At 25.6% G+C, this 72,089-nt stretch overlaps 3 protein-coding genes across 5 annotated transcripts; all 3 read left to right on the top strand.

Moving 5' to 3' along the window:
• The first annotated feature begins 42,257 nt into the window (after window positions 1-42,257).
• On the top strand, window positions 42,258-43,300 carry LOC132931333 (uncharacterized). Of its 2 annotated transcripts, XM_060997389.1 has the most exons (3): window positions 42,258-42,577; window positions 42,717-42,830; window positions 42,905-43,300. In XM_060997389.1, exons 1-3 carry the CDS (start codon window positions 42,409-42,411, stop codon window positions 43,237-43,239), a joined length of 618 nt encoding a protein of 205 aa, XP_060853372.1. In that variant the 5' UTR covers window positions 42,258-42,408; the 3' UTR covers window positions 43,240-43,300. The 2 variants fall into 2 exon arrangements, with proteins under 2 accessions (XP_060853372.1, XP_060853373.1); XM_060997390.1 differs by having other exon boundaries at window positions 42,258-42,830.
• A 4,270-nt stretch (window positions 43,301-47,570) lies between these two features.
• On the top strand, window positions 47,571-48,941 carry LOC132931213 (uncharacterized). The gene has a single exon (XM_060997335.1). It carries the CDS (start codon window positions 47,571-47,573, stop codon window positions 48,939-48,941), a length of 1,371 nt encoding a protein of 456 aa, XP_060853318.1.
• A 1,898-nt stretch (window positions 48,942-50,839) lies between these two features.
• LOC132931331 (uncharacterized) lies at window positions 50,840-51,882 on the top strand. Of its 2 annotated transcripts, XM_060997385.1 has the most exons (3): window positions 50,840-51,159; window positions 51,299-51,412; window positions 51,487-51,882. In XM_060997385.1, the coding sequence occupies exons 1-3, from the start codon at window positions 50,991-50,993 to the stop codon at window positions 51,819-51,821; spliced, it is 618 nt and encodes a 205-aa protein (XP_060853368.1). In that variant the 5' UTR covers window positions 50,840-50,990; the 3' UTR covers window positions 51,822-51,882. The 2 variants fall into 2 exon arrangements, with proteins under 2 accessions (XP_060853368.1, XP_060853370.1); XM_060997387.1 differs by having other exon boundaries at window positions 50,840-51,412.
• Window positions 51,883-72,089: the final 20,207 nt, after the last annotated feature.

Genomic DNA, 72,089 nt, shown 5'->3' with positions numbered 1-72,089 from the left:
AATTAAATTTTTAATATTCGTCAAAATTATCATAAAAAAGCATGTTTTAAAATGTTATTGAAGTATCAGCTTAAATGAAATGGTTGCAAGTTAATAATGGTAACTCTTAAGAATGAAAATTACAAGTCAAAGGTGTTAACTAAAATTTTATTCAGATTATTAACAAATCTCAATTGTTTCACTGCCATTAATTTACTATCAATTATATTCAATAACCCTTACACGCACATTATATAAACCCAATATTATTAGCAGTATCTTCTAGTCCATTTTCAGCATAGGATGTTGATACTTTCTTAAATGGTAGAAATGTGAATTCATGTTTCTGCATGCCTTGAGTGATCTGACATACGTCCATCTGAAAAAATGTAGTAAGTTAATAATGTATAATTGTTAAAGAATAACTTGAGAATTCAGTATTTTATAAGCAGTTAAAAATATGAATATAAAATACGAGTCAAAATAATCATATAAAAACATGTTTTATAGTGTTTATAAAGCATCAGCTTAAATGAAAAATATGCAAATTATTAATTTTAAATTAGAATCATTTTCTTAATATAGTGGTCCAGGTTTCAAGAGATTAACATGAGAATTGTGTGTTTTATAAACAGTTAAAAAAATGAATTTTTAATATTCGTCAAAATTATCATAAAAAAGCATGTTTTTTAGTGTTTATGAAGAATCAGCTTACATAATATCTATAGAAGTTAATAATGGTAAATTAGAATCATTTTCTTAATATAGTGGTCCAGGTTTCAAGAGATTAACTTGAGAATTGTTTGATTTATAAACAGTTAAAAAAATGAATTTTTAATATTCGTCAAAATTATCATATAAAATCATGTTTTATAGCGTTATTGAAGTATCAGCTTAAATGAAATGTATGCTAGTTAATAATGGTAAATTAGAATAATTTTCTTAATCTAATGGTCTGACTTTCATGACACTAACTTGAGAATTCACTGTTTTATAAGCAGTTAAAAATATGAATTTAAAATACGAGTCAAAATAATCATATAAAAACATGTTTTATAGTGTTTATGAAGTATCAGCTTATATGATATATATGGAAGTTGGTAATGTTAAATAAGAATCATATACTTAATCTAATGGTCTGGATTTCATGACACTAACTTTTTGTTACACTACTATTAATTGACTATCAATTATATTCAATATCCATTACTCGTACTATGCATAAAACTATTATTATTATCAGGATCATCTAGTCCATTTTCAACGTAGGATGTTGAAACTTTCCCATATAGTAGAAATGGTAATTCATGTCTCAATATGTCCTGAGTATATCTGGTGTACAGCCATCTAAAAAAAAAATAGTAAGTTAAATATGTATAATGGTTGGAGGACAAAATGTCACTACTAGATACCATAAGGAGGACGACAATTTTTATATAACAACTAGTACGTGGACAACACTGAGTAATTCAGAAGTGGAAACTATCAAAACATAAACTAACAGACAAACTTCATTTTTATACAAAATACATGAAAGGAATTTACAATTGAAACTTAAATACAAATACGAATGTAAAACTGCAAAACATTTATAACAGATGATAATAAATAATAATTATGATAAGCCATAAAAGATAGTACAAATATACCAGAATGTTTTGTAGAAGGAATTCAAATGTATTATGAGTGTAACTAAAAAATACATTTGTAAAACAACTGAAAATCGCTCCTTTTCAATACGAAAAAATGTTAAGTTGTATTATTCGTCAAAATTAACTTATAAAATCATATTTTATAGTTTTTATGAAGTAAAAATATCAGGTAAAATGAAAAAAATGAAAGTTAAAAATTATAAATTAGAATCATTTTCTTGATCTAGTAGTCAAGGATCAAGACACTTACTTGTGTTAACTTCGGGCATAAAATATGAACAATCCGTTTATAATATCAAAAATCTTAATTAAAAAATAACGAGTAGACTCAAAAGCTAAGTAAAAACAACGACCCGTTACGATACACAGCAGTACGGTGAACGCCACACAACTATCTAGTTTCATTCTGAGGCGGTTCGGCCGACGGATGTCGTCCCCACTACGGCGACGCTCACGCCCTCTGTTGGTGTATATATTTAATATTTGACTGTTTTATAAGCAGATTAAAATAGGAATTCATATGTTTCTCAAACTTATCATATAAAAACATGTTTTTGAAGTGTTTATGAAGAATCAGCTAACATAATATTTATAGAAGTTAATAATAGTAAATAAGAATCATTTACTTAATATAATGGTCTGGATTTCATGACACTAACTTAAGAATTGAGTGTTTTATAAGCAGATAATAATTTGAATTTTTAATATTCGTAAAGATTATCATATAAAATAATGTTTTATAGTGTTTATGAAGCATCAGCTTAAATGAAATGTATGCAAATTAATAATGGTAAATTAGAATCATTTTCTTAATATAGTGGTCCAGGTTTCAAGAGATTAACATGAGAATTGTGTGTTTTATAAACAGTTAAAAAAATGAATTTTTAATATTCGTCAAAATTATCATAAAAAAGCATGTTTTTTAGTGTTTATGAAGAATCAGCTTACATAATATCTATAGAAGTTAATAATGGTAAATTAGAATCATTTTCTTAATATAGTGGTCCAGGTTTCAAGAGATTAACTTGAGAAATGTTTGTTTTATAAACAGTTAAAAAAATGAATTTTTAATATTCATCAAAATTATCATATAAAATCATGTTTTATAGCATTATTGAAGTATCAGCTTAAATGAAATGTATGTAAATTAATAATGGTATATTAGAATCATTTTCTTAATATAGTGGTCCAGGTTTCAAGAGATTAACTTGAGAATTGAGTGTTTTATAAGCAGATAATAATTTGAATTTTTAATATTCGTAAAGATTATCATATAAAATAATGTTGTATAGTGTTTATGAAGCATCAGCTTAAATGAAATGTATGCAAATTAATAATGGTAAATTAGAATCATTTTCTTAATATAGTGGTCCAGGTTTCAAGTGATTAACTTGAGAATTGTTTGTTTTATAAACAGTTAAAAAAATGAATTTTTAATATTCGTCAAAATTATCATATAAAATCATGTTTTATAGCGTTATTGAAGTATCAGCTTAAATGAAATGTATGCTAGTTAATAATGGTAAATTAGAATAATTTTCTTAATCTAATGGTCTGACTTTCATGACACTAACTTGAGAATTCACTGTTTTATAAGCAGTTAAAAATATGAATTTAAAATACGAGTCAAAATAATCATATAAAAACATGTTTTATAGTGTTTATGAAGTATCAGCTTATATGATATATATGGAAGTTGGTAATGTTAAATAAGAATCATATACTTAATCTAATGGTCTGGATTACATGACACTAACTTTTTGTTACACTACTATTAATTGACTATCAATTATATTCAATATCCATTACTCGTACTATGCATAAAACTATTATTATTATCAGGATCGTCTAGTCCATTTTCAACGTAGGATGTTGAAACTTTCCCATATGGTAGAAATGGTAATTCATGTCTCAATATGTCCTGAGTATATCTGGTGTACAGCCATCTAAAAAAAAAAATAGTAAGTTAAATATGTATAATGGTTGGAGGACAAAATGTCACTACTAGATACCATAAGGAGGACGACAATTTTCATATAACAACTAGTATGTGGACAACACTGAGTAATTCAGAAGTGGAAACTATCAAAACATAAACTAACAGACAAACTTCATTTTTATACAAAATACATGAAAGGAATTTACAATTGAAACTTAAATACAAATACGAATGTAAAACTGCAAAACATTTATAACAGATGATAATAAATAATAATTATGATAAGCCATAAAAGATAGTACAAATATACCAGAATGTTTTGTAGAAGGAATTCAAATGTATTATGAGTGTAACTAAAAAATACATTTGTAAAACAACTGAAAATCGCTCCTTTTCAATACGAAAAAATGTTAAGTTGTATTATTCGTCAAAATTAACTTATAAAATCATATTTTATAGTTTTTATGAAGTAAAAATATCAGGTAAAATGAAAAAAATGAAAGTTAAAAATTATAAATTAGAATCATTTTCTTGATCTAGTAGTCAAGGATCAAGACACTTACTTGTGTTAACTTCGGGCATAAAATATGAACAATCCGTTTATAATATCAAAAATCTTAATTAAAAAATAACGAGTAGACTCAAAAGCTAAGTAAAAACAACGACCCGTTACGATACACAGCAGTACGGTGAACGCCACACAACTATCTAGTTTCATTCTGAGGCGGTTCGGCCGACGGATGTCGTCCCCACTACGGCGACGCTCACGCCCTCTGTTGGTGTATATATTTAATATTTGACTGTTTTATAAGCAGATTAAAATAGGAATTCATATGTTTCTCAAACTTATCATATAAAAACATGTTTTTGAAGTGTTTATGAAGAATCAGCTAACATAATATTTATAGAAGTTAATAATAGTAAATAAGAATCATTTACTTAATATAATGGTCTGGATTTCATGACACTAACTTAAGAATTGAGTGTTTTATAAGCAGATAATAATTTGAATTTTTAATATTCGTAAAGATTATCATATAAAATAATGTTTTATAGTGTTTATGAAGCATCAGCTTAAATGAAATGTATGCAAATTAATAATGGTAAATTAGAATCATTTTCTTAATATAGTGGTCCAGGTTTCAAGAGATTAACATGAGAATTGTGTGTTTTATAAACAGTTAAAAAAATGAATTTTTAATATTCGTCAAAATTATCATAAAAAAGCATGTTTTTTAGTGTTTATGAAGAATCAGCTTACATAATATCTATAGAAGTTAATAATGGTAAATTAGAATCATTTTCTTAATATAGTGGTCCAGGTTTCAAGAGATTAACTTGAGAATTGAGTGTTTTATAAGCAGATAATAATTTGAATTTTTAATATTCGTAAAGATTATCATATAAAATAATGTTGTATAGTGTTTATGAAGCATCAGCTTAAATGAAATGTATGCAAATTAATAATGGTAAATTAAATTCATTTTCTTAATATAGTGGTCCAGGTTTCAAGAGATTAACATGAGAATTGTGTGTTTTATAAACAGTTAAAAAAAATTAAATTTTTAATATTCGTCAAAATTATCATAAAAAAGCATGTTTTAAAATGTTATTGAAGTATCAGCTTAAATGAAATGGTTGCAAGTTAATAATGGTAACTCTTAAGAATGAAAATTACAAGTCAAAGGTGTTAACTAAAATTTTATTCAGATTATTAACAAATCTCAATTGTTTCACTGCCATTAATTTACTATCAATTATATTCAATAACCCTTACACGCACATTATATAAACCCAATATTATTAGCAGTATCTTCTAGTCCATTTTCAGCATAGGATGTTGATACTTTCTTAAATGGTAGAAATGTGAATTCATGTTTCTGCATGCCTTGAGTGATCTGACATACGTCCATCTGAAAAAATGTAGTAAGTTAATAATGTATAATTGTTAAAGAATAACTTGAGAATTCAGTATTTTATAAGCAGTTAAAAATATGAATATAAAATACGAGTCAAAATAATCATATAAAAACATGTTTTATAGTGTTTATAAAGCATCAGCTTAAATGAAAAATATGCAAATTATTAATTTTAAATTAGAATCATTTTCTTAATATAGTGGTCCAGGTTTCAAGAGATTAACATGAGAATTGTGTGTTTTATAAACAGTTAAAAAAATGAATTTTTAATATTCGTCAAAATTATCATAAAAAAGCATGTTTTTTAGTGTTTATGAAGAATCAGCTTACATAATATCTATAGAAGTTAATAATGGTAAATTAGAATCATTTTCTTAATATAGTGGTCCAGGTTTCAAGAGATTAACTTGAGAATTGTTTGATTTATAAACAGTTAAAAAAATGAATTTTTAATATTCGTCAAAATTATCATATAAAATCATGTTTTATAGCGTTATTGAAGTATCAGCTTAAATGAAATGTATGCTAGTTAATAATGGTAAATTAGAATAATTTTCTTAATCTAATGGTCTGACTTTCATGACACTAACTTGAGAATTCACTGTTTTATAAGCAGTTAAAAATATGAATTTAAAATACGAGTCAAAATAATCATATAAAAACATGTTTTATAGTGTTTATGAAGTATCAGCTTATATGATATATATGGAAGTTGGTAATGTTAAATAAGAATCATATACTTAATCTAATGGTCTGGATTTCATGACACTAACTTTTTGTTACACTACTATTAATTGACTATCAATTATATTCAATATCCATTACTCGTACTATGCATAAAACTATTATTATTATCAGGATCATCTAGTCCATTTTCAACGTAGGATGTTGAAACTTTCCCATATAGTAGAAATGGTAATTCATGTCTCAATATGTCCTGAGTATATCTGGTGTACAGCCATCTAAAAAAAAAATAGTAAGTTAAATATGTATAATGGTTGGAGGACAAAATGTCACTACTAGATACCATAAGGAGGACGACAATTTTTATATAACAACTAGTACGTGGACAACACTGAGTAATTCAGAAGTGGAAACTATCAAAACATAAACTAACAGACAAACTTCATTTTTATACAAAATACATGAAAGGAATTTACAATTGAAACTTAAATACAAATACGAATGTAAAACTGCAAAACATTTATAACAGATGATAATAAATAATAATTATGATAAGCCATAAAAGATAGTACAAATATACCAGAATGTTTTGTAGAAGGAATTCAAATGTATTATGAGTGTAACTAAAAAATACATTTGTAAAACAACTGAAAATCGCTCCTTTTCAATACGAAAAAATGTTAAGTTGTATTATTCGTCAAAATTAACTTATAAAATCATATTTTATAGTTTTTATGAAGTAAAAATATCAGGTAAAATGAAAAAAATGAAAGTTAAAAATTATAAATTAGAATCATTTTCTTGATCTAGTAGTCAAGGATCAAGACACTTACTTGTGTTAACTTCGGGCATAAAATATGAACAATCCGTTTATAATATCAAAAATCTTAATTAAAAAATAACGAGTAGACTCAAAAGCTAAGTAAAAACAACGACCCGTTACGATACACAGCAGTACGGTGAACGCCACACAACTATCTAGTTTCATTCTGAGGCGGTTCGGCCGACGGATGTCGTCCCCACTACGGCGACGCTCACGCCCTCTGTTGGTGTATATATTTAATATTTGACTGTTTTATAAGCAGATTAAAATAGGAATTCATATGTTTCTCAAACTTATCATATAAAAACATGTTTTTGAAGTGTTTATGAAGAATCAGCTAACATAATATTTATAGAAGTTAATAATAGTAAATAAGAATCATTTACTTAATATAATGGTCTGGATTTCATGACACTAACTTAAGAATTGAGTGTTTTATAAGCAGATAATAATTTGAATTTTTAATATTCGTAAAGATTATCATATAAAATAATGTTTTATAGTGTTTATGAAGCATCAGCTTAAATGAAATGTATGCAAATTAATAATGGTAAATTAGAATCATTTTCTTAATATAGTGGTCCAGGTTTCAAGAGATTAACATGAGAATTGTGTGTTTTATAAACAGTTAAAAAAATGAATTTTTAATATTCGTCAAAATTATCATAAAAAAGCATGTTTTTTAGTGTTTATGAAGAATCAGCTTACATAATATCTATAGAAGTTAATAATGGTAAATTAGAATCATTTTCTTAATATAGTGGTCCAGGTTTCAAGAGATTAACTTGAGAATTGTTTGTTTTATAAACAGTTAAAAAAATGAATTTTTAATATTCATCAAAATTATCATATAAAATCATGTTTTATAGCATTATTGAAGTATCAGCTTAAATGAAATGTATGTAAATTAATAATGGTATATTAGAATCATTTTCTTAATATAGTGGTCCAGGTTTCAAGAGATTAACTTGAGAATTGAGTGTTTTATAAGCAGATAATAATTTGAATTTTTAATATTCGTAAAGATTATCATATAAAATAATGTTGTATAGTGTTTATGAAGCATCAGCTTAAATGAAATGTATGCAAATTAATAATGGTAAATTAGAATCATTTTCTTAATATAGTGGTCCAGGTTTCAAGTGATTAACTTGAGAATTGTTTGTTTTATAAACAGTTAAAAAAATGAATTTTTAATATTCGTCAAAATTATCATATAAAATCATGTTTTATAGCGTTATTGAAGTATCAGCTTAAATGAAATGTATGCTAGTTAATAATGGTAAATTAGAATAATTTTCTTAATCTAATGGTCTGACTTTCATGACACTAACTTGAGAATTCACTGTTTTATAAGCAGTTAAAAATATGAATTTAAAATACGAGTCAAAATAATCATATAAAAACATGTTTTATAGTGTTTATGAAGTATCAGCTTATATGATATATATGGAAGTTGGTAATGTTAAATAAGAATCATATACTTAATCTAATGGTCTGGATTACATGACACTAACTTTTTGTTACACTACTATTAATTGACTATCAATTATATTCAATATCCATTACTCGTACTATGCATAAAACTATTATTATTATCAGGATCGTCTAGTCCATTTTCAACGTAGGATGTTGAAACTTTCCCATATGGTAGAAATGGTAATTCATGTCTCAATATGTCCTGAGTATATCTGGTGTACAGCCATCTAAAAAAAAAAATAGTAAGTTAAATATGTATAATGGTTGGAGGACAAAATGTCACTACTAGATACCATAAGGAGGACGACAATTTTCATATAACAACTAGTACGTGGACAACACTGAGTAATTCAGAAGTGGAAACTATCAAAACATAAACTAACAGACAAACTTCATTTTTATACAAAATACATGAAAGGAATTTACAATTGAAACTTAAATACAAATACGAATGTAAAACTGCAAAACATTTATAACAGATGATAATAAATAATAATTATGATAAGCCATAAAAGATAGTACAAATATACCAGAATGTTTTGTAGAAGGAATTCAAATGTATTATGAGTGTAACTAAAAAATACATTTGTAAAACAACTGAAAATCGCTCCTTTTCAATACGAAAAAATGTTAAGTTGTATTATTCGTCAAAATTAACTTATAAAATCATATTTTATAGTTTTTATGAAGTAAAAATATCAGGTAAAATGAAAAAAATGAAAGTTAAAAATTATAAATTAGAATCATTTTCTTGATCTAGTAGTCAAGGATCAAGACACTTACTTGTGTTAACTTCGGGCATAAAATATGAACAATCCGTTTATAATATCAAAAATCTTAATTAAAAAATAACGAGTAGACTCAAAAGCTAAGTAAAAACAACGACCCGTTACGATACACAGCAGTACGGTGAACGCCACACAACTATCTAGTTTCATTCTGAGGCGGTTCGGCCGACGGATGTCGTCCCCACTACGGCGACGCTCACGCCCTCTGTTGGTGTATATATTTAATATTTGACTGTTTTATAAGCAGATTAAAATAGGAATTCATATGTTTCTCAAACTTATCATATAAAAACATGTTTTTGAAGTGTTTATGAAGAATCAGCTAACATAATATTTATAGAAGTTAATAATAGTAAATAAGAATCATTTACTTAATATAATGGTCTGGATTTCATGACACTAACTTAAGAATTGAGTGTTTTATAAGCAGATAATAATTTGAATTTTTAATATTCGTAAAGATTATCATATAAAATAATGTTTTATAGTGTTTATGAAGCATCAGCTTAAATGAAATGTATGCAAATTAATAATGGTAAATTAGAATCATTTTCTTAATATAGTGGTCCAGGTTTCAAGAGATTAACATGAGAATTGTGTGTTTTATAAACAGTTAAAAAAATGAATTTTTAATATTCGTCAAAATTATCATAAAAAAGCATGTTTTTTAGTGTTTATGAAGAATCAGCTTACATAATATCTATAGAAGTTAATAATGGTAAATTAGAATCATTTTCTTAATATAGTGGTCCAGGTTTCAAGAGATTAACTTGAGAAATGTTTGTTTTATAAACAGTTAAAAAAATGAATTTTTAATATTCATCAAAATTATCATATAAAATCATGTTTTATAGCATTATTGAAGTATCAGCTTAAATGAAATGTATGTAAATTAATAATGGTATATTAGAATCATTTTCTTAATATAGTGGTCCAGGTTTCAAGAGATTAACTTGAGAATTGAGTGTTTTATAAGCAGATAATAATTTGAATTTTTAATATTCGTAAAGATTATCATATAAAATAATGTTGTATAGTGTTTATGAAGCATCAGCTTAAATGAAATGTATGCAAATTAATAATGGTAAATTAGAATCATTTTCTTAATATAGTGGTCCAGGTTTCAAGTGATTAACTTGAGAATTGTTTGTTTTATAAACAGTTAAAAAAATGAATTTTTAATATTCGTCAAAATTATCATATAAAATCATGTTTTATAGCGTTATTGAAGTATCAGCTTAAATGAAATGTATGCTAGTTAATAATGGTAAATTAGAATAATTTTCTTAATCTAATGGTCTGACTTTCATGACACTAACTTGAGAATTCACTGTTTTATAAGCAGTTAAAAATATGAATTTAAAATACGAGTCAAAATAATCATATAAAAACATGTTTTATAGTGTTTATGAAGTATCAGCTTATATGATATATATGGAAGTTGGTAATGTTAAATAAGAATCATATACTTAATCTAATGGTCTGGATTACATGACACTAACTTTTTGTTACACTACTATTAATTGACTATCAATTATATTCAATATCCATTACTCGTACTATGCATAAAACTATTATTATTATCAGGATCGTCTAGTCCATTTTCAACGTAGGATGTTGAAACTTTCCCATATGGTAGAAATGGTAATTCATGTCTCAATATGTCCTGAGTATATCTGGTGTACAGCCATCTAAAAAAAAAAATAGTAAGTTAAATATGTATAATGGTTGGAGGACAAAATGTCACTACTAGATACCATAAGGAGGACGACAATTTTCATATAACAACTAGTACGTGGACAACACTGAGTAATTCAGAAGTGGAAACTATCAAAACATAAACTAACAGACAAACTTCATTTTTATACAAAATACATGAAAGGAATTTACAATTGAAACTTAAATACAAATACGAATGTAAAACTGCAAAACATTTATAACAGATGATAATAAATAATAATTATGATAAGCCATAAAAGATAGTACAAATATACCAGAATGTTTTGTAGAAGGAATTCAAATGTATTATGAGTGTAACTAAAAAATACATTTGTAAAACAACTGAAAATCGCTCCTTTTCAATACGAAAAAATGTTAAGTTGTATTATTCGTCAAAATTAACTTATAAAATCATATTTTATAGTTTTTATGAAGTAAAAATATCAGGTAAAATGAAAAAAATGAAAGTTAAAAATTATAAATTAGAATCATTTTCTTGATCTAGTAGTCAAGGATCAAGACACTTACTTGTGTTAACTTCGGGCATAAAATATGAACAATCCGTTTATAATATCAAAAATCTTAATTAAAAAATAACGAGTAGACTCAAAAGCTAAGTAAAAACAACGACCCGTTACGATACACAGCAGTACGGTGAACGCCACACAACTATCTAGTTTCATTCTGAGGCGGTTCGGCCGACGGATGTCGTCCCCACTACGGCGACGCTCACGCCCTCTGTTGGTGTATATATTTAATATTTGACTGTTTTATAAGCAGATTAAAATAGGAATTCATATGTTTCTCAAACTTATCATATAAAAACATGTTTTTGAAGTGTTTATGAAGAATCAGCTAACATAATATTTATAGAAGTTAATAATAGTAAATAAGAATCATTTACTTAATATAATGGTCTGGATTTCATGACACTAACTTAAGAATTGAGTGTTTTATAAGCAGATAATAATTTGAATTTTTAATATTCGTAAAGATTATCATATAAAATAATGTTTTATAGTGTTTATGAAGCATCAGCTTAAATGAAATGTATGCAAATTAATAATGGTAAATTAGAATCATTTTCTTAATATAGTGGTCCAGGTTTCAAGAGATTAACATGAGAATTGTGTGTTTTATAAACAGTTAAAAAAATGAATTTTTAATATTCGTCAAAATTATCATAAAAAAGCATGTTTTTTAGTGTTTATGAAGAATCAGCTTACATAATATCTATAGAAGTTAATAATGGTAAATTAGAATCATTTTCTTAATATAGTGGTCCAGGTTTCAAGAGATTAACTTGAGAAATGTTTGTTTTATAAACAGTTAAAAAAATGAATTTTTAATATTCATCAAAATTATCATATAAAATCATGTTTTATAGCATTATTGAAGTATCAGCTTAAATGAAATGTATGTAAATTAATAATGGTATATTAGAATCATTTTCTTAATATAGTGGTCCAGGTTTCAAGAGATTAACTTGAGAATTGAGTGTTTTATAAGCAGATAATAATTTGAATTTTTAATATTCGTAAAGATTATCATATAAAATAATGTTGTATAGTGTTTATGAAGCATCAGCTTAAATGAAATGTATGCAAATTAATAATGGTAAATTAGAATCATTTTCTTAATATAGTGGTCCAGGTTTCAAGAGATTAACTTGAGAATTGTTTGTTTTATAAACAGTTAAAAAAATGAATTTTTAATATTCGTCAAAATTATCATATAAAATCATGTTTTATAGCGTTATTGAAGTATCAGCTTAAATGAAATGTATGCTAGTTAATAATGGTAAATTAGAATAATTTTCTTAATCTAATGGTCTGACTTTCATGACACTAACTTGAGAATTCACTGTTTTATAAGCAGTTAAAAATATGAATTTAAAATACGAGTCAAAATAATCATATAAAAACATGTTTTATAGTGTTTATGAAGTATCAGCTTATATGATATATATGGAAGTTGGTAATGTTAAATAAGAATCATATACTTAATCTAATGGTCTGGATTACATGACACTAACTTTTTGTTACACTACTATTAATTGACTATCAATTATATTCAATATCCATTACTCGTACTATGCATAAAACTATTATTATTATCAGGATCGTCTAGTCCATTTTCAACGTAGGATGTTGAAACTTTCCCATATGGTAGAAATGGTAATTCATGTCTCAATATGTCCTGAGTATATCTGGTGTACAGCCATCTAAAAAAAAAAATAGTAAGTTAAATATGTATAATGGTTGGAGGACAAAATGTCACTACTAGATACCATAAGGAGGACGACAATTTTCATATAACAACTAGTACGTGGACAACACTGAGTAATTCAGAAGTGGAAACTATCAAAACATAAACTAACAGACAAACTTCATTTTTATACAAAATACATGAAAGGAATTTACAATTGAAACTTAAATACAAATACGAATGTAAAACTGCAAAACATTTATAACAGATGATAATAAATAATAATTATGATAAGCCATAAAAGATAGTACAAATATACCAGAATGTTTTGTAGAAGGAATTCAAATGTATTATGAGTGTAACTAAAAAATACATTTGTAAAACAACTGAAAATCGCTCCTTTTCAATACGAAAAAATGTTAAGTTGTATTATTCGTCAAAATTAACTTATAAAATCATATTTTATAGTTTTTATGAAGTAAAAATATCAGGTAAAATGAAAAAAATGAAAGTTAAAAATTATAAATTAGAATCATTTTCTTGATCTAGTAGTCAAGGATCAAGACACTTACTTGTGTTAACTTCGGGCATAAAATATGAACAATCCGTTTATAATATCAAAAATCTTAATTAAAAAATAACGAGTAGACTCAAAAGCTAAGTAAAAACAACGACCCGTTACGATACACAGCAGTACGGTGAACGCCACACAACTATCTAGTTTCATTCTGAGGCGGTTCGGCCGACGGATGTCGTCCCCACTACGGCGACGCTCACGCCCTCTGTTGGTGTATATATTTAATATTTGACTGTTTTATAAGCAGATTAAAATAGGAATTCATATGTTTCTCAAACTTATCATATAAAAACATGTTTTTGAAGTGTTTATGAAGAATCAGCTAACATAATATTTATAGAAGTTAATAATAGTAAATAAGAATCATTTACTTAATATAATGGTCTGGATTTCATGACACTAACTTAAGAATTGAGTGTTTTATAAGCAGATAATAATTTGAATTTTTAATATTCGTAAAGATTATCATAAAAAATAATGTTTTATAGTGTTTATGAAGCATCAGCTTAAATGAAATGTATGCAAATTAATAATGGTAAATTAGAATCATTTTCTTAATATAGTGGTCCAGGTTTCAAGAGATTAACATGAGAATTGTGTGTTTTATAAACAGTTAAAAAAATGAATTTTTAATATTCGTCAAAATTATCATAAAAAAGCATGTTTTTTAGTGTTTATGAAGAATCAGCTTACATAATATCTATAGAAGTTAATAATGGTAAATTAGAATCATTTTCTTAATATAGTGGTCCAGGTTTCAAGAGATTAACTTGAGAATTGTTTGTTTTATAAACAGTTAAAAAAATGAATTTTTAATATTCATCAAAATTATCATATAAAATCATGTTTTATAGCATTATTGAAGTATCAGCTTAAATGAAATGTATGTAAATTAATAATGGTAAATTAGAATCATTTTCTTAATATAGTGGTCCAGGTTTCAAGAGATTAACTTGAGAATTGAGTGTTTTATAAGCAGATAATAATTTGAATTTTTAATATTCGTAAAGATTATCATATAAAATAATGTTGTATAGTGTTTATGAAGCATCAGCTTAAATGAAATGTATGCAAATTAATAATGGTAAATTAAATTCATTTTCTTAATATAGTGGTCCAGGTTTCAAGAGATTAACATGAGAATTGTGTGTTTTATAAACAGTTAAAAAAAATTAAATTTTTAATATTCGTCAAAATTATCATAAAAAAGCATGTTTTAAAATGTTATTGAAGTATCAGCTTAAATGAAATGGTTGCAAGTTAATAATGGTAACTCTTAAGAATGAAAATTACAAGTCAAAGGTGTTAACTAAAATTTTATTCAGATTATTAACAAATCTCAATTGTTTCACTGCCATTAATTTACTATCAATTATATTCAATAACCCTTACACGCACATTATATAAACCCAATATTATTAGCAGTATCTTCTAGTCCATTTTCAGCATAGGATGTTGATACTTTCTTAAATGGTAGAAATGTGAATTCATGTTTCTGCATGCCTTGAGTGATCTGACATACGTCCATCTGAAAAAATGTAGTAAGTTAATAATGTATAATTGTTAAAGAATAACTTGAGAATTCAGTATTTTATAAGCAGTTAAAAATATGAATATAAAATACGAGTCAAAATAATCATATAAAAACATGTTTTATAGTGTTTATAAAGCATCAGCTTAAATAAAATGTATGCAAATTATTAATTTTAAATTAGAATCATTTTCTTAATATAGTGGTCCAGGTTTCAAGAGATTAACATGAGAATTGTGTGTTTTATAAACAGTTAAAAAAATGAATTTTTAATATTCGTCAAAATTATCATAAAAAAGCATGTTTTTTAGTGTTTATGAAGAATCAGCTTACATAATATCTATAGAAGTTAATAATGGTAAATTAGAATCATTTTCTTAATATAGTGGTCCAGGTTTCAAGAGATTAACTTGAGAATTGTTTGATTTATAAACAGTTAAAAAAATGAATTTTTAATATTCGTCAAAATTATCATATAAAATCATGTTTTATAGCGTTATTGAAGTATCAGCTTAAATGAAATGTATGCTAGTTAATAATGGTAAATTAGAATAATTTTCTTAATCTAATGGTCTGACTTTCATGACACTAACTTGAGAATTCACTGTTTTATAAGCAGTTAAAAATATGAATTTAAAATACGAGTCAAAATAATCATATAAAAACATGTTTTATAGTGTTTATGAAGTATCAGCTTATATGATATATATGGAAGTTGGTAATGTTAAATAAGAATCATATACTTAATCTAATGGTCTGGATTACATGACACTAACTTTTTGTTACACTACTATTAATTGACTATCAATTATATTCAATATCCATTACTCGTACTATGCATAAAACTATTATTATTATCAGGATCGTCTAGTCCATTTTCAACGTAGGATGTTGAAACTTTCCCATATGGTAGAAATGGTAATTCATGTCTCAATATGTCCTGAGTATATCTGGTGTACAGCCATCTAAAAAAAAAAATAGTAAGTTAAATATGTATAATGGTTGGAGGACAAAATGTCACTACTAGATACCATAAGGAGGACGACAATTTTCATATAACAACTAGTACGTGGACAACACTGAGTAATTCAGAAGTGGAAACTATCAAAACATAAACTAACAGACAAACTTCATTTTTATACAAAATACATGAAAGGAATTTACAATTGAAACTTAAATACAAATACGAATGTAAAACTGCAAAACATTTATAACAGATGATAATAAATAATAATTATGATAAGCCATAAAAGATAGTACAAATATACCAGAATGTTTTGTAGAAGGAATTCAAATGTATTATGAGTGTAACTAAAAAATACATTTGTAAAACAACTGAAAATCGCTCCTTTTCAATACGAAAAAATGTTAAGTTGTATTATTCGTCAAAATTAACTTATAAAATCATATTTTATAGTTTTTATGAAGTAAAAATATCAGGTAAAATGAAAAAAATGAAAGTTAAAAATTATAAATTAGAATCATTTTCTTGATCTAGTAGTCAAGGATCAAGACACTTACTTGTGTTAACTTCGGGCATAAAATATGAACAATCCGTTTATAATATCAAAAATCTTAATTAAAAAATAACGAGTAGACTCAAAAGCTAAGTAAAAACAACGACCCGTTACGATACACAGCAGTACGGTGAACGCCACACAACTATCTAGTTTCATTCTGAGGCGGTTCGGCCGACGGATGTCGTCCCCACTACGGCGACGCTCACGCCCTCTGTTGGTGTATATATTTAATATTTGACTGTTTTATAAGCAGATTAAAATAGGAATTCATATGTTTCTCAAACTTATCATATAAAAACATGTTTTTGAAGTGTTTATGAAGAATCAGCTAACATAATATTTATAGAAGTTAATAATAGTAAATAAGAATCATTTACTTAATATAATGGTCTGGATTTCATGACACTAACTTAAGAATTGAGTGTTTTATAAGCAGATAATAATTTGAATTTTTAATATTCGTAAAGATTATCATATAAAATAATGTTTTATAGTGTTTATGAAGCATCAGCTTAAATGAAATGTATGCAAATTAATAATGGTAAATTAGAATCATTTTCTTAATATAGTGGTCCAGGTTTCAAGAGATTAACATGAGAATTGTGTGTTTTATAAACAGTTAAAAAAATGAATTTTTAATATTCGTCAAAATTATCATAAAAAAGCATGTTTTTTAGTGTTTATGAAGAATCAGCTTACATAATATCTATAGAAGTTAATAATGGTAAATTAGAATCATTTTCTTAATATAGTGGTCCAGGTTTCAAGAGATTAACTTGAGAATTGTTTGTTTTATAAACAGTTAAAAAAATGAATTTTTAATATTCATCAAAATTATCATATAAAATCATGTTTTATAGCATTATTGAAGTATCAGCTTAAATGAAATGTATGTAAATTAATAATGGTAAATTAGAATCATTTTCTTAATATAGTGGTCCAGGTTTCAAGAGATTAACTTGAGAATTGAGTGTTTTATAAGCAGATAATAATTTGAATTTTTAATATTCGTAAAGATTATCATATAAAATAATGTTGTATAGTGTTTATGAAGCATCAGCTTAAATGAAATGTATGCAAATTAATAATGGTAAATTAAATTCATTTTCTTAATATAGTGGTCCAGGTTTCAAGAGATTAACATGAGAATTGTGTGTTTTATAAACAGTTAAAAAAAATTAAATTTTTAATATTCGTCAAAATTATCATAAAAAAGCATGTTTTAAAATGTTATTGAAGTATCAGCTTAAATGAAATGGTTGCAAGTTAATAATGGTAACTCTTAAGAATGAAAATTACAAGTCAAAGGTGTTAACTAAAATTTTATTCAGATTATTAACAAATCTCAATTGTTTCACTGCCATTAATTTACTATCAATTATATTCAATAACCCTTACACGCACATTATATAAACCCAATATTATTAGCAGTATCTTCTAGTCCATTTTCAGCATAGGATGTTGATACTTTCTTAAATGGTAGAAATGTGAATTCATGTTTCTGCATGCCTTGAGTGATCTGACATACGTCCATCTGAAAAAATGTAGTAAGTTAATAATGTATAATTGTTAAAGAATAACTTGAGAATTCAGTATTTTATAAGCAGTTAAAAATATGAATATAAAATACGAGTCAAAATAATCATATAAAAACATGTTTTATAGTGTTTATAAAGCATCAGCTTAAATAAAATGTATGCAAATTATTAATTTTAAATTAGAATCATTTTCTTAATATAGTGGTCCAGGTTTCAAGAGATTAACATGAGAATTGTGTGTTTTATAAACAGTTAAAAAAATGAATTTTTAATATTCGTCAAAATTATCATAAAAAAGCATGTTTTTTAGTGTTTATGAAGAATCAGCTTACATAATATCTATAGAAGTTAATAATGGTAAATTAGAATCATTTTCTTAATATAGTGGTCCAGGTTTCAAGAGATTAACTTGAGAATTGTTTGTTTTATAAACAGTTAAAAAAATGAATTTTTAATATTCATCAAAATTATCATAAAAAAGCATGTTTTTTAGTGTTTATGAAGAATCAGCTTACATAATATCTATAGAAGTTAATAATGGTAAATTAGAATCATTTTCTTAATATAGTGGTCCAGGTTTCAAGAGATTAACTTGAGAACTGTTTGTTTTATAAACAGTTAAAAAAATGAATTTTTAATATTCGTCAAAATTATCATATAAAATCATGTTTTATAGCATTATTGAAGTATCAGCTTAAATGAAATGTATGCTAGTTTTTAATGGTAAATTAGAATCATTTTCTTAATAAAGTGGTCCAGGTTTCAAGAGATTAACATGAGAATTGTGTGTTTTATAAACAGTTAAAAAAATGAATTTTTAATATTCGTCAAAATTATCATATAAAATCATGTTTTATAGCGTTATTGAAGTATCAGCTTAAATGAAATGTATGCTAGTTAATAATGGTAAATTAGAATAATTTTCTTAATCTAATGGTCTGACTTTCATGACACTAACTTGAGAATTCACTGTTTTATAAGCAGTTAAAAATATGAATTTAAAATATGAGTCAAAATAATCATATAAAAACATGTTTTATAGTGTTTATGAAGCATCAGCTTAAATGAAATGTATGCTAGTTTTTAATGGTAAATTAGAATCATTTTCTTAATAAAGTGGTCCAGGTTTCAAGAGATTAACATGAGAATTGTGTGTTTTATAAACAGTTAAAAAAATGAATTTTTAATATTCGTCAAAATTATCATAAAAAAGCATGTTTTTTAGTGTTTATGAAGAATCAGCTTACATAATATCTATAGAAGTTAATAATGGTAAATTAGAATCATTTTCTTAATATAGTGGTCCAGGTTTCAAGAGATTAACTTGAGAATTGTTTGTTTTATAAACAGTTAAAAAAATGAATTTTTAATATTCATCAAAATTATCATATAAAATCATGTTTTATAGCATTATTGAAGTATCAGCTTAAATGAAATGTATGTAAATTAATAATGGTAAATTAGAATCATTTTCTTAATATAGTGGTCCAGGTTTCAAGAGATTAACTTGAGAATTGAGTGTTTTATAAGCAGATAATAATTTGAATTTTTAATATTCGTAAAGATTATCATATAAAATAATGTTGTATAGTGTTTATGAAGCATCAGCTTAAATGAAATGTATGCAAATTAATAATGGTAAATTAAATTCATTTTCTTAATATAGTGGTCCAGGTTTCAAGAGATTAACATGAGAATTGTGTGTTTTATAAACAGTTAAAAAAAATTAAATTTTTAATATTCGTCAAAATTATCATAAAAAAGCATGTTTTAAAATGTTATTGAAGTATCAGCTTAAATGAAATGGTTGCAAGTTAATAATGGTAACTCTTAAGAATGAAAATTACAAGTCAAAGGTGTTAACTAAAATTTTATTCAGATTATTAACAAATCTCAATTGTTTCACTGCCATTAATTTACTATCAATTATATTCAATAACCCTTACACGCACATTATATAAACCCAATATTATTAGCAGTATCTTCTAGTCCATTTTCAGCATAGGATGTTGATACTTTCTTAAATGGTAGAAATGTGAATTCATGTTTCTGCATGCCTTGAGTGATCTGACATACGTCCATCTGAAAAAATGTAGTAAGTTAATAATGTATAATTGTTAAAGAATAACTTGAGAATTCAGTATTTTATAAGCAGTTAAAAATATGAATATAAAATACGAGTCAAAATAATCATATAAAAACATGTTTTATAGTGTTTATAAAGCATCAGCTTAAATAAAATGTATGCAAATTATTAATTTTAAATTAGAATCATTTTCTTAATATAGTGGTCCAGGTTTCAAGAGATTAACATGAGAATTGTGTGTTTTATAAACAGTTAAAAAAATGAATTTTTAATATTCGTCAAAATTATCATAAAAAAGCATGTTTTTTAGTGTTTATGAAGAATCAGCTTACATAATATCTATAGAAGTTAATAATGGTAAATTAGAATCATTTTCTTAATATAGTGGTCCAGGTTTCAAGAGATTAACTTGAGAATTGTTTGTTTTATAAACAGTTAAAAAAATGAATTTTTAATATTCATCAAAATTATCATAAAAAAGCATGTTTTTTAGTGTTTATGAAGAATCAGCTTACATAATATCTATAGAAGTTAATAATGGTAAATTAGAATCATTTTCTTAATATAGTGGTCCAGGTTTCAAGAGATTAACTTGAGAATTGTTTGTTTTATAAACAGTTAAAAAAATGAATTTTTAATATTCGTCAAAATTATCATATAAAATCATGTTTTATAGCATTATTGAAGTATCAGCTTAAATGAAATGTATGCTAGTTTTTAATGGTAAATTAGAATCATTTTCTTAATAAAGTGGTCCAGGTTTCAAGAGATTAACATGAGAATTGTGTGTTTTATAAACAGTTAAAAAAATGAATTTTTAATATTCGTCAAAATTATCATATAAAATCATGTTTTATAGCGTTATTGAAGTATCAGCTTAAATGAAATGTATGCTAGTTAATAATGGTAAATTAGAATAATTTTCTTAATCTAATGGTCTGACTTTCATGACACTAACTTGAGAATTCACTGTTTTATAAGCAGTTAAAAATATGAATTTAAAATATGAGTCAAAATAATCATATAAAAACATGTTTTATAGTGTTTATGAAGTATCAGCTTATATGATATATATGGAAGTTGGTAATGTTAAATAAGAATCATATACTTAATCTAATGGTCTGGATTACATGACACTAACTTTTTGTTACACTACTATTAATTGACTATCAATTATATTCAATATCCATTACTCGTACTATGCATAAAACTATTATTATTATCAGGATCGTCTAGTCCATTTTCAACGTAGGATGTTGAAACTTTCCCATATGGTAGAAATGGTAATTCATGTCTCAATATGTCCTGAGTATATCTGGTGTACAGCCATCTAAAAAAAAAAATAGTAAGTTAAATATGTATAATGGTTGGAGGACAAAATGTCACTACTAGATACCATAAGGAGGACGACAATTTTCATATAACAACTAGTACGTGGACAACACTGAGTAATTCAGAAGTGGAAACTATCAAAACATAAACTAACAGACAAACTTCATTTTTATACAAAATACATGAAAGGAATTTACAATTGAAACTTAAATACAAATACGAATGTAAAACTGCAAAACATTTATAACAGATGATAATAAATAATAATTATGATAAGCCATAAAAGATAGTACAAATATACCAGAATGTTTTGTAGAAGGAATTCAAATGTATTATGAGTGTAACTAAAAAATACATTTGTAAAACAACTGAAAATCGCTCCTTTTCAATACGAAAAAATGTTAAGTTGTATTATTCGTCAAAATTAACTTATAAAATCATATTTTATAGTTTTTATGAAGTAAAAATATCAGGTAAAATGAAAAAAATGAAAGTTAAAAATTATAAATTAGAATCATTTTCTTGATCTAGTAGTCAAGGATCAAGACACTTACTTGTGTTAACTTCGGGCATAAAATATGAACAATCCGTTTATAATATCAAAAATCTTAATTAAAAAATAACGAGTAGACTCAAAAGCTAAGTAAAAACAACGACCCGTTACGATACACAGCAGTACGGTGAACGCCACACAACTATCTAGTTTCATTCTGAGGCGGTTCGGCCGACGGATGTCGTCCCCACTACGGCGACGCTCCCGCCCTCTGTTGGTGTATATATTTAATATTTGACTGTTTTATAAGCAGATTAAAATAGGAATTCATATGTTTCTCAAACTTATCATATAAAAACATGTTTTTGAAGTGTTTATGAAGAATCAGCTAACATAATATTTATAGAAGTTAATAATAGTAAATAAGAATCATTTACTTAATATAATGGTCTGGATTTCATGACACTAACTTAAAAATTGAGTGTTTTATAAGCAGATAATAATTTGAATTTTTAATATTCGTAAAGATTATCATATAAAATAATGTTTTATAGTGTTTATGAAGCATCAGCTTAAATGAAATGTATGCTAGTTTTTAATGGTAAATTAGAATCATTTTCTTAATAAAGTGGTCCAGGTTTCAAGAGATTAACATGAGAATTGTGTGTTTTATAAACAGTTAAAAAAATGAATTTTTAATATTCGTCAAAATTATCATAAAAAAGCATGTTTTTTAGTGTTTATGAAGAATCAGCTTACATAATATCTATAGAAGTTAATAATGGTAAATTAGAATCATTTTCTTAATATAGTGGTCCAGGTTTCAAGAGATTAACTTGAGAATTGTTTGTTTTATAAACAGTTAAAAAAATGAATTTTTAATATTCATCAAAATTATCATATAAAATCATGTTTTATAGCATTATTGAAGTATCAGCTTAAATGAAATGTATGTAAATTAATAATGGTAAATTAGAATCATTTTCTTAATATAGTGGTCCAGGTTTCAAGAGATTAACTTGAGAATTGAGTGTTTTATAAGCAGATAATAATTTGAATTTTTAATATTCGTAAAGATTATCATATAAAATAATGTTGTATAGTGTTTATGAAGCATCAGCTTAAATGAAATGTATGCAAATTAATAATGGTAAATTAAATTCATTTTCTTAATATAGTGGTCCAGGTTTCAAGAGATTAACATGAGAATTGTGTGTTTTATAAACAGTTAAAAAAAATTAAATTTTTAATATTCGTCAAAATTATCATAAAAAAGCATGTTTTAAAATGTTATTGAAGTATCAGCTTAAATGAAATGGTTGCAAGTTAATAATGGTAACTCTTAAGAATGAAAATTACAAGTCAAAGGTGTTAACTAAAATTTTATTCAGATTATTAACAAATCTCAATTGTTTCACTGCCATTAATTTACTATCAATTATATTCAATAACCCTTACACGCACATTATATAAACCCAATATTATTAGCAGTATCTTCTAGTCCATTTTCAGCATAGGATGTTGATACTTTCTTAAATGGTAGAAATGTGAATTCATGTTTCTGCATGCCTTGAGTGATCTGACATACGTCCATCTGAAAAAATGTAGTAAGTTAATAATGTATAATTGTTAAAGAATAACTTGAGAATTCAGTATTTTATAAGCAGTTAAAAATATGAATATAAAATACGAGTCAAAATAATCATATAAAAACATGTTTTATAGTGTTTATAAAGCATCAGCTTAAATAAAATGTATGCAAATTATTAATTTTAAATTAGAATCATTTTCTTAATATAGTGGTCCAGGTTTCAAGAGATTAACATGAGAATTGTGTGTTTTATAAACAGTTAAAAAAATGAATTTTTAATATTCGTCAAAATTATCATAAAAAAGCATGTTTTTTAGTGTTTATGAAGAATCAGCTTACATAATATCTATAGAAGTTAATAATGGTAAATTAGAATCATTTTCTTAATATAGTGGTCCAGGTTTCAAGAGATTAACTTGAGAATTGTTTGTTTTATAAACAGTTAAAAAAATGAATTTTTAATATTCATCAAAATTATCATAAAAAAGCATGTTTTTTAGTGTTTATGAAGAATCAGCTTACATAATATCTATAGAAGTTAATAATGGTAAATTAGAATCATTTTCTTAATATAGTGGTCCAGGTTTCAAGAGATTAACTTGAGAATTGTTTGTTTTATAAACAGTTAAAAAAATGAATTTTTAATATTCGTCAAAATTATCATATAAAATCATGTTTTATAGCATTATTGAAGTATCAGCTTAAATGAAATGTATGCTAGTTTTTAATGGTAAATTAGAATCATTTTCTTAATAAAGTGGTCCAGGTTTCAAGAGATTAACATGAGAATTGTGTGTTTTATAAACAGTTAAAAAAATGAATTTTTAATATTCGTCAAAATTATCATATAAAATCATGTTTTATAGCGTTATTGAAGTATCAGCTTAAATGAAATGTATGCTAGTTAATAATGGTAAATTAGAATAATTTTCTTAATCTAATGGTCTGACTTTCATGACACTAACTTGAGAATTCACTGTTTTATAAGCAGTTAAAAATATGAATTTAAAATACAAGTCAAAATAATCATATAAAAACATGTTTTATAGTGTTTATGAAGTATCAGCTTATATGATATATATGGAAGTTGGTAATGTTAAATAAGAATCATATACTTAATCTAATGGTCTGGATTACATGACACTAACTTTTTGTTACACTACTATTAATTGACTATCAATTATATTCAATATCCATTACTCGTACTATGCATAAAACTATTATTATTATCAGGATCGTCTAGTCCATTTTCAACGTAGGATGTTGAAACTTTCCCATATGGTAGAAATGGTAATTCATGTCTCAATATGTCCTGAGTATATCTGGTGTACAGCCATCTAAAAAAAAAAATAGTAAGTTAAATATGTATAATGGTTGGAGGACAAAATGTCACTACTAGATACCATAAGGAGGACGACAATTTTCATATAACAACTAGTACGTGGACAACACTGAGTAATTCAGAAGTGGAAACTATCAAAACATAAACTAACAGACAAACTTCATTTTTATACAAAATACATGAAAGGAATTTACAATTGAAACTTAAATACAAATACGAATGTAAAACTGCAAAACATTTATAACAGATGATAATAAATAATAATTATGATAAGCCATAAAAGATAGTACAAATATACCAGAATGTTTTGTAGAAGGAATTCAAATGTATTATGAGTGTAACTAAAAAATACATTTGTAAAACAACTGAAAATCGCTCCTTTTCAATACGAAAAAATGTTAAGTTGTATTATTCGTCAAAATTAACTTATAAAATCATATTTTATAGTTTTTATGAAGTAAAAATATCAGGTAAAATGAAAAAAATGAAAGTTAAAAATTATAAATTAGAATCATTTTCTTGATCTAGTAGTCAAGGATCAAGACACTTACTTGTGTTAACTTCGGGCATAAAATATGAACAATCCGTTTATAATATCAAAAATCTTAATTAAAAAATAACGAGTAGACTCAAAAGCTAAGTAAAAACAACGACCCGTTACGATACACAGCAGTACGGTGAACGCCACACAACTATCTAGTTTCATTCTGAGGCGGTTCGGCCGACGGATGTCGTCCCCACTACGGCGACGCTCCCGCCCTCTGTTGGTGTATATATTTAATATTTGACTGTTTTATAAGCAGATTAAAATAGGAATTCATATGTTTCTCAAACTTATCATATAAAAACATGTTTTTGAAGTGTTTATGAAGAATCAGCTAACATAATATTTATAGAAGTTAATAATAGTAAATAAGAATCATTTACTTAATATAATGGTCTGGATTTCATGACACTAACTTAAAAATTGAGTGTTTTATAAGCAGATAATAATTTGAATTTTTAATATTCGTAAAGATTATCATATAAAATAATGTTTTATAGTGTTTATGAAGCATCAGCTTAAATGAAATGTATGCTAGTTTTTAATGGTAAATTAGAATCATTTTCTTAATAAAGTGGTCCAGGTTTCAAGAGATTAACATGAGAATTGTGTGTTTTATAAACAGTTAAAAAAATGAATTTTTAATATTCGTCAAAATTATCATAAAAAAGCATGTTTTTTAGTGTTTATGAAGAATCAGCTTACATAATATCTATAGAAGTTAATAATGGTAAATTAGAATCATTTTCTTAATATAGTGGTCCAGGTTTCAAGAGATTAACTTGAGAATTGTTTGTTTTATAAACAGTTAAAAAAATGAATTTTTAATATTCATCAAAATTATCATATAAAATCATGTTTTATAGCATTATTGAAGTATCAGCTTAAATGAAATGTATGTAAATTAATAATGGTAAATTAGAATCATTTTCTTAATATAGTGGTCCAGGTTTCAAGAGATTAACTTGAGAATTGAGTGTTTTATAAGCAGATAATAATTTGAATTTTTAATATTCGTAAAGATTATCATATAAAATAATGTTGTATAGTGTTTATGAAGCATCAGCTTAAATGAAATGTATGCAAATTAATAATGGTAAATTAAATTCATTTTCTTAATATAGTGGTCCAGGTTTCAAGAGATTAACATGAGAATTGTGTGTTTTATAAACAGTTAAAAAAAATTAAATTTTTAATATTCGTCAAAATTATCATAAAAAAGCATGTTTTAAAATGTTATTGAAGTATCAGCTTAAATGAAATGGTTGCAAGTTAATAATGGTAACTCTTAAGAATGAAAATTACAAGTCAAAGGTGTTAACTAAAATTTTATTCAGATTATTAACAAATCTCAATTGTTTCACTGCCATTAATTTACTATCAATTATATTCAATAACCCTTACACGCACATTATATAAACCCAATATTATTAGCAGTATCTTCTAGTCCATTTTCAGCATAGGATGTTGATACTTTCTTAAATGGTAGAAATGTGAATTCATGTTTCTGCATGCCTTGAGTGATCTGACATACGTCCATCTGAAAAAATGTAGTAAGTTAATAATGTATAATTGTTAAAGAATAACTTGAGAATTCAGTATTTTATAAGCAGTTAAAAATATGAATATAAAATACGAGTCAAAATAATCATATAAAAACATGTTTTATAGTGTTTATAAAGCATCAGCTTAAATAAAATGTATGCAAATTATTAATTTTAAATTAGAATCATTTTCTTAATATAGTGGTCCAGGTTTCAAGAGATTAACATGAGAATTGTGTGTTTTATAAACAGTTAAAAAAATGAATTTTTAATATTCGTCAAAATTATCATAAAAAAGCATGTTTTTTAGTGTTTATGAAGAATCAGCTTACATAATATCTATAGAAGTTAATAATGGTAAATTAGAATCATTTTCTTAATATAGTGGTCCAGGTTTCAAGAGATTAACTTGAGAATTGTTTGTTTTATAAACAGTTAAAAAAATGAATTTTTAATATTCATCAAAATTATCATAAAAAAGCATGTTTTTTAGTGTTTATGAAGAATCAGCTTACATAATATCTATAGAAGTTAATAATGGTAAATTAGAATCATTTTCTTAATATAGTGGTCCAGGTTTCAAGAGATTAACTTGAGAATTGTTTGTTTTATAAACAGTTAAAAAAATGAATTTTTAATATTCATCAAAATTATCATATAAAATCATGTTTTATAGCATTATTGAAGTATCAGCTTAAATGAAATGTATGTAAATTAATAATGGTAAATTAGAATCATTTTCTTAATATAGTGGTCCAGGTTTCAAGAGATTAACTTGAGAATTGAGTGTTTTATAAGCAGATAATAATTTGAATTTTTAATATTCGTAAAGATTATCATATAAAATAATGTTGTATAGTGTTTATGAAGCATCAGCTTAAATGAAATGTATGCAAATTAATAATGGTAAATTAAATTCATTTTCTTAATATAGTGGTCCAGGTTTCAAGAGATTAACATGAGAATTGTGTGTTTTATAAACAGTTAAAAAAAATTAAATTTTTAATATTCGTCAAAATTATCATAAAAAAGCATGTTTTAAAATGTTATTGAAGTATCAGCTTAAATGAAATGGTTGCAAGTTAATAATGGTAACTCTTAAGAATGAAAATTACAAGTCAAAGGTGTTAACTAAAATTTTATTCAGATTATTAACAAATCTCAATTGTTTCACTGCCATTAATTTACTATCAATTATATTCAATAACCCTTACACGCACATTATATAAACCCAATATTATTAGCAGTATCTTCTAGTCCATTTTCAGCATAGGATGTTGATACTTTCTTAAATGGTAGAAATGTGAATTCATGTTTCTGCATGCCTTGAGTGATCTGACATACGTCCATCTGAAAAAATGTAGTAAGTTAATAATGTATAATTGTTAAAGAATAACTTGAGAATTCAGTATTTTATAAGCAGTTAAAAATATGAATATAAAATACGAGTCAAAATAATCATATAAAAACATGTTTTATAGTGTTTATAAAGCATCAGCTTAAATAAAATGTATGCAAATTATTAATTTTAAATTAGAATCATTTTCTTAATATAGTGGTCCAGGTTTCAAGAGATTAACATGAGAATTGTGTGTTTTATAAACAGTTAAAAAAATGAATTTTTAATATTCGTCAAAATTATCATAAAAAAGCATGTTTTTTAGTGTTTATGAAGAATCAGCTTACATAATATCTATAGAAGTTAATAATGGTAAATTAGAATCATTTTCTTAATATAGTGGTCCAGGTTTCAAGAGATTAACTTGAGAATTGTTTGTTTTATAAAACAGTTAAAAAAAATGAATTTTTAATATTCATCAAAATTATCATAAAAAAAGCATGTTTTTTAGTGTTTATGAAGAATCAGCTTACATAATATCTATAGAAGTTAATAATGGTAAATTAGAATCATTTTCTTAATATAGTGGTCCAGGTTTCAAGAGATTAACTTGAGAATTGTTTGTTTTATAAACAGTTAAAAAAATGAATTTTTAATATTCGTCAAAATTATCATATAAAATCATGTTTTATAGCATTATTGAAGTATCAGCTTAAATGAAATGTATGGCTAGTTTTTAATGGTAAATTAGAATCATTTTCTTAATAAAGTGGTCCAGGTTTCAAGAGATTAACATGAGAATTGTGTGTTTTATAAACAGTTAAAAAAATGAATTTTTAATATTCGTCAAAATTATCATATAAAATCATGTTTTATAGCGTTATTGAAGTATCAGCTTAAATGAAATGTATGCTAGTTAATAATGGTAAATTAGAATAATTTTCTTAATCTAATGGTCTGACTTTCATGACACTAACTTGAGAATTCACTGTTTTATAAGCAGTTAAAAATATGAATTTAAAATACAAGTCAAAATAATCATATAAAAACATGTTTTATAGTGTTTATGAAGTATCAGCTTATATGATATATATGGAAGTTGGTAATGTTAAATAAGAATCATATACTTAATCTAATGGTCTGGATTACATGACACTAACTTTTTGTTACACTACTATTAATTGACTATCAATTATATTCAATATCCATTACTCGTACTATGCATAAAACTATTATTATTATCAGGATCGTCTAGTCCATTTTCAACGTAGGATGTTGAAACTTTCCCATATGGTAGAAATGGTAATTCATGTCTCAATATGTCCTGAGTATATCTGGTGTACAGCCATCTAAAAAAAAAAATAGTAAGTTAAATATGTATAATGGTTGGAGGACAAAATGTCACTACTAGATACCATAAGGAGGACGACAATTTTCATATAACAACTAGTACGTGGACAACACTGAGTAATTCAGAAGTGGAAACTATCAAAACATAAACTAACAGACAAACTTCATTTTTATACAAAATACATGAAAGGAATTTACAATTGAAACTTAAATACAAATACGAATGTAAAACTGCAAAACATTTATAACAGATGATAATAAATAATAATTATGATAAGCCATAAAAGATAGTACAAATATACCAGAATGTTTTGTAGAAGGAATTCAAATGTATTATGAGTGTAACTAAAAAATACATTTGTAAAACAACTGAAAATCGCTCCTTTTCAATACGAAAAAATGTTAAGTTGTATTATTCGTCAAAATTAACTTATAAAATCATATTTTATAGTTTTTATGAAGTAAAAATATCAGGTAAAATGAAAAAAATGAAAGTTAAAAATTATAAATTAGAATCATTTTCTTGATCTAGTAGTCAAGGATCAAGACACTTACTTGTGTTAACTTCGGGCATAAAATATGAACAATCCGTTTATAATATCAAAAATCTTAATTAAAAAATAACGAGTAGACTCAAAAGCTAAGTAAAAACAACGACCCGTTACGATACACAGCAGTACGGTGAACGCCACACAACTATCTAGTTTCATTCTGAGGCGGTTCGGCCGACGGATGTCGTCCCCACTACGGCGACGCTCCCGCCCTCTGTTGGTGTATATATTTAATATTTGACTGTTTTATAAGCAGATTAAAATAGGAATTCATATGTTTCTCAAACTTATCATATAAAAACATGTTTTTGAAGTGTTTATGAAGAATCAGCTAACATAATATTTATAGAAGTTAATAATAGTAAATAAGAATCATTTACTTAATATAATGGTCTGGATTTCATGACACTAACTTAAGAATTGAGTGTTTTATAAGCAGATAATAATTTGAATTTTTAATATTCGTAAAGATTATCATATAAAATAATGTTTTATAGTGTTTATGAAGCATCAGCTTAAATGAAATGTATGCTAGTTTTTAATGGTAAATTAGAATCATTTTCTTAATAAAGTGGTCCAGGTTTCAAGAGATTAACATGAGAATTGTGTGTTTTATAAACAGTTAAAAAAATGAATTTTTAATATTCGTCAAAATTATCATAAAAAAGCATGTTTTTTAGTGTTTATGAAGAATCAGCTTACATAATATCTATAGAAGTTAATAATGGTAAATTAGAATCATTTTCTTAATATAGTGGTCCAGGTTTCAAGAGATTAACTTGAGAATTGTTTGTTTTATAAACAGTTAAAAAAATGAATTTTTAATATTCGTCAAAATTATCATATAAAATCATGTTTTATAGCATTATTGAAGTATCAGCTTAAATGAAATGTATGCAAATTAATAATGGTAAATTAGAATCATTTTCTTAATATAGTGGTCCAGGTTTCAAGAGATTAACTTGAGAATTGAGTGTTTTATAAGCAGATAATAATTTGAATTTTTAATATTCGTAAAGATTATCATATAAAATAATGTTGTATAGTGTTTATGAAGCATCAGCTTAAATGAAATGTATGCAAATTAATAATGGTAAATTAAATTAATTTTCTTAATATAGTGGTCCAGGTTTCAAGAGATTAACATGAGAATTGTGTGTTTTATAAACAGTTAAAAAAAATTAAATTTTTAATATTCGTCAAAATTATCATAAAAAAGCATGTTTTAAAATGTTATTGAAGTATCAGCTTAAATGAAATGGTTGCAAGTTAATAATGGTAACTCTTAAGAATGAAAATTACAAGTCAAAGGTGTTAACTAAAATTTTATTCAGATTATTAACAAATCTCAATTGTTTCACTGCCATTAATTTACTATCAATTATATTCAATAACCCTTACACGCACATTATATAAACCCAATATTATTAGCAGTATCTTCTAGTCCATTTTCAGCATAGGATGTTGATACTTTCTTAAGTGGTAGAAATGTGAATTCATGTTTCTGCATGCCTTGAGTGATCTGACATACGTCCATCTGAAAAAATGTAGTAAGTTAATAATGTATAATTGTTAAAGAATAACTTGAGAATTCAGTATTTTATAAGCAGTTAAAAATATGAATATAAAATACGAGTCAAAATAATCATATAAAAACATGTTTTATAGTGTTTATAAAGCATCAGCTTAAATGAAATGTATGCAAATTATTAATTTTAAATTAGAATCATTTTCTTAATATAGTGGTCCAGGTTTCAAGAGATTAACATGAGAATTGTGTGTTTTATAAACAGTTAAAAAAATGAATTTTTAATATTCGTCAAAATTATCATAAAAAAGCATGTTTTTTAGTGTTTATGAAGAATCAACTTACATAATATCTATAGAAGTTAATAATGGTAAATTAGAATCATTTTCTTAATATAGTGGTCCAGGTTTCAAGAGATTAACTTGAGAATTGTTTGTTTTATAAACAGTTAAAAAAATGAATTTTTAATATTCGTCAAAATTATCATATAAAATCATGTTTTATAGCGTTATTGAAGTATCAGCTTAAATGAAATGTATGCTAGTTAATAATGGTAAATTAGAATAATTTTCTTAATCTAATGGTCTGACTTTCATGACACTAACTTGAGAATTCACTGTTTTATAAGCAGTTAAAAATATGAATTTAAAATACGAGTCAAAATAATCATATAAAAACATGTTTTATAGTGTTTATGAAGTATCAGCTTATATGATATATATGGAAGTTGGTAATGTTAAATAAGAATCATATACTTAATCTAATGGTCTGGATTTCATGACACTAACTTTTTGTTACACTACTATTAATTGACTATCAATTATATTCAATATCCATTACTCGTACTATGCATAAAACTATTATTATTATTAGGATCGTCTAGTCCATTTTCAACGTAGGATGTTGAAACTTTCCCATATGGTAGAAATGGTAATTCATGTCTCAATATGTCCTGAGTATATCTGGTGTACAGCCATCTAAAAAAAAAATAGTAAGTTAAATATGTATAATGGTTGGAGGACAAAATGTCACTACTAGATACCATAAGGAGGACGACAATTTTTATATAACAACTAGTACGTGGACAACACTGAGTAATTCAGAAGTGGAAACTATCAAAACATAAACTAACAGACAAACTTCATTTTTATACAAAATACATGAAAGGAATTTACAATTGAAACTTAAATACAAATACGAATGTAAAACTGCAAAACATTTATAACAGATGATAATAAATAATAATTATGATAAGCCATAAAAGATAGTACAAATATACCAGAATGTTTTGTAGAAGGAATTCAAATGTATTATGAGTGTAACTAAAAAATACATTTGTAAAACAACTGAAAATCGCTCCTTTTCAATACGAAAAAATGTTAAGTTGTATTATTCGTCAAAATTAACTTATAAAATCATATTTTATAGTTTTTATGAAGTAAAAATATCAGGTAAAATGAAAAAAATGAAAGTTAAAAATTATAAATTAGAATCATTTTCTTGATCTAGTAGTCAAGGATCAAGACACTTACTTGTGTTAACTTCGGGCATAAAATATGAACAATCCGTTTATAATATCAAAAATCTTAATTAAAAAATAACGAGTAGACTCAAAACCTAAGTAAAAACAACTACCCGTTACGATACACAGCAGTACGGTGAACGCCACACAACTATCTAGTTTCATTCTGAGGCGGTTCGGCCGACGGATGTCGTCCCCACTACGGCGACGCTCACGCCCTCTGTTGGTGTATATATTTAATATTTGACTGTTTTATAAGCAGATTAAAATAGGAATTCATATGTTTCTCAAACTTATTATATAAAAACATGTTTTTGAAGTGTTTATGAAGAATCAGCTAACATAATATTTATAGAAGTTAATAATAGTAAATAAGAATCATTTACTTAATATAATGGTCTGGATTTCATGACACTAACTTAAGAATTGAGTGTTTTATAAGCAGATAATAATTTGAATTTTTAATATTCGTAAAGATTATCATATAAAATAATGTTTTATAGTGTTTATGAAGCATCAGCTTAAATGAAATGTATGCAAATTAATAATGGTAAATTAGAATCATTTTCTTAATATAGTGGTCCAGGTTTCAAGAGATTAACATGAGAATTGTGTGTTTTATAAACAGTTAAAAAAATGAATTTTTAATATTCGTCAAAATTATCATAAAAAAGCATGTTTTTTAGTGTTTATGAAGAATCAACTTACATAATATCTATAGAAGTTAATAATGGTAAATTAGAATCATTTTCTTAATATAGTGGTCCAGGTTTCAAGAGATTAACTTGAGAATTGTTTGTTTTATAAACAGTTAAAAAAATGAATTTTTAATATTCGTCAAAATTATCATATAAAATCATGTTTTATAGCGTTATTGAAGTATCAGCTTAAATGAAATGTATGCTAGTTAATAATGGTAAATTAGAATAATTTTCTTAATCTAATGGTCTGACTTTCATGACACTAACTTGAGAATTCACTGTTTTATAAGCAGTTAAAAATATGAATTTAAAATACGAGTCAAAATAATCATATAAAAACATGTTTTATAGTGTTTATGAAGTATCAGCTTATATGATATATATGGAAGTTGGTAATGTTAAATAAGAATCATATACTTAATCTAATGGTCTGGATTTCATGACACTAACTTTTTGTTACACTACTATTAATTGACCATCAATTATATTCAATATCCATTACTCGTACTATGCATAAAACTATTATTATTATTAGGATCGTCTAGTCCATTTTCAACGTAGGATGTTGAAACTTTCCCATATGGTAGAAATGGTAATTCATGTCTCAATATGTCCTGAGTATATCTGGTGTACAGCCATCTAAAAAAAAAATAGTAAGTTAAATATGTATAATGGTTGGAGGACAAAATGTCACTACTAGATACCATAAGGAGGACGACAATTTTTATATAACAACTAGTACGTGGACAACACTGAGTAATTCAGAAGTGGAAACTATCAAAACATAAACTAACAGACAAACTTCATTTTTATACAAAATACATGAAAGGAATTTACAATTGAAACTTAAATACAAATACGAATGTAAAACTGCAAAACATTTATAACAGATGATAATAAATAATAATTATGATAAGCCATAAAAGATAGTACAAATATACCAGAATGTTTTGTAGAAGGAATTCAAATGTATTATGAGTGTAACTAAAAAATACATTTGTAAAACAACTGAAAATCGCTCCTTTTCAATACGAAAAAATGTTAAGTTGTATTATTCGTCAAAATTAACTTATAAAATCATATTTTATAGTTTTTATGAAGTAAAAATATCAGGTAAAATGAAAAAAATGAAAGTTAAAAATTATAAATTAGAATCATTTTCTTGATCTAGTAGTCAAGGATCAAGACACTTACTTGTGTTAACTTCGGGCATAAAATATGAACAATCCGTTTATAATATCAAAAATCTTAATTAAAAAATAACGAGTAGACTCAAAAGCTAAGTAAAAACAACGACCCGTTACGATACACAGCAGTACGGTGAACGCCACACAACTATCTAGTTTCATTCTGAGGCGGTTCGGCCGACGGATGTCGTCCCCACTACGGCGACGCTCCCGCCCTCTGTTGGTGTATATATTTAATATTTGACTGTTTTATAAGCAGATTAAAATAGGAATTCATATGTTTCTCAAACTTATCATATAAAAACATGTTTTTGAAGTGTTTATGAAGAATCAGCTAACATAATATTTATAGAAGTTAATAATAGTAAATAAGAATCATTTACTTAATATAATGGTCTGGATTTCATGACACTAACTTAAGAATTGAGTGTTTTATAAGCAGATAATAATTTGAATTTTTAATATTCGTAAAGATTATCATATAAAATAATGTTTTATAGTGTTTATGAAGCATCAGCTTAAATGAAATGTATGCTAGTTTTTAATGGTAAATTAGAATCATTTTCTTAATAAAGTGGTCCAGGTTTCAAGAGATTAACATGAGAATTGTGTGTTTTATAAACAGTTAAAAAAATGAATTTTTAATATTCGTCAAAATTATCATAAAAAAGCATGTTTTTTAGTGTTTATGAAGAATCAGCTTACATAATATCTATAGAAGTTAATAATGGTAAATTAGAATCATTTTCTTAATATAGTGGTCCAGGTTTCAAGAGATTAACTTGAGAATTGTTTGTTTTATAAACAGTTAAAAAAATGAATTTTTAATATTCGTCAAAATTATCATATAAAATCATGTTTTATAGCATTATTGAAGTATCAGCTTAAATGAAATGTATGCAAATTAATAATGGTAAATTAGAATCATTTTCTTAATATAGTGGTCCAGGTTTCAAGAGATTAACTTGAGAATTGAGTGTTTTATAAGCAGATAATAATTTGAATTTTTAATATTCGTAAAGATTATCATATAAAATAATGTTGTATAGTGTTTATGAAGCATCAGCTTAAATGAAATGTATGCAAATTAATAATGGTAAAATTAAATTAATTTTCTTAATATAGTGGTCCAGGTTTCAAGAGATTAACATGAGAATTGTGTGTTTTATAAACAGTTAAAAAAAATTAAATTTTTAATATTCGTCAAAATTATCATAAAAAAGCATGTTTTAAAATGTTATTGAAGTATCAGCTTAAATGAAATGGTTGCAAGTTAATAATGGTAACTCTTAAGAATGAAAATTACAAGTCAAAGGTGTTAACTAAAATTTTATTCAGATTATTAACAAATCTCAATTGTTTCACTGCCATTAATTTACTATCAATTATATTCAATAACCCTTACACGCACATTATATAAACCCAATATTATTAGCAGTATCTTCTAGTCCATTTTCAGCATAGGATGTTGATACTTTCTTAAGTGGTAGAAATGTGAATTCATGTTTCTGCATGCCTTGAGTGATCTGACATACGTCCATCTGAAAAAATGTAGTAAGTTAATAATGTATAATTGTTAAAGAATAACTTGAGAATTCAGTATTTTATAAGCAGTTAAAAATATGAATATAAAATACGAGTCAAAATAATCATATAAAAACATGTTTTTATAGTGTTTATAAAGCATCAGCTTAAATGAAATGTATGCAAATTATTAATTTTAAATTAATCATTTTCTTAATATAGTGGTCCAGGTTTCAAGAGATTAACATGAGAATTGTGTGTTTTATAAACAGTTAAAAAAATGAATTTTTAATATTCGTCAAAATTATCATAAAAAAGCATGTTTTTTAGTGTTTATGAAGAATCAACTTACATAATATCTATAGAAGTTAATAATGGTAAATTAGAATCATTTTCTTAATATAGTGGTCCAGGTTTCAAGAGATTAACTTGAGAATTGTTTGTTTTATAAACAGTTAAAAAAATGAATTTTTAATATTCGTCAAAATTATCATATAAAATCATGTTTTATAGCGTTATTGAAGTATCAGCTTAAATGAAATGTATGCTAGTTAATAATGGTAAATTAGAATAATTTTCTTAATCTAATGGTCTGACTTTCATGACACTAACTTGAGAATTCACTGTTTTATAAGCAGTTAAAAATATGAATTTAAAATACGAGTCAAAATAATCATATAAAAACATGTTTTATAGTGTTTATGAAGTATCAGCTTATATGATATATATGGAAGTTGGTAATGTTAAATAAGAATCATATACTTAATCTAATGGTCTGGATTTCATGACACTAACTTTTTGTTACACTACTATTAATTGACTATCAATTATATTCAATATCCATTACTCGTACTATGCATAAAACTATTATTATTATTAGGATCGTCTAGTCCATTTTCAACGTAGGATGTTGAAACTTTCCCATATGGTAGAAATGGTAATTCATGTCTCAATATGTCCTGAGTATATCTGGTGTACAGCCATCTAAAAAAAAAATAGTAAGTTAAATATGTATAATGGTTGGAGGACAAAATGTCACTACTAGATACCATAAGGAGGACGACAATTTTTATATAACAACTAGTACGTGGACAACACTGAGTAATTCAGAAGTGGAAACTATCAAAACATAAACTAACAGACAAACTTCATTTTTATACAAAATACATGAAAGGAATTTACAATTGAAACTTAAATACAAATACGAATGTAAAACTGCAAAACATTTATAACAGATGATAATAAATAATAATTATGATAAGCCATAAAAGATAGTACAAATATACCAGAATGTTTTGTAGAAGGAATTCAAATGTATTATGAGTGTAACTAAAAAATACATTTGTAAAACAACTGAAAATCGCTCCTTTTCAATACGAAAAAATGTTAAGTTGTATTATTCGTCAAAATTAACTTATAAAATCATATTTTATAGTTTTTATGAAGTAAAAATATCAGGTAAAATGAAAAAAATGAAAGTTAAAAATTATAAATTAGAATCATTTTCTTGATCTAGTAGTCAAGGATCAAGACACTTACTTGTGTTAACTTCGGGCATAAAATATGAACAATCCGTTTATAATATCAAAAATCTTAATTAAAAAATAACGAGTAGACTCAAAACCTAAGTAAAAACAACTACCCGTTACGATACACAGCAGTACGGTGAACGCCACACAACTATCTAGTTTCATTCTGAGGCGGTTCGGCCGACGGATGTCGTCCCCACTACGGCGACGCTCACGCCCTCTGTTGGTGTATATATTTAATATTTGACTGTTTTATAAGCAGATTAAAATAGGAATTCATATGTTTCTCAAACTTATTATATAAAAACATGTTTTTGAAGTGTTTATGAAGAATCAGCTAACATAATATTTATAGAAGTTAATAATAGTAAATAAGAATCATTTACTTAATATAATGGTCTGGATTTCATGACACTAACTTAAGAATTGAGTGTTTTATAAGCAGATAATAATTTGAATTTTTAATATTCGTAAAGATTATCATATAAAATAATGTTTTATAGTGTTTATGAAGCATCAGCTTAAATGAAATGTATGCAAATTAATAATGGTAAATTAGAATCATTTTCTTAATATAGTGGTCCAGGTTTCAAGAGATTAACATGAGAATTGTGTGTTTTATAAACAGTTAAAAAAATGAATTTTTAATATTCGTCAAAATTATCATAAAAAAGCATGTTTTTTAGTGTTTATGAAGAATCAACTTACATAATATCTATAGAAGTTAATAATGGTAAATTAGAATCATTTTCTTAATATAGTGGTCCAGGTTTCAAGAGATTAACTTGAGAATTGTTTGTTTTATAAACAGTTAAAAAAATGAATTTTTAATATTCGTCAAAATTATCATATAAAATCATGTTTTATAGCGTTATTGAAGTATCAGCTTAAATGAAATGTATGCTAGTTAATAATGGTAAATTAGAATAATTTTCTTAATCTAATGGTCTGACTTTCATGACACTAACTTGAGAATTCACTGTTTTATAAGCAGTTAAAAATATGAATTTAAAATACGAGTCAAAATAATCATATAAAAACATGTTTTATAGTGTTTATGAAGTATCAGCTTATATGATATATATGGAAGTTGGTAATGTTAAATAAGAATCATATACTTAATCTAATGGTCTGGATTTCATGACACTAACTTTTTGTTACACTACTATTAATTGACCATCAATTATATTCAATATCCATTACTCGTACTATGCATAAAACTATTATTATTATTAGGATCGTCTAGTCCATTTTCAACGTAGGATGTTGAAACTTTCCCATATGGTAGAAATGGTAATTCATGTCTCAATATGTCCTGAGTATATCTGGTGTACAGCCATCTAAAAAAAAAATAGTAAGTTAAATATGTATAATGGTTGGAGGACAAAATGTCACTACTAGATACCATAAGGAGGACGACAATTTTTATATAACAACTAGTACGTGGACAACACTGAGTAATTCAGAAGTGGAAACTATCAAAACATAAACTAACAGACAAACTTCATTTTTATACAAAATACATGAAAGGAATTTACAATTGAAACTTAAATACAAATACGAATGTAAAACTGCAAAACATTTATAACAGATGATAATAAATAATAATTATGATAAGCCATAAAAGATAGTACAAATATACCAGAATGTTTTGTAGAAGGAATTCAAATGTATTATGAGTGTAACTAAAAAATACATTTGTAAAACAACTGAAAATCGCTCCTTTTCAATACGAAAAAATGTTAAGTTGTATTATTCGTCAAAATTAACTTATAAAATCATATTTTATAGTTTTTATGAAGTAAAAATATCAGGTAAAATGAAAAAAATGAAAGTTAAAAATTATAAATTAGAATCATTTTCTTGATCTAGTAGTCAAGGATCAAGACACTTACTTGTGTTAACTTCGGGCATAAAATATGAACAATCCGTTTATAATATCAAAAATCTTAATTAAAAAATAACGAGTAGACTCAAAACCTAAGTAAAAACAACTACCCGTTACGATACACAGCAGTACGGTGAACGCCACACAACTATCTAGTTTCATTCTGAGGCGGTTCGGCCGACGGATGTCGTCCCCACTACGGCGACGCTCACGCCCTCTGTTGGTGTATATATTTAATATTTGACTGTTTTATAAGCAGATTAAAATAGGAATTCATATGTTTCTCAAACTTATTATATAAAAACATGTTTTTGAAGTGTTTATGAAGAATCAGCTAACATAATATTTATAGAAGTTAATAATAGTAAATAAGAATCATTTACTTAATATAATGGTCTGGATTTCATGACACTAACTTAAGAATTGAGTGTTTTATAAGCAGATAATAATTTGAATTTTTAATATTCGTAAAGATTATCATATAAAATAATGTTTTATAGTGTTTATGAAGCATCAGCTTAAATGAAATGTATGCAAATTAATAATGGTAAATTAGAATCATTTTCTTAATATAGTGGTCCAGGTTTCAAGAGATTAACATGAGAATTGTGTGTTTTATAAACAGTTAAAAAAATGAATTTTTAATATTCGTCAAAATTATCATAAAAAAGCATGTTTTTTAGTGTTTATGAAGAATCAGCTTACATAATATCTATAGAAGTTAATAATGGTAAATTAGAATCATTTTCTTAATATAGTGGTCCAGGTTTCAAGAGATTAACATGAGAATTGTGTGTTTTATAAACAGTTAAAAAAATGAATTTTTAATATTCGTCAAAATTATCATAAAAAAGCATGTTTTTTAGTGTTTATGAAGAATCAGCTTACATAATATCTATAGAAGTTAATAATGGTAAATTAGAATCATTTTCTTAATATAGTGGTCCAGGTTTCAAGAGATTAACTTGAGAATTGTTTGTTTTATAAACAGTTAAAAAAATGAATTTTTAATATTCGTCAAAATTATCATAAAAAAGCATGTTTTTTAGTGTTTATGAAGAATCAGCTTACATAATATTTACAGAAGTAAATAATGGTAAATTAGAATCATTTTCTTAATATAGTGGTCCAGGTTTCAAGAGATTAACTTGAGAATTGTTTGTTTTATAAACAGTTAAAAAAATGAATTTTTAATATTCGTCAAAATTATCATATAAAATCATGTTTTATAGCATTATTGAAGTATCAGCTTAAATGAAATGTATGCAAATTAATAATGGTAAATTAGAATCATTTTCTTAATATAGTGGTCCAGGTTTCAAGAGATTAACTTGAGAATTGAGTGTTTTATAAGCAGATAATAATTTGAATTTTTAATATTCGTAAAGATTATCATATAAAATAATGTTGTATAGTGTTTATGAAGCATCAGCTTAAATGAAATGTATGCAAATTAATAATGGTAAATTAAATTCATTTTCTTAATATAGTGGTCCAGGTTTCAAGAGATTAACATGAGAATTGTGTGTTTTATAAACAGTTAAAAAAAATTAAATTTTTAATATTCGTCAAAATTATCATAAAAAAGCATGTTTTAAAATGTTATTGAAGTATCAGCTTAAATGAAATGGTTGCAAGTTAATAATGGTAACTCTTAAGAATGAAAATTACAAGTCAAAGGTGTTAACTAAAATTTTATTCAGATTATTAACAAATCTCAATTGTTTCACTGCCATTAATTTACTATCAATTATATTCAATAACCCTTACACGCACATTATATAAACCCAATATTATTAGCAGTATCTTCTAGTCCATTTTCAGCATAGGATGTTGATACTTTCTTAACCCTACATTGCACATTGTATCACCTGTGATACAACTAAAACATATAGTGATTACTGCTATTTATCAACAGTTAATATGTTGGTAGTTGTCTTGTTATCTTTGTTATATATTTCTAGAGATTATGTTATCTATACTTCTTAACCGCCAAATTGAATGATACCACGATTTTTGATAAAATTAATCAGTGATAAAAAATCTAGAATAGTGATTTTTAAAAATCATATATTTTTGGTTTACAATGTTATTGAATGCTTAAAAAATATTTATAAATTGTGTATAACATCTGTATTTAACGTTTTTGTTGTTGAAACCCAAATTAGTAGTAAGTATACAGTTATTTTCGGATGTTTTTAAATGTATCACCTGTGATACACTGTGCAGTAATGACATACTTGGACTTACATATTTACCTATATTTTTATAATTGTATTATTTATATTTTACAATATTATTTTATTTAGAAATGAGAGTATTAAAAAAAGGCTTAACTGATGAGGAATTAGTTGAACTGTTAGATTGGAATATTAGTGATGATGACCAAGATGGGTCTGATATAGAAGATTTAGATGACTTAAGTAAATGATTTATTTTGTATTATATTTATTTAATTTAACTTTAATTTTAATTGGTGTTAATTTAAATTATTTAGATGATATTGTTGAATTGTTTGATAATGATGAAATTCCTTTAATAATAAATAATGACAATGAAGTTACAAATGACTTAGATATTCTCAATTTACCAGTAGATTTTGGTGAAACCCAGCTAGATTTTACTGAAAGGTCAGAAAGTACTTATAACTTACCTACTGAAAATCAACCAAATAATGTAACCATACAAAGTAGATCTAAAGATGAACAGAAACTTTTAAAAAATAAATTATCAAAATTAAATTGGAAAGAACCAAATTTCTGTCCTGAACCATTTAATTATGTTACTTATATGATAAGTATATTGTTTTTTTTAAGGATGTTATTTATATAAAAAGTTTATTGTTTTATTTTAATTTGTATTTGATTGAATAAATTTCATTTTTTTCATTTAACATGTATTTTTATAGCCAAACACATTATATTAAAATATTGGTATATATAGTATTTTTCAAGTCTAAGCTGCACAGTGTATCATGTATGATACATTTAAAAAAGATGGATTCCTGTATTCAAATTTTATAATTAGAAGTTAAAAATATTTTTTTGGAGTTATTTGACTCATATTACATCAGAAAAATATTTTTTCAAGTCAAAATTTGGATGTAAATATTAATGTGTGCATTGTAGGGTTAAGTGGTAGAAATGTGAATTCATGTTTCTGCATGCCTTGAGTGATCTGACATACGTCCATCTGAAAAAATGTAGTAAGTTAATAATGTATAATTGTTAAAGAATAACTTGAGAATTCAGTATTTTATAAGCAGTTAAAAATATGAATATAAAATACGAGTCAAAATAATCATATAAAAACATGTTTTATAGTGTTTATAAAGCATCAGCTTAAATGAAATGTATGCAAATTATTAATTTTAAATTAGAATCATTTTCTTAATATAGTGGTCCAGGTTTCAAGAGATTAACATGAGAATTGTGTGTTTTATAAACAGTTAAAAAAATGAATTTTTAATATTCGTCAAAATTATCATAAAAAAGCATGTTTTTTAGTGTTTATGAAGAATCAGCTTACATAATATCTATAGAAGTTAATAATGGTAAATTAGAATCATTTTCTTAATATAGTGGTCCAGGTTTCAAGAGATTAACTTGAGAATTGTTTGTTTTATAAACAGTTAAAAAAATGAATTTTTAATATTCGTCAAAATTATCATATAAAATCATGTTTTATAGCGTTATTGAAGTATCAGCTTAAATGAAATGTATGCTAGTTAATAATGGTAAATTAGAATAATTTTCTTAATCTAATGGTCTGACTTTCATGACACTAACTTGAGAATTCACTGTTTTATAAGCAGTTAAAAATATGAATTTAAAATACGAGTCAAAATAATCATATAAAAACATGTTTTATAGTGTTTATGAAGTATCAGCTTATATGATATATATGGAAGTTGGTAATGTTAAATAAGAATCATATACTTAATCTAATGGTCTGGATTTCATGACACTAACTTTTTGTTACACTACTATTAATTGACTATCAATTATATTCAATATCCATTACTCGTACTATGCATAAAACTATTATTATTATTAGGATCGTCTAGTCCATTTTCAACGTAGGATGTTGAAACTTTCCCATATGGTAGAAATGGTAATTCATGTCTCAATATGTCCTGAGTATATCTGGTGTACAGCCATCTAAAAAAAAAATAGTAAGTTAAATATGTATAATGGTTGGAGGACAAAATGTCACTACTAGATACCATAAGGAGGACGACAATTTTTATATAACAACTAGTACGTGGACAACACTGAGTAATTCAGAAGTGGAAACTATCAAAACATAAACTAACAGACAAACTTCATTTTTATACAAAATACATGAAAGGAATTTACAATTGAAACTTAAATACAAATACGAATGTAAAACTGCAAAACATTTATAACAGATGATAATAAATAATAATTATGATAAGCCATAAAAGATAGTACAAATATACCAGAATGTTTTGTAGAAGGAATTCAAATGTATTATGAGTGTAACTAAAAAATACATTTGTAAAACAACTGAAAATCGCTCCTTTTCAATACGAAAAAATGTTAAGTTGTATTATTCGTCAAAATTAACTTATAAAATCATATTTTATAGTTTTTATGAAGTAAAAATATCAGGTAAAATGAAAAAAATGAAAGTTAAAAATTATAAATTAGAATCATTTTCTTGATCTAGTAGTCAAGGATCAAGACACTTACTTGTGTTAACTTCGGGCATAAAATATGAACAATCCGTTTATAATATCAAAAATCTTAATTAAAAAATAACGAGTAGACTCAAAACCTAAGTAAAAACAACTACCCGTTACGATACACAGCAGTACGGTGAACGCCACACAACTATCTAGTTTCATTCTGAGGCGGTTCGGCCGACGGATGTCGTCCCCACTACGGCGACGCTCACGCCCTCTGTTGGTGTATATATTTAATATTTGACTGTTTTATAAGCAGATTAAAATAGGAATTCATATGTTTCTCAAACTTATTATATAAAAACATGTTTTTGAAGTGTTTATGAAGAATCAGCTAACATAATATTTATAGAAGTTAATAATAGTAAATAAGAATCATTTACTTAATATAATGGTCTGGATTTCATGACACTAACTTAAGAATTGAGTGTTTTATAAGCAGATAATAATTTGAATTTTTAATATTCGTAAAGATTATCATATAAAATAATGTTTTATAGTGTTTATGAAGCATCAGCTTAAATGAAATGTATGCAAATTAATAATGGTAAATTAGAATCATTTTCTTAATATAGTGGTCCAGGTTTCAAGAGATTAACATGAGAATTGTGTGTTTTATAAACAGTTAAAAAAATGAATTTTTAATATTCGTCAAAATTATCATAAAAAAGCATGTTTTTTAGTGTTTATGAAGAATCAACTTACATAATATCTATAGAAGTTAATAATGGTAAATTAGAATCATTTTCTTAATATAGTGGTCCAGGTTTCAAGAGATTAACTTGAGAATTGTTTGTTTTATAAACAGTTAAAAAAATGAATTTTTAATATTCGTCAAAATTATCATATAAAATCATGTTTTATAGCGTTATTGAAGTATCAGCTTAAATGAAATGTATGCTAGTTAATAATGGTAAATTAGAATAATTTTCTTAATCTAATGGTCTGACTTTCATGACACTAACTTGAGAATTCACTGTTTTATAAGCAGTTAAAAATATGAATTTAAAATACGAGTCAAAATAATCATATAAAAACATGTTTTATAGTGTTTATGAAGTATCAGCTTATATGATATATATGGAAGTTGGTAATGTTAAATAAGAATCATATACTTAATCTAATGGTCTGGATTTCATGACACTAACTTTTTGTTACACTACTATTAATTGACCATCAATTATATTCAATATCCATTACTCGTACTATGCATAAAACTATTATTATTATTAGGATCGTCTAGTCCATTTTCAACGTAGGATGTTGAAACTTTCCCATATGGTAGAAATGGTAATTCATGTCTCAATATGTCCTGAGTATATCTGGTGTACAGCCATCTAAAAAAAAAATAGTAAGTTAAATATGTATAATGGTTGGAGGACAAAATGTCACTACTAGATACCATAAGGAGGACGACAATTTTTATATAACAACTAGTACGTGGACAACACTGAGTAATTCAGAAGTGGAAACTATCAAAACATAAACTAACAGACAAACTTCATTTTTATACAAAATACATGAAAGGAATTTACAATTGAAACTTAAATACAAATACGAATGTAAAACTGCAAAACATTTATAACAGATGATAATAAATAATAATTATGATAAGCCATAAAAGATAGTACAAATATACCAGAATGTTTTGTAGAAGGAATTCAAATGTATTATGAGTGTAACTAAAAAATACATTTGTAAAACAACTGAAAATCGCTCCTTTTCAATACGAAAAAATGTTAAGTTGTATTATTCGTCAAAATTAACTTATAAAATCATATTTTATAGTTTTTATGAAGTAAAAATATCAGGTAAAATGAAAAAAATGAAAGTTAAAAATTATAAATTAGAATCATTTTCTTGATCTAGTAGTCAAGGATCAAGACACTTACTTGTGTTAACTTCGGGCATAAAATATGAACAATCCGTTTATAATATCAAAAATCTTAATTAAAAAATAACGAGTAGACTCAAAACCTAAGTAAAAACAACTACCCGTTACGATACACAGCAGTACGGTGAACGCCACACAACTATCTATAGTACGCGAGGCGAAAAGTGAGCCGCGATCGTCGCGCGCCAAGCGGTCATTTTTTCTGGTTTCAGGGGTTCTACGTTTGTGTGCAATGGAAACAGCTGCCGCGCATTTTAAAAACGGCAGGTGGTAATTTATTGTATAATTCATTGTATTTTGGAGACCAATTTATTTTCCTTTAGCAGTAGGCGCCAGTAGCTGCTGTTGCATACCACAATATTTTGTTAACGTTTGGTTAGTCATTCGACATTCGAGATACGAGTTTACACGTGTTTTTATTCGCTTATTATCTACGTTTGTAATCATATTTCCCGCGTTCTTACGTGGTTGGTTTTTAAAGTGCGCGCTTTTAAAGTTTGAATGTTTGTAATATTTTAATTATTTCTTTAATAATTACTCGTATACAAAAATAGTTTTAAAATGGCATATCAAGACACACATTCTCAAACGAAGAAAGTTATTTTTCATGTTTATAATTATTTCAAAACATTGGCTGGTGACAAAGGTAAGCCAGAAATTAGTAATTTTTTTCGTCAAACTCGTGAAATGACTGCTGAAGCGTGTGGCGTAAGTCTTGCTTGTGTTAAACGAGTTTGTGCTGAAGGGAAAAAATTATCTGTGGGTGAAAATCAACTAGCTGCCGAACCTTCTTCATTTAAGTCTCCAAGGAAAACTTATAAACGTGCCAAACCTATGACCAACTTGGACGATTTTGACAATGAAGTTGTCAGAAGAACAGTTCATAGTTTTTATGATAATGGTCAGTATCCAACTAGTGCAAAAATATTGGGAGCGTTGCATGAAAAAATTAATTATTCGGGTTCACAATGGTCCGTGCGACATATTTTGCGTAGTTTGAATTTCAAATACAAAAAATGTAATGATGGGCGTAAATTTCTAATGGAAAGAAATGATATTGTTTGTTCTCGGGTTAAGTTTTTGAGAAAAATGAACGAGTTTAGACGTAATAACGATACAAGGCCAATTGTTTACTTAGACGAAACATGGGTAAACCAAAATCATACGCGAGGACACATATGGCAAAACTCCGACAACACCGAAGGATTAAAAGTACCTATTGGTAAGGGCGGTCGGCTTATTGTGTGTCATGCTGGGTCACCTTCATTTGGTTTTGTCAAAAATTCAAAACTGGTTTTTCGTTGCAAGTCGGGATCGCAGGCTGACTATCATTCTCAAATGAACGCCACCGTTTTTCAAAAATGGTTTATAGATATGTTGGGCAATTTAGAAGAACCTTGTATAATTGTAATGGACAATGCCACATACCATTCTACCTTAACAGAAGAATATCCTAAGGCAAATACTCGAAAGGCAGATGTACAAAAATGGTTACAAGACAAATCTGTAGACTTTTCTCCAGTAGAGACATTAAGCGAACTACGGGAAAAAGTCAAATTGACGATGCCAAAAGAAAAAAAATATAAATTGGACGAAATTGCACTACAAATGGGCCATGAAGTGGTAAGACTTCCTCCTTACCACTGCCAATATAACCCAATCGAATTAATCTGGGCGCAAGTTAAGGGTAAAGTCGCGGAAAAAAATAACACCTTCAAAATGGCAGATATAGAAGTGTTAGTAAATAGTGCTTTAGATGCAGTCACAACAGAAGATTGGGCAAAATGTGGCGATCACTGCGATAAAATTCAAGAAGACGATTTGGTAAAAGAAGGATTAAGAGATGAAATTTTGGAGCCTATTATAATGACAATTAATCCCGACGACAGTTCTACTGACGAAGACGATGATGAAGACGATATGATTAATTAAAAAAAATGTATTATATGTATTACTTGTGTTATTTGTATTTTATTATGTTTTTTTTTATTATAATTTATTAAAAACATCTACATTACGTCGTTTGAAATTACTTTATAGGCGGGAAAACAGTAGGAATAGGCGGAGTAACCCTGACGAAAAACAGCCGCTTGGCGCGCGACGATCGCGGCTCACTTTTCGCCTCGCGTACTATAGTTTCATTCTGAGGCGGTTCGGCCGACGGATGTCGTCCCCACTACGGCGACGCTCACGCCCTCTGTTGGTGTATATATTTAATATTTGACTGTTTTATAAGCAGATTAAAATAGGAATTCATATGTTTCTCAAACTTATTATATAAAAACATGTTTTTGAAGTGTTTATGAAGAATCAGCTAACATAATATTTATAGAAGTTAATAATAGTAAATAAGAATCATTTACTTAATATAATGGTCTGGATTTCATGACACTAACTTAAGAATTGAGTGTTTTATAAGCAGATAATAATTTGAATTTTTAATATTCGTAAAGATTATCATATAAAATAATGTTTTATAGTGTTTATGAAGCATCAGCTTAAATGAAATGTATGCAAATTAATAATGGTAAATTAGAATCATTTTCTTAATATAGTGGTCCAGGTTTCAAGAGATTAACATGAGAATTGTGTGTTTTATAAACAGTTAAAAAAATGAATTTTTAATATTCGTCAAAATTATCATAAAAAAGCATGTTTTTTAGTGTTTATGAAGAATCAGCTTACATAATATCTATAGAAGTTAATAATGGTAAATTAGAATCATTTTCTTAATATAGTGGTCCAGGTTTCAAGAGATTAACATGAGAATTGTGTGTTTTATAAACAGTTAAAAAAATGAATTTTTAATATTCGTCAAAATTATCATAAAAAAGCATGTTTTTTAGTGTTTATGAAGAATCAGCTTACATAATATCTATAGAAGTTAATAATGGTAAATTAGAATCATTTTCTTAATATAGTGGTCCAGGTTTCAAGAGATTAACTTGAGAATTGTTTGTTTTATAAACAGTTAAAAAAATGAATTTTTAATATTCGTCAAAATTATCATAAAAAAGCATGTTTTTTAGTGTTTATGAAGAATCAGCTTACATAATATTTACAGAAGTAAATAATGGTAAATTAGAATCATTTTCTTAATATAGTGGTCCAGGTTTCAAGAGATTAACTTGAGAATTGTTTGTTTTATAAACAGTTAAAAAAATGAATTTTTAATATTCGTCAAAATTATCATATAAAATCATGTTTTATAGCATTATTGAAGTATCAGCTTAAATGAAATGTATGCAAATTAATAATGGTAAATTAGAATCATTTTCTTAATATAGTGGTCCAGGTTTCAAGAGATTAACTTGAGAATTGAGTGTTTTATAAGCAGATAATAATTTGAATTTTTAATATTCGTAAAGATTATCATATAAAATAATGTTGTATAGTGTTTATGAAGCATCAGCTTAAATGAAATGTATGCAAATTAATAATGGTAAATTAAATTCATTTTCTTAATATAGTGGTCCAGGTTTCAAGAGATTAACATGAGAATTGTGTGTTTTATAAACAGTTAAAAAAAATTAAATTTTTAATATTCGTCAAAATTATCATAAAAAAGCATGTTTTAAAATGTTATTGAAGTATCAGCTTAAATGAAATGGTTGCAAGTTAATAATGGTAACTCTTAAGAATGAAAATTACAAGTCAAAGGTGTTAACTAAAATTTTATTCAGATTATTAACAAATCTCAATTGTTTCACTGCCATTAATTTACTATCAATTATATTCAATAACCCTTACACGCACATTATATAAACCCAATATTATTAGCAGTATCTTCTAGTCCATTTTCAGCATAGGATGTTGATACTTTCTTAACCCTACATTGCACATTGTATCACCTGTGATACAACTAAAACATATAGTGATTACTGCTATTTATCAACAGTTAATATGTTGGTAGTTGTCTTGTTATCTTTGTTATATATTTCTAGAGATTATGTTATCTATACTTCTTAACCGCCAAATTGAATGATACCACGATTTTTGATAAAATTAATCAGTGATAAAAAATCTAGAATAGTGATTTTTAAAAATCATATATTTTTGGTTTACAATGTTATTGAATGCTTAAAAAATATTTATAAATTGTGTATAACATCTGTATTTAACGTTTTTGTTGTTGAAACCCAAATTAGTAGTAAGTATACAGTTATTTTCGGATGTTTTTAAATGTATCACCTGTGATACACTGTGCAGTAATGACATACTTGGACTTACATATTTACCTATATTTTTATAATTGTATTATTTATATTTTACAATATTATTTTATTTAGAAATGAGAGTATTAAAAAAAGGCTTAACTGATGAGGAATTAGTTGAACTGTTAGATTGGAATATTAGTGATGATGACCAAGATGGGTCTGATATAGAAGATTTAGATGACTTAAGTAAATGATTTATTTTGTATTATATTTATTTAATTTAACTTTAATTTTAATTGGTGTTAATTTAAATTATTTAGATGATATTGTTGAATTGTTTGATAATGATGAAATTCCTTTAATAATAAATAATGACAATGAAGTTACAAATGACTTAGATATTCTCAATTTACCAGTAGATTTTGGTGAAACCCAGCTAGATTTTACTGAAAGGTCAGAAAGTACTTATAACTTACCTACTGAAAATCAACCAAATAATGTAACCATACAAAGTAGATCTAAAGATGAACAGAAACTTTTAAAAAATAAATTATCAAAATTAAATTGGAAAGAACCAAATTTCTGTCCTGAACCATTTAATTATGTTACTTATATGATAAGTATATTGTTTTTTTTAAGGATGTTATTTATATAAAAAGTTTATTGTTTTATTTTAATTTGTATTTGATTGAATAAATTTCATTTTTTTCATTTAACATGTATTTTTATAGCCAAACACATTATATTAAAATATTGGTATATATAGTATTTTTCAAGTCTAAGCTGCACAGTGTATCATGTATGATACATTTAAAAAAGATGGATTCCTGTATTCAAATTTTATAATTAGAAGTTAAAAATATTTTTTTGGAGTTATTTGACTCATATTACATCAGAAAAATATTTTTTCAAGTCAAAATTTGGATGTAAATATTAATGTGTGCATTGTAGGGTTAAGTGGTAGAAATGTGAATTCATGTTTCTGCATGCCTTGAGTGATCTGACATACGTCCATCTGAAAAAATGTAGTAAGTTAATAATGTATAATTGTTAAAGAATAACTTGAGAATTCAGTATTTTATAAGCAGTTAAAAATATGAATATAAAATACGAGTCAAAATAATCATATAAAAACATGTTTTATAGTGTTTATAAAGCATCAGCTTAAATGAAATGTATGCAAATTATTAATTTTAAATTAGAATCATTTTCTTAATATAGTGGTCCAGGTTTCAAGAGATTAACATGAGAATTGTGTGTTTTATAAACAGTTAAAAAAATGAATTTTTAATATTCGTCAAAATTATCATAAAAAAGCATGTTTTTTAGTGTTTATGAAGAATCAGCTTACATAATATCTATAGAAGTTAATAATGGTAAATTAGAATCATTTTCTTAATATAGTGGTCCAGGTTTCAAGAGATTAACTTGAGAATTGTTTGTTTTATAAACAGTTAAAAAAATGAATTTTTAATATTCGTCAAAATTATCATATAAAATCATGTTTTATAGCGTTATTGAAGTATCAGCTTAAATGAAATGTATGCTAGTTAATAATGGTAAATTAGAATAATTTTCTTAATCTAATGGTCTGACTTTCATGACACTAACTTGAGAATTCACTGTTTTATAAGCAGTTAAAAATATGAATTTAAAATACGAGTCAAAATAATCATATAAAAACATGTTTTATAGTGTTTATGAAGTATCAGCTTATATGATATATATGGAAGTTGGTAATGTTAAATAAGAATCATATACTTAATCTAATGGTCTGGATTTCATGACACTAACTTTTTGTTACACTACTATTAATTGACTATCAATTATATTCAATATCCATTACTCGTACTATGCATAAAACTATTATTATTATTAGGATCGTCTAGTCCATTTTCAACGTAGGATGTTGAAACTTTCCCATATGGTAGAAATGGTAATTCATGTCTCAATATGTCCTGAGTATATCTGGTGTACAGCCATCTAAAAAAAAAATAGTAAGTTAAATATGTATAATGGTTGGAGGACAAAATGTCACTACTAGATACCATAAGGAGGACGACAATTTTTATATAACAACTAGTACGTGGACAACACTGAGTAATTCAGAAGTGGAAACTATCAAAACATAAACTAACAGACAAACTTCATTTTTATACAAAATACATGAAAGGAATTTACAATTGAAACTTAAATACAAATACGAATGTAAAACTGCAAAACATTTATAACAGATGATAATAAATAATAATTATGATAAGCCATAAAAGATAGTACAAATATACCAGAATGTTTTGTAGAAGGAATTCAAATGTATTATGAGTGTAACTAAAAAATACATTTGTAAAACAACTGAAAATCGCTCCTTTTCAATACGAAAAAATGTTAAGTTGTATTATTCGTCAAAATTAACTTATAAAATCATATTTTATAGTTTTTATGAAGTAAAAATATCAGGTAAAATGAAAAAAATGAAAGTTAAAAATTATAAATTAGAATCATTTTCTTGATCTAGTAGTCAAGGATCAAGACACTTACTTGTGTTAACTTCGGGCATAAAATATGAACAATCCGTTTATAATATCAAAAATCTTAATTAAAAAATAACAAGTAGACTCAAAACCTAAGTAAAAACAACTACCCGTTACGATACACAGCAGTACGGTGAACGCCACACAACTATCTAGTTTCATTCTGAGGCGGTTCGGCCGACGGATGTCGTCCCCACTACGGCGACGCTCACGCCCTCTGTTGGTGTATATATTTAATATTTGACTGTTTTATAAGCAGATTAAAATAGGAATTCATATGTTTCTCAAACTTATTATATAAAAACATGTTTTTGAAGTGTTTATGAAGAATCAGCTAACATAATATTTATAGAAGTTAATAATAGTAAATAAGAATCATTTACTTAATATAATGGTCTGGATTTCATGACACTAACTTAAGAATTGAGTGTTTTATAAGCAGATAATAATTTGAATTTTTAATATTCGTAAAGATTATCATATAAAATAATGTTTTATAGTGTTTATGAAGCATCAGCTTAAATGAAATGTATGCAAATTAATAATGGTAAATTAGAATCATTTTCTTAATATAGTGGTCCAGGTTTCAAGAGATTAACATGAGAATTGTGTGTTTTATAAACAGTTAAAAAAATGAATTTTTAATATTCGTCAAAATTATCATAAAAAAGCATGTTTTTTAGTGTTTATGAAGAATCAGCTTACATAATATCTATAGAAGTTAATAATGGTAAATTAGAATCATTTTCTTAATATAGTGGTCCAGGTTTCAAGAGATTAACTTGAGAATTGTTTGTTTTATAAACAGTTAAAAAAATGAATTTTTAATATTCGTCAAAATTATCATATAAAATCATGTTTTATAGCATTATTGAAGTATCAGCTTAAATGAAATGTATGCTAGTTTTTAATGGTAAATTAGAATCATTTTCTTAATATAGTGGTCCAGGTTTCAAGAGATTAACTTGAGAATTGTTTGTTTTATAAACAGTTAAAAAAATGAATTTTTAATATTCGTCAAAATTATCATATAAAATCATGTTTTATAGCGTTATTGAAGTATCAGCTTAAATGAAATGTATGCTAGTTAATAATGGTAAATTAGAATAATTTTCTTAATCTAATGGTCTGACTTTCATGACACTAACTTGAGAATTCACTGTTTTATAAGCAGTTAAAAATATGAATTTAAAATACGAGTCAAAATAATCATATAAAAACATGTTTTATAGTGTTTATGAAGTATCAGCTTATATGATATATATGGAAGTTGGTAATGTTAAATAAGAATCATATACTTAATCTAATGGTCTGGATTTCATGACACTAACTTTTTGTTACACTACTATTAATTGACTATCAATTATATTCAATATCCATTACTCGTACTATGCATAAAACTATTATTATTATTAGGATCGTCTAGTCCATTTTCAACGTAGGATGTTGAAACTTTCCCATATGGTAGAAATGGTAATTCATGTCTCAATATGTCCTGAGTATATCTGGTGTACAGCCATCTAAAAAAAAAATAGTAAGTTAAATATGTATAATGGTTGGAGGACAAAATGTCACTACTAGATACCATAAGGAGGACGACAATTTTTATATAACAACTAGTACGTGGACAACACTGAGTAATTCAGAAGTGGAAACTATCAAAACATAAACTAACAGACAAACTTCATTTTTATACAAAATACATGAAAGGAATTTACAATTGAAACTTAAATACAAATACGAATGTAAAACTGCAAAACATTTATAACAGATGATAATAAATAATAATTATGATAAGCCATAAAAGATAGTACAAATATACCAGAATGTTTTGTAGAAGGAATTCAAATGTATTATGAGTGTAACTAAAAAATACATTTGTAAAACAACTGAAAATCGCTCCTTTTCAATACGAAAAAATGTTAAGTTGTATTATTCGTCAAAATTAACTTATAAAATCATATTTTATAGTTTTTATGAAGTAAAAATATCAGGTAAAATGAAAAAAATGAAAGTTAAAAATTATAAATTAGAATCATTTTCTTGATCTAGTAGTCAAGGATCAAGACACTTACTTGTGTTAACTTCGGGCATAAAATATGAACAATCCGTTTATAATATCAAAAATCTTAATTAAAAAATAACAAGTAGACTCAAAACCTAAGTAAAAACAACTACCCGTTACGATACACAGCAGTACGGTGAACGCCACACAACTATCTAGTTTCATTCTGAGGCGGTTCGGCCGACGGATGTCGTCCCCACTACGGCGACGCTCACGCCCTCTGTTGGTGTATATATTTAATATTTGACTGTTTTATAAGCAGATTAAAATAGGAATTCATATGTTTCTCAAACTTATTATATAAAAACATGTTTTTGAAGTGTTTATGAAGAATCAGCTAACATAATATTTATAGAAGTTAATAATAGTAAATAAGAATCATTTACTTAATATAATGGTCTGGATTTCATGACACTAACTTAAGAATTGAGTGTTTTATAAGCAGATAATAATTTGAATTTTTAATATTCGTAAAGATTATCATATAAAATAATGTTTTATAGTGTTTATGAAGCATCAGCTTAAATGAAATGTATGCAAATTAATAATGGTAAATTAGAATCATTTTCTTAATATAGTGGTCCAGGTTTCAAGAGATTAACATGAGAATTGTGTGTTTTATAAACAGTTAAAAAAATGAATTTTTAATATTCGTCAAAATTATCATAAAAAAGCATGTTTTTTAGTGTTTATGAAGAATCAGCTTACATAATATCTATAGAAGTTAATAATGGTAAATTAGAATCATTTTCTTAATATAGTGGTCCAGGTTTCAAGAGATTAACTTGAGAATTGTTTGTTTTATAAACAGTTAAAAAAATGAATTTTTAATATTCGTCAAAATTATCATATAAAATCATGTTTTATAGCATTATTGAAGTATCAGCTTAAATGAAATGTATGCTAGTTTTTAATGGTAAATTAGAATCATTTTCTTAATATAGTGGTCCAGGTTTCAAGAGATTAACTTGAGAATTGTTTGTTTTATAAACAGTTAAAAAAATGAATTTTTAATATTCGTCAAAATTATCATATAAAATCATGTTTTATAGCGTTATTGAAGTATCAGCTTAAATGAAATGTATGCTAGTTAATAATGGTAAATTAGAATAATTTTCTTAATCTAATGGTCTGACTTTCATGACACTAACTTGAGAATTCACTGTTTTATAAGCAGTTAAAAATATGAATTTAAAATACGAGTCAAAATAATCATATAAAAACATGTTTTATAGTGTTTATGAAGTATCAGCTTATATGATATATATGGAAGTTGGTAATGTTAAATAAGAATCATATACTTAATCTAATGGTCTGGATTTCATGACACTAACTTTTTGTTACACTACTATTAATTGACTATCAATTATATTCAATATCCATTACTCGTACTATGCATAAAACTATTATTATTATCAGGATCGTCTAGTCCATTTTCAACGTAGGATGTTGAAACTTTCCCATATGGTAGAAATGGTAATTCATGTCTCAATATGTCCTGAGTATATCTGGTGTACAGCCATCTAAAAAAAAAATAGTAAGTTAAATATGTATAATGGTTGGAGGACAAAATGTCACTACTAGATACCATAAGGAGGACGACAATTTTTATATAACAACTAGTACGTGGACAACACTGAGTAATTCAGAAGTGGAAACTATCAAAACATAAACTAACAGACAAACTTCATTTTTATACAAAATACATGAAAGGAATTTACAATTGAAACTTAAATACAAATACGAATGTAAAACTGCAAAACATTTATAACAGATGATAATAAATAATAATTATGATAAGCCATAAAAGATAGTACAAATATACCAGAATGTTTTGTAGAAGGAATTCAAATGTATTATGAGTGTAACTAAAAAATACATTTGTAAAACAACTGAAAATCGCTCCTTTTCAATACGAAAAAATGTTAAGTTGTATTATTCGTCAAAATTAACTTATAAAATCATATTTTATAGTTTTTATGAAGTAAAAATATCAGGTAAAATGAAAAAAATGAAAGTTAAAAATTATAAATTAGAATCATTTTCTTGATCTAGTAGTCAAGGATCAAGACACTTACTTGTGTTAACTTCGGGCATAAAATATGAACAATCCGTTTATAATATCAAAAATCTTAATTAAAAAATAACAAGTAGACTCAAAACCTAAGTAAAAACAACTACCCGTTACGATACACAGCAGTACGGTGAACGCCACACAACTATCTAGTTTCATTCTGAGGCGGTTCGGCCGACGGATGTCGTCCCCACTACGGCGACGCTCACGCCCTCTGTTGGTGTATATATTTAATATTTGACTGTTTTATAAGCAGATTAAAATAGGAATTCATATGTTTCTCAAACTTATTATATAAAAACATGTTTTTGAAGTGTTTATGAAGAATCAGCTAACATAATATTTATAGAAGTTAATAATAGTAAATAAGAATCATTTACTTAATATAATGGTCTGGATTTCATGACACTAACTTAAGAATTGAGTGTTTTATAAGCAGATAATAATTTGAATTTTTAATATTCGTAAAGATTATCATATAAAATAATGTTTTATAGTGTTTATGAAGCATCAGCTTAAATGAAATGTATGCAAATTAATAATGGTAAATTAGAATCATTTTCTTAATATAGTGGTCCAGGTTTCAAGAGATTAACATGAGAATTGTGTGTTTTATAAACAGTTAAAAAAATGAATTTTTAATATTCGTCAAAATTATCATAAAAAAGCATGTTTTTTAGTGTTTATGAAGAATCAGCTTACATAATATCTATAGAAGTTAATAATGGTAAATTAGAATCATTTTCTTAATATAGTGGTCCAGGTTTCAAGAGATTAACTTGAGAATTGTTTGTTTTATAAACAGTTAAAAAAATGAATTTTTAATATTCGTCAAAATTATCATATAAAATCATGTTTTATAGCATTATTGAAGTATCAGCTTAAATGAAATGTATGCTAGTTTTTAATGGTAAATTAGAATCATTTTCTTAATATAGTGGTCCAGGTTTCAAGAGATTAACTTGAGAATTGTTTGTTTTATAAACAGTTAAAAAAATGAATTTTTAATATTCGTCAAAATTATCATATAAAATCATGTTTTATAGCGTTATTGAAGTATCAGCTTAAATGAAATGTATGCTAGTTAATAATGGTAAATTAGAATAATTTTCTTAATCTAATGGTCTGACTTTCATGACACTAACTTGAGAATTCACTGTTTTATAAGCAGTTAAAAATATGAATTTAAAATACGAGTCAAAATAATCATATAAAAACATGTTTTATAGTGTTTATGAAGTATCAGCTTATATGATATATATGGAAGTTGGTAATGTTAAATAAGAATCATATACTTAATCTAATGGTCTGGATTTCATGACACTAACTTTTTGTTACACTACTATTAATTGACTATCAATTATATTCAATATCCATTACTCGTACTATGCATAAAACTATTATTATTATTAGGATCGTCTAGTCCATTTTCAACGTAGGATGTTGAAACTTTCCCATATGGTAGAAATGGTAATTCATGTCTCAATATGTCCTGAGTATATCTGGTGTACAGCCATCTAAAAAAAAAATAGTAAGTTAAATATGTATAATGGTTGGAGGACAAAATGTCACTACTAGATACCATAAGGAGGACGACAATTTTTATATAACAACTAGTACGTGGACAACACTGAGTAATTCAGAAGTGGAAACTATCAAAACATAAACTAACAGACAAACTTCATTTTTATACAAAATACATGAAAGGAATTTACAATTGAAACTTAAATACAAATACGAATGTAAAACTGCAAAACATTTATAACAGATGATAATAAATAATAATTATGATAAGCCATAAAAGATAGTACAAATATACCAGAATGTTTTGTAGAAGGAATTCAAATGTATTATGAGTGTAACTAAAAAATACATTTGTAAAACAACTGAAAATCGCTCCTTTTCAATACGAAAAAATGTTAAGTTGTATTATTCGTCAAAATTAACTTATAAAATCATATTTTATAGTTTTTATGAAGTAAAAATATCAGGTAAAATGAAAAAAATGAAAGTTAAAAATTATAAATTAGAATCATTTTCTTGATCTAGTAGTCAAGGATCAAGACACTTACTTGTGTTAACTTCGGGCATAAAATATGAACAATCCGTTTATAATATCAAAAATCTTAATTAAAAAATAACAAGTAGACTCAAAACCTAAGTAAAAACAACTACCCGTTACGATACACAGCAGTACGGTGAACGCCACACAACTATCTAGTTTCATTCTGAGGCGGTTCGGCCGACGGATGTCGTCCCCACTACGGCGACGCTCACGCCCTCTGTTGGTGTATATATTTAATATTTGACTGTTTTATAAGCAGATTAAAATAGGAATTCATATGTTTCTCAAACTTATTATATAAAAACATGTTTTTGAAGTGTTTATGAAGAATCAGCTAACATAATATTTATAGAAGTTAATAATAGTAAATAAGAATCATTTACTTAATATAATGGTCTGGATTTCATGACACTAACTTAAGAATTGAGTGTTTTATAAGCAGATAATAATTTGAATTTTTAATATTCGTAAAGATTATCATATAAATAATGTTTTATAGTGTTTATGAAGCATCAGCTTAAATGAAATGTATGCAAATTAATAATGGTAAATTAGAATCATTTTCTTAATATAGTGGTCCAGGTTTCAAGAGATTAACATGAGAATTGTGTGTTTTTATAAACAGTTAAAAAAATGAATTTTTAATATTCGTCAAAATTATCATAAAAAAGCATGTTTTTTAGTGTTTATGAAGAATCAGCTTACATAATATCTATAGAAGTTAATAATGGTAAATTAGAATCATTTTCTTAATATAGTGGTCCAGGTTTCAAGAGATTAACTTGAGAATTGTTTGTTTTATAAACAGTTTAAAAAAATGAATTTTTAATATTCGTCAAAATTATCATATAAAATCATGTTTTATAGCATTATTGAAGTATCAGCTTAAATGAAATGTATGCTAGTTTTTAATGGTAAATTAGAATCATTTTCTTAATATAAATAGTGGTCCAGGTTTCAAGAGATTAACTTGAGAATTGTTTGTTTTATAAACAGTTAAAAAAATGAATTTTTAATATTCGTCAAAATTATCATATAAAATCATGTTTTATAGCGTTATTGAAGTATCAGCTTAAATGAAATGTATGCTAGTTAATAATGGTAAATTAGAATAATTTTCTTATCTAATGGTCTGACTTTCATGACACTAACTTGAGAATTCACTGTTTTATAAGCAGTTAAAAATATGAATTTAAAATACGAGTCAAAATAATCATATAAAAACATGTTTTATAGTGTTTATGAAGTATCAGCTTATATGATATATATGGAAGTTGGTAATGTTAAATAAGAATCATATACTTAATCTAATGGTCTGGATTTCATGACACTAACTTTTTGTTACACTACTATTAATTGACTATCAATTATATTCAATATCCATTACTCGTACTATGCATAAAACTATTATTATTATCAGGATCGTCTAGTCCATTTTCAACGTAGGATGTTGAAACTTTCCCATATGGTAGAAATGGTAATTCATGTCTCAATATGTCCTGAGTATATCTGGTGTACAGCCATCTAAAAAAAAAATAGTAAGTTAAATATGTATAATGGTTGGAGGACAAAATGTCACTACTAGATACCATAAGGAGGACGACAATTTTTATATAACAACTAGTACGTGGACAACACTGAGTAATTCAGAAGTGGAAACTATCAAAACATAAACTAACAGACAAACTTCATTTTTATACAAAATACATGAAAGGAATTTACAATTGAAACTTAAATACAAATACGAATGTAAAACTGCAAAACATTTATAACAGATGATAATAAATAATAATTATGATAAGCCATAAAAGATAGTACAAATATACCAGAATGTTTTGTAGAAGGAATTCAAATGTATTATGAGTGTAACTAAAAAATACATTTGTAAAACAACTGAAAATCGCTCCTTTTCAATACGAAAAAATGTTAAGTTGTATTATTCGTCAAAATTAACTTATAAAATCATATTTTATAGTTTTTATGAAGTAAAAATATCAGGTAAAATGAAAAAAATGAAAGTTAAAAATTATAAATTAGAATCATTTTCTTGATCTAGTAGTCAAGGATCAAGACACTTACTTGTGTTAACTTCGGGCATAAAATATGAACAATCCGTTTATAATATCAAAAATCTTAATTAAAAAATAACAAGTAGACTCAAAACCTAAGTAAAAACAACTACCCGTTACGATACACAGCAGTACGGTGAACGCCACACAACTATCTAGTTTCATTCTGAGGCGGTTCGGCCGACGGATGTCGTCCCCACTACGGCGACGCTCACGCCCTCTGTTGGTGTATATATTTAATATTTGACTGTTTTATAAGCAGATTAAAATAGGAATTCATATGTTTCTCAAACTTATTATATAAAAACATGTTTTTGAAGTGTTTATGAAGAATCAGCTAACATAATATTTATAGAAGTTAATAATAGTAAATAAGAATCATTTACTTAATATAATGGTCTGGATTTCATGACACTAACTTAAGAATTGAGTGTTTTATAAGCAGATAATAATTTGAATTTTTAATATTCGTAAAGATTATCATATAAAATAATGTTTTATAGTGTTTATGAAGCATCAGCTTAAATGAAATGTATGCAAATTAATAATGGTAAATTAGAATCATTTTCTTAATATAGTGGTCCAGGTTTCAAGAGATTAACATGAGAATTGTGTGTTTTATAAACAGTTAAAAAAATGAATTTTTAATATTCGTCAAAATTATCATAAAAAAGCATGTTTTTTAGTGTTTATGAAGAATCAGCTTACATAATATCTATAGAAGTTAATAATGGTAAATTAGAATCATTTTCTTAATATAGTGGTCCAGGTTTCAAGAGATTAACTTGAGAATTGTTTGTTTTATAAACAGTTAAAAAAATGAATTTTTAATATTCGTCAAAATTATCATATAAAATCATGTTTTATAGCATTATTGAAGTATCAGCTTAAATGAAATGTATGCTAGTTTTTAATGGTAAATTAGAATCATTTTCTTAATATAGTGGTCCAGGTTTCAAGAGATTAACTTGAGAATTGTTTGTTTTATAAACAGTTAAAAAAATGAATTTTTAATATTCGTCAAAATTATCATATAAAATCATGTTTTATAGCGTTATTGAAGTATCAGCTTAAATGAAATGTATGCTAGTTAATAATGGTAAATTAGAATAATTTTCTTAATCTAATGGTCTGACTTTCATGACACTAACTTGAGAATTCACTGTTTTATAAGCAGTTAAAAATATGAATTTAAAATACGAGTCAAAATAATCATATAAAAACATGTTTTATAGTGTTTATGAAGTATCAGCTTATATGATATATATGGAAGTTGGTAATGTTAAATAAGAATCATATACTTAATCTAATGGTCTGGATTTCATGACACTAACTTTTTGTTACACTACTATTAATTGACTATCAATTATATTCAATATCCATTACTCGTACTATGCATAAAACTATTATTATTATTAGGATCGTCTAGTCCATTTTCAACGTAGGATGTTGAAACTTTCCCATATGGTAGAAATGGTAATTCATGTCTCAATATGTCCTGAGTATATCTGGTGTACAGCCATCTAAAAAAAAAATAGTAAGTTAAATATGTATAATGGTTGGAGGACAAAATGTCACTACTAGATACCATAAGGAGGACGACAATTTTTATATAACAACTAGTACGTGGACAACACTGAGTAATTCAGAAGTGAAACTATCAAAACATAAACTAACAGACAAACTTCATTTTTATACAAAATACATGAAAGGAATTTACAATTGAAACTTAAATACAAATACGAATGTAAAAAAAAACATTTATAACAGATGATAATAAATAATAATTATGATAAGCCATAAAAGATAGTACAAATATACCAGAATGTTTTGTAGAAGGAATTCAAATGTATTATGAGTGTAACTAAAAAATACATTTGTAAAACAACTGAAAATCGCTCCTTTTCAATACGAAAAAATGTTAAGTTGTATTATTCGTCAAAATTAACTTATAAAATCATATTTTATAGTTTTTATGAAGTAAAAATATCAGGTAAAATGAAAAAAATGAAAGTTAAAAATTATAAATTAGAATCATTTTCTTGATCTAGTAGTCAAGGATCAAGACACTTACTTGTGTTAACTTCGGGCATAAAATATGAACAATCCGTTTATAATATCAAAAATCTTAATTAAAAAATAACAAGTAGACTCAAAACCTAAGTAAAAACAACTACCCGTTACGATACACAGCAGTACGGTGAACGCCACACAACTATCTAGTTTCATTCTGAGGCGGTTCGGCCAACGGATGTCGTCCCCACTACGGCGACGCTCACGCCCTCTGTTGGTGTATATATTTAATATTTGACTGTTTTATAAGCAGATTAAAATAGGAATTCATATGTTTCTCAAACTTATTATATAAAAACATGTTTTTGAAGTGTTTATGAAGAATCAGCTAACATAATATTTATAGAAGTTAATAATAGTAAATAAGAATCATTTACTTAATATAATGGTCTGGATTTCATGACACTAACTTAAGAATTGAGTGTTTTATAAGCAGATAATAATTTGAATTTTTAATATTCGTAAAGATTATCATATAAAATAATGTTTTATAGTGTTTATGAAGCATCAGCTTAAATGAAATGTATGCAAATTAATAATGGTAAATTAGAATCATTTTCTTAATATAGTGGTCCAGGTTTCAAGAAATTAACTTGAGAATTGAGTGTTTTATAAGCAGATAATAATTTGAATTTTTAATATTCGTAAAGATTATCATATAAAATAATGTTGTATAGTGTTTATGAAGCATCAGCTTAAATGAAATGTATGCAAATTAATAATGGTAAATTAAATTCATTTTCTTAATATAGTGGTCCAGGTTTCAAGAGATTAACATGAGAATTGTGTGTTTTATAAACAGTTAAAAAAAATTAAATTTTTAATATTCGTCAAAATTATCATAAAAAAGCATGTTTTAAAATGTTATTGAAGTATCAGCTTAAATGAAATGGTTGCAAGTTAATAATGGTAACTCTTAAGAATGAAAATTACAAGTCAAAGGTGTTAACTAAAATTTTATTCAGATTATTAACAAATCTCAATTGTTTCACTGCCATTAATTTACTATCAATTATATTCAATAACCCTTACACCCACATTATATAAACCTAATATTATTAGCAGTATCTTCTAGTCCATTTTCAGCATAGGATGTTGATACTTTCTTAAGTGGTAGAAATGTGAATTCATGTTTCTGCATGCCTTGAGTGATCTGACATACGTCCATCTGAAAAAATGTAGTAAGTTAATAATGTATAATTGTTAAAGAATAACTTGAGAATTCAGTATTTTATAAGCAGTTAAAAATATGAATATAAAATACGAGTCAAAATAATCATATAAAAACATGTTTTATAGTGTTTATAAAGCATCAGCTTAAATGAAATGTATGCAAATTATTAATTTTAAATTAGAATCATTTTCTTAATATAGTGGTCCAGGTTTCAAGAGATTAACATGAGAATTGTGTGTTTTATAAACAGTTAAAAAAATGAATTTTTAATATTCGTCAAAATTATCATAAAAAAGCATGTTTTTTAGTGTTTATGAAGAATCAGCTTACATAATATCTATAGAAGTTAATAATGGTAAATTAGAATCATTTTCTTAATATAGTGGTCCAGGTTTCAAGAGATTAACTTGAGAATTGTTTGTTTTATAAACAGTTAAAAAAATGAATTTTTAATATTCGTCAAAATTATCATATAAAATCATGTTTTATAGCATTATTGAAGTATCAGCTTAAATGAAATGTATGCTAGTTTTTAATGGTAAATTAGAATCATTTTCTTAATAAAGCGGTCCAGGTTTCAAGAGATTAACATGAGAATTGTGTGTTTTATAAACAGTTAAAAAAATGAATTTTTAATATTCGTCAAAATTATCATATAAAATCATGTTTTATAGCGTTATTGAAGTATCAGCTTAAATGAAATGTATGCTAGTTAATAATGGTAAATTAGAATAATTTTCTTAATCTAATGGTCTGACTTTCATGACACTAACTTGAGAATTCACTGTTTTATAAGCAGTTAAAAATATGAATTTAAAATACGAGTCAAAATAATCATATAAAAACATGTTTTATAGTGTTTATGAAGTATCAGCTTATATGATATATATGGAAGTTGGTAATGTTAAATAAGAATCATATACTTAATCTAATGGTCTGGATTTCATGACACTAACTTTTTGTTACACTACTATTAATTGACTATCAATTATATTCAATATCCATTACTCGTACTATGCATAAAACTATTATTATTATTAGGATCGTCTAGTCCATTTTCAACGTAGGATGTTGAAACTTTCCCATATGGTAGAAATGGTAATTCATGTCTCAATATGTCCTGAGTATATCTGGTGTACAGCCATCTAAAAAAAAAATAGTAAGTTAAATATGTATAATGGTTGGAGGACAAAATGTCACTACTAGATACCATAAGGAGGACGACAATTTTTATATAACAACTAGTACGTGGACAACACTGAGTAATTCAGAAGTGGAAACTATCAAAACATAAACTAACAGACAAACTTCATTTTTATACAAAATACATGAAAGGAATTTACAATTGAAACTTAAATACAAATACGAATGTAAAACTGCAAAACATTTATAACAGATGATAATAAATAATAATTATGATAAGCCATAAAAGATAGTACAAATATACCAGAATGTTTTGTAGAAGGAATTCAAATGTATTATGAGTGTAACTAAAAAATACATTTGTAAAACAACTGAAAATCGCTCCTTTTCAATACGAAAAAATGTTAAGTTGTATTATTCGTCAAAATTAACTTATAAAATCATATTTTATAGTTTTTATGAAGTAAAAATATCAGGTAAAATGAAAAAAATGAAAGTTAAAAATTATAAATTAGAATCATTTTCTTGATCTAGTAGTCAAGGATCAAGACACTTACTTGTGTTAACTTCGGGCATAAAATATGAACAATCCGTTTATAATATCAAAAATCTTAATTAAAAAATAACAAGTAGACTCAAAACCTAAGTAAAAACAACTACCCGTTACGATACACAGCAGTACGGTGAACGCCACACAACTATCTAGTTTCATTCTGAGGCGGTTCGGCCGACGGATGTCGTCCCCACTACGGCGACGCTCACGCCCTCTGTTGGTGTATATATTTAATATTTGACTGTTTTATAAGCAGATTAAAATAGGAATTCATATGTTTCTCAAACTTATTATATAAAAACATGTTTTTGAAGTGTTTATGAAGAATCAGCTAACATAATATTTATAGAAGTTAATAATAGTAAATAAGAATCATTTACTTAATATAATGGTCTGGATTTCATGACACTAACTTAAGAATTGAGTGTTTTATAAGCAGATAATAATTTGAATTTTTAATATTCGTAAAGATTATCATATAAAATAATGTTTTATAGTGTTTATGAAGCATCAGCTTAAATGAAATGTATGCAAATTAATAATGGTAAATTAGAATCATTTTCTTAATATAGTGGTCCAGGTTTCAAGAGATTAACATGAGAATTGTGTGTTTTATAAACAGTTAAAAAAATGAATTTTTAATATTCGTCAAAATTATCATAAAAAAGCATGTTTTTTAGTGTTTATGAAGAATCAGCTTACATAATATCTATAGAAGTTAATAATGGTAAATTAGAATCATTTTCTTAATATAGTGGTCCAGGTTTCAAGAGATTAACTTGAGAATTGTTTGTTTTATAAACAGTTAAAAAAATGAATTTTTAATATTCGTCAAAATTATCATATAAAATCATGTTGTATAGTGTTTATGAAGCATCAGCTTAAATGAAATGTATGCAAATTAATAATGGTAAATTAAATTCATTTTCTTAATATAGTGGTCCAGGTTTCAAGAGATTAACATGAGAATTGTGTGTTTTATAAACAGTTAAAAAAAATTAAATTTTTAATATTCGTCAAAATTATCATAAAAAAGCATGTTTTAAAATGTTATTGAAGTATCAGCTTAAATGAAATGGTTGCAAGTTAATAATGGTAACTCTTAAGAATGAAAATTACAAGTCAAAGGTGTTAACTAAAATTTTATTCAGATTATTAACAAATCTCAATTGTTTCACTGCCATTAATTTACTATCAATTATATTCAATAACCCTTACACGCACATTATATAAACCTAATATTATTAGCAGTATCTTCTAGTCCATTTTCAGCATAGGATGTTGATACTTTCTTAAGTGGTAGAAATGTGAATTCATGTTTCTGCATGCCTTGAGTGATCTGACATACGTCCATCTGAAAAAATGTAGTAAGTTAATAATGTATAATTGTTAAAGAATAACTTGAGAATTCAGTATTTTATAAGCAGTTAAAAATATGAATATAAAATACGAGTCAAAATAATCATATAAAAACATGTTTTATAGTGTTTATAAAGCATCAGCTTAAATGAAATGTATGCAAATTATTAATTTTAAATTAGAATCATTTTCTTAATATAGTGGTCCAGGTTTCAAGAGATTAACATGAGAATTGTGTGTTTTATAAACAGTTAAAAAAATGAATTTTTAATATTCGTCAAAATTATCATAAAAAAGCATGTTTTTTAGTGTTTATGAAGAATCAGCTTACATAATATCTATAGAAGTTAATAATGGTAAATTAGAATCATTTTCTTAATATAGTGGTCCAGGTTTCAAGAGATTAACTTGAGAATTGTTTGTTTTATAAACAGTTAAAAAAATGAATTTTTAATATTCGTCAAAATTATCATATAAAATCATGTTTTATAGCATTATTGAAGTATCAGCTTAAATGAAATGTATGCTAGTTTTTAATGGTAAATTAGAATCATTTTCTTAATAAAGCAGTCCAGGTTTCAAGAGATTAACATGAGAATTGTGTGTTTTATAAACAGTTAAAAAAATGAATTTTTAATATTCGTCAAAATTATCATATAAAATCATGTTTTATAGCGTTATTGAAGTATCAGCTTAAATGAAATGTATGCTAGTTAATAATGGTAAATTAGAATAATTTTCTTAATCTAATGGTCTGACTTTCATGACACTAACTTGAGAATTCACTGTTTTATAAGCAGTTAAAAATATGAATTTAAAATACGAGTCAAAATAATCATATAAAAACATGTTTTATAGTGTTTATGAAGTATCAGCTTATATGATATATATGGAAGTTGGTAATGTTAAATAAGAATCATATACTTAATCTAATGGTCTGGATTTCATGACACTAACTTTTTGTTACACTACTATTAATTGACTATCAATTATATTCAATATCCATTACTCGTACTATGCATAAAACTATTATTATTATTAGGATCGTCTAGTCCATTTTCAACGTAGGATGTTGAAACTTTCCCATATGGTAGAAATGGTAATTCATGTCTCAATATGTCCTGAGTATATCTGGTGTACAGCCATCTAAAAAAAAAATAGTAAGTTAAATATGTATAATGGTTGGAGGACAAAATGTCACTACTAGATACCATAAGGAGGACGACAATTTTTATATAACAACTAGTACGTGGACAACACTGAGTAATTCAGAAGTGGAAACTATCAAAACATAAACTAACAGACAAACTTCATTTTTATACAAAATACATGAAAGGAATTTACAATTGAAACTTAAATACAAATACGAATGTAAAACTGCAAAACATTTATAACAGATGATAATAAATAATAATTATGATAAGCCATAAAAGATAGTACAAATATACCAGAATGTTTTGTAGAAGGAATTCAAATGTATTATGAGTGTAACTAAAAAATACATTTGTAAAACAACTGAAAATCGCTCCTTTTCAATACGAAAAAATGTTAAGTTGTATTATTCGTCAAAATTAACTTATAAAATCATATTTTATAGTTTTTATGAAGTAAAAATATCAGGTAAAATGAAAAAAATGAAAGTTAAAAATTATAAATTAGAATCATTTTCTTGATCTAGTAGTCAAGGATCAAGACACTTACTTGTGTTAACTTCGGGCATAAAATATGAACAATCCGTTTATAATATCAAAAATCTTAATTAAAAAATAACAAGTAGACTCAAAACCTAAGTAAAAACAACTACCCGTTACGATACACAGCAGTACGGTGAACGCCACACAACTATCTAGTTTCATTCTGAGGCGGTTCGGCCGACGGATGTCGTCCCCACTACGGCGACGCTCACGCCCTCTGTTGGTGTATATATTTAATATTTGACTGTTTTATAAGCAGATTAAAATAGGAATTCATATGTTTCTCAAACTTATTATATAAAAACATGTTTTTGAAGTGTTTATGAAGAATCAGCTAACATAATATTTATAGAAGTTAATAATAGTAAATAAGAATCATTTACTTAATATAATGGTCTGGATTTCATGACACTAACTTAAGAATTGAGTGTTTTATAAGCAGATAATAATTTGAATTTTTAATATTCGTAAAGATTATCATATAAAATAATGTTTTATAGTGTTTATGAAGCATCAGCTTAAATGAAATGTATGCAAATTAATAATGGTAAATTAGAATCATTTTCTTAATATAGTGGTCCAGGTTTCAAGAGATTAACATGAGAATTGTGTGTTTTATAAACAGTTAAAAAAATGAATTTTTAATATTCGTCAAAATTATCATAAAAAAGCATGTTTTTTAGTGTTTATGAAGAATCAGCTTACATAATATCTATAGAAGTTAATAATGGTAAATTAGAATCATTTTCTTAATATAGTGGTCCAGGTTTCAAGAGATTAACTTGAGAATTGTTTGTTTTATAAACAGTTAAAAAAATGAATTTTTAATATTCGTCAAAATTATCATATAAAATCATGTTGTATAGTGTTTATGAAGCATCAGCTTAAATGAAATGTATGCAAATTAATAATGGTAAATTAAATTCATTTTCTTAATATAGTGGTCCAGGTTTCAAGAGATTAACATGAGAATTGTGTGTTTTATAAACAGTTAAAAAAAATTAAATTTTTAATATTCGTCAAAATTATCATAAAAAAGCATGTTTTAAAATGTTATTGAAGTATCAGCTTAAATGAAATGGTTGCAAGTTAATAATGGTAACTCTTAAGAATGAAAATTACAAGTCAAAGGTGTTAACTAAAATTTTATTCAGATTATTAACAAATCTCAATTGTTTCACTGCCATTAATTTACTATCAATTATATTCAATAACCCTTACACGCACATTATATAAACCTAATATTATTAGCAGTATCTTCTAGTCCATTTTCAGCATAGGATGTTGATACTTTCTTAAGTGGTAGAAATGTGAATTCATGTTTCTGCATGCCTTGAGTGATCTGACATACGTCCATCTGAAAAAATGTAGTAAGTTAATAATGTATAATTGTTAAAGAATAACTTGAGAATTCAGTATTTTATAAGCAGTTAAAAATATGAATATAAAATACGAGTCAAAATAATCATATAAAAACATGTTTTATAGTGTTTATAAAGCATCAGCTTAAATGAAATGTATGCAAATTATTAATTTTAAATTAGAATCATTTTCTTAATATAGTGGTCCAGGTTTCAAGAGATTAACATGAGAATTGTGTGTTTTATAAACAGTTAAAAAAATGAATTTTTAATATTCGTCAAAATTATCATAAAAAAGCATGTTTTTTAGTGTTTATGAAGAATCAGCTTACATAATATCTATAGAAGTTAATAATGGTAAATTAGAATCATTTTCTTAATATAGTGGTCCAGGTTTCAAGAGATTAACTTGAGAATTGTTTGTTTTATAAACAGTTAAAAAAATGAATTTTTAATATTCGTCAAAATTATCATATAAAATCATGTTTTATAGCATTATTGAAGTATCAGCTTAAATGAAATGTATGCTAGTTTTTAATGGTAAATTAGAATCATTTTCTTAATAAAGCGGTCCAGGTTTCAAGAGATTAACATGAGAATTGTGTGTTTTATAAACAGTTAAAAAAATGAATTTTTAATATTCGTCAAAATTATCATATAAAATCATGTTTTATAGCGTTATTGAAGTATCAGCTTAAATGAAATGTATGCTAGTTAATAATGGTAAATTAGAATAATTTTCTTAATCTAATGGTCTGACTT

Source organism: Rhopalosiphum padi, unplaced genomic scaffold (assembly GCF_020882245.1).
Source record: "Rhopalosiphum padi isolate XX-2018 unplaced genomic scaffold, ASM2088224v1 scaffold1, whole genome shotgun sequence".
Lineage (NCBI taxonomy): Eukaryota > Metazoa > Arthropoda > Insecta > Hemiptera > Aphididae > Rhopalosiphum > Rhopalosiphum padi.
This window is presented reverse-complemented; position numbering and strand designations above follow the sequence as displayed.

What these genes read in the sequence shown, in the direction of transcription:
- LOC132931333 (XM_060997389.1), top strand. Translation starts at nt 42,409, where the DNA reads ATGATACCACGATTTTTGATAAAATTAATCAGTGATAAAAAATCTAGA. An exon ending in TGTTGAAACCCAAATTAGTA is followed by an intron (nt 42,578 to 42,716) that starts GTAAGTATACAG and finishes TATTTTATTTAG; the next exon opens with AAATGAGAGTATTAAAAAAA. An exon ending in AGAAGATTTAGATGACTTAA is followed by an intron (nt 42,831 to 42,904) that starts GTAAATGATTTA and finishes TAAATTATTTAG; the next exon opens with ATGATATTGTTGAATTGTTT.
- LOC132931213 (XM_060997335.1), top strand. Translation starts at nt 47,571, where the DNA reads ATGGCATATCAAGACACACATTCTCAAACGAAGAAAGTTATTTTTCAT.
- LOC132931331 (XM_060997385.1), top strand. Translation starts at nt 50,991, where the DNA reads ATGATACCACGATTTTTGATAAAATTAATCAGTGATAAAAAATCTAGA. An exon ending in TGTTGAAACCCAAATTAGTA is followed by an intron (nt 51,160 to 51,298) that starts GTAAGTATACAG and finishes TATTTTATTTAG; the next exon opens with AAATGAGAGTATTAAAAAAA. An exon ending in AGAAGATTTAGATGACTTAA is followed by an intron (nt 51,413 to 51,486) that starts GTAAATGATTTA and finishes TAAATTATTTAG; the next exon opens with ATGATATTGTTGAATTGTTT.